Source organism: Cololabis saira, chromosome 10 (genome assembly GCF_033807715.1).
Source record: "Cololabis saira isolate AMF1-May2022 chromosome 10, fColSai1.1, whole genome shotgun sequence".
In the NCBI taxonomy this organism is placed as follows: domain Eukaryota; kingdom Metazoa; phylum Chordata; class Actinopteri; order Beloniformes; family Belonidae; genus Cololabis; species Cololabis saira.
The window spans coordinates 104,977-177,065 of record NC_084596.1 but is presented as its reverse complement, the minus strand read 5'-3'; the positions used below and the strand labels follow the sequence as shown (position 1 = coordinate 177,065).

Below are 72,089 nucleotides of genomic sequence, written 5' to 3'. Positions count from 1 at the left end.
TGATGAATCTTTTATCTGAAGGATCATACGTGAGGCTGCCTGGCGACGTAGCTGATGAGCCATGAGCCGACTTGCCTTGTCTCCATGTTCATAATATACGGAGCGTGATCGTAAGAGAAGTCGCTCTGCGTCATTAGTGGTAAGGAGATCAAATTCAGTCTGTAAATCGACACGTTGCTTAAGAAAACTGGGAGAGGGGCAAGTAGCAAGTTGTTGGTCCAATTTTGTGATCTTAATAGAGAGTTCTTGTAATTTGGCTTTCCGGGACTTATTCAAGTGAGCAGAGAAGGAGATAATTTGTCCCCGCAAATATGCTTTTAATGATTCCCACAGCAGTGAAGATGAAATTGGTTCCATATCATTTTGATTTATAGAGATGTAATCATCAATTTTAGTTGTAATAAAATTGGTGAACTTATCATCTGAGAGAAGTAATGTATTGAACCTCCAAGATGTTGAGTAGCGTGGCTGTGAAGAGAACTGAATATCCAAAGAAAGAGGAGCGTGGTCGGAGATCACAATAGGATGATAATCAACAGACAGTACTTTGGGAATTAGTTTAGCATCAATAAAATAATAATCAATCCGAGAGAAAGATTGATGCATCTGAGAAAAGAAGGAATATTTTTTGGTACAAGGGTTATAAAATCTCCAAGGATCGGTGCAACCGTTCTTGGACACAAAATCTGAAAGAGACCTCGACATTGAAGAAGGAGTCAGATTTCGTGGGCTGGAGCGGTCTAGTTTGGGGTCAATTACGCAGTTCATATCCCCGCCAATTATAAGAAGACTGTCGTTCAATGAGGGGAGACATTCAAAAAGCTTGTTCATAAAGTGTGGGTTGTCAAAATTGGGGGCATATATATTAACTAATAATATGGGAATATGAAATAGCGTACCCGCCACAATTAAGTATCTGCCGTTTTTGTCTGAAATCACCTTAGATGCTGAAAACTGCATTGACTTACCAATTAATATAGCAACCCCCCTGGCCTTAGAGTTGAAATCAGAGTGAAACACCTCAGAAACCCAGGGACATTTAAGTCTGACCTGGTCTTTGGTGCGCATGTGGGTTTCCTGAAGGAACACTAAGTCAGCTTTAAGACGTCTCAGGTGAGCAAATATTCTCGATCTCTTAATTGGACTCCCCATGCCTTTAATATTCCAGCTCAACAACCTCACAGAAGTACCACACTGTAAACGATTGTCATGTAAATTAACAGTAAAATACTGGCAGCAGGGTTGCCAGTATTTTACTGTTAATTTTACAGTTCTCCTACTGTTATCTAGTTTACAGTATATTACTGTAATAATACCATGTACTGATTTACAGTACATTACTGTTTTTTCTTGATTTCACAGTAGACTACTGGCAGCAGGGTTGCCAGTATATTACCGTTTTTTCTACAGTTTGCTTACTGTAAACTTAATTTACAGTTTATTACTGTTATAATACTATCTAGTAAAACACAGTATATTGCTGTATTTTATTGGATTTACAGTAAACAATATTACAAAAACAATATTATGGCTACCTTGCCACTAGGCAAGGTAGCCACAATATTGTTTTTTATATTAACAACAGAATTTTACCATAATCCCAAATAAAGTACCATGCAGTCATTTTTGTAAAGAGCATATTACTAGCAATTAGCAAATAAGCTAATTTAACGTGGTATTCTATACAACATACTGAATGATTCAGTTAACTTAAATGCAGCAATAAAAATCTATGGAAAAGAAGAGACTTAGAAAATATTAGATCAATTATATAAGCCAACATTTATTTGTAAAGAGGCAGAATGAACTTAAACAAACAGTTTTTTTTCCCCATTACAGTTGGAAATTTCAAATGTGCATAACAGAACAAGGCAGCCCATTCTTTCATCAACTGTGAACACAATGAACACTAATCAACTTTTAATAAACTTCGAGGAATTATGCATCGTGAAAGTAGTGCTTCCTTTTTAATACAAAATACATAAACAATTATTTTTCTGCAGTGCTCTACAGCATAAATACCCACATTTTTTAATATAGCAAATTCAGTAGAAAGGAGAAAGACAAAAGACAGAAAATGGGCAATGACCGTTGCTACACTGATGTGAAGTTCCTGGGTAGAGAGATCTCACTGACCTACATGAAATCCCACTCAAAGTCTATGAGGTTCTTCAGAAGAGAGGACACACGGGGGTTGACTGTGACGAACCTCTTCTGAATGACTCTCCCTGTCTTCTTGGAAACAATCTTGTCCCGGCTAGCCTTGGTCCCTTTTTCTGGGTTGATCCCAATGAAGCACCTGAAAAACACAGTAGTCTGAGATTAGAGGTTGGAAAAAATAGTCTGCTGCTATATAAAATAGGGCTGGGTGATATGGACAAAATCAAATATCAAAATATTTTTGACTGGATACCTCAATATCGATGTTGTGATGATACTGTAGGGATGACTACTGTTGCTTTCTACTGGTGCTTTTTAACCATTAGGGTGAGAAAAACAATCAAGAAGCCTATAGCAAATCAAAACTCTAAACAAACAGTGACAGGAACTACAGCCAATCAGATTACTTCAAGCAAAGTGACAAGAACCATAATGGCTCATATTGCATGGAGATTTAAATTGTAGTTAAGTATATCCAAAAATGATTAAAAAATACATGTACGTTAAATAGATTTCTAATAGATATACAGAAAAAGTTAAACATTAGCTCTAAATGAAGATTATAAACCACATAATCTAAATATTCAATAAATTGACGTACTTTAGAAGACACTTCAGGTCATACTCTATATTCAACTCAACTTCCTTTTATTGCCACACGGCTAGGCCGGTGGAATTAGTTTCACAGTGCAGGTGGTAGCTGCAACAAAACACCACAGCAGTACAAAAAGACAGAACATTTTCCAGAGGAAAAAGACAGAGTAATAACATGTGAATAACATGTCAATTCATGTGAAAATGCACAGAAACAGAGGACAAACTCCAAAATCCCCAAATTAGAGGCACAATAATGCTTCTAGCTGCAAACCAACCGAACAAAAAACTAAACAAAAACACAATATGACTAACTTACCTACAATAATTATATTGTATGCTAAACAACACTGCTATACTGTCCTGCAAGCCTAGATCTATAAAACACAGTTTAAAGATATTGAAATAATTGTACAAGAGTAATCACCAGACAGATAAAAGATATTTCAACTTACCGTGTGATTTGCTCATAAAGTGCAGGATTCAGGTGGATAATCCTCAAAAAGAAAGTCCAGAGATGGCTTCAACTGGTCTGCATGCCTCCTCTAGAAATGCAGTAGCGTTCTGTTGATTCAAACATCACTCCCAGAATGCAACGCTATTTACGGTATATTACAGTATTTTATGGGAAACGGCAAACTGCCCATCGATATTGCCCAGAATGCATTGTTTTCTACAGTATATTACCGTTTTAATGAGAAACAGTATGCTACTGTCAGAATTTGACTGTTTTTTTACAGCATTTTGTTACAGTGCAGTATTAGTGGCCATATGTTAAATTCCTAAAGATAGAGATGTACCGAATGCGGATCCCCAAGGAAGGAAAGGAAAGAAAGGGATGGAGGGAGGAAAGAAAGAAAGAAAGAAAGAGGAAAGAAGAAGAAAAAAAAAAAAAAAAAAAAAAAAAAAAAAGGGGGAGAAAAAAAAATAAAAAATAAAAAATAAAAAAAAAAAAAAAAAAAAAAAAAAAAGGGGGGAAATTGAAAACAACAACAAACTTAACCTACTGAACCCCCCACCCCCCACCCCCCAATTGCACTTACAACGACCCCATCCCCAAACGATGGAGAACCCAGTGCAAACTCCAGAAGGAGTCAGATCCCTGAAAAGAACACTTACGGCTTTAAGCATAACTAACAAGATAATAACTAACAAGCTTCGTGTTGAGCTCCTGCAAGCCCAGCAACATTAACAGAGAGGTACAACCAATCACGACCAAGTTAAACTGAAAACCACATACCGTGTATATATGGGAGAGAAAAAAAAAAAAAAAAAAAAAAAACCGACACTGATGAACTGAAAAAAGTTCAACTAGACTTTGAGCGACGTGATGAAAGCGCTGGCCTCCTCTGCCGACCTGAACTCCCTTTCTGCGCCGTTGTGGGTGATGCGGAGGCGGGCGGGGTACAGCAGACCGTAACGGATCCCCGGGATCTCGCGGAGCCGGCGGCGGACGTCATTAAAGGCGGCTCGGGCACGGGCCGTCTTCTGGGTGTGGTCGGGAAAGACAGAAAAAGTCAACTCTCCACACGTAATCCGTTGCTGAGCCCTGGCTCGGCGCAATATATCCACACAGTCTGTATGATAGTGCAGACGGGCGATGATGGGACGAGGGCGCTCTCCGGGCTTCGGCTTCGGCTGGAGGGTGCGGTGCGCCCGGTCCAGGAGAGGCTCCTTCTCCAGGCTGAAAGCCTCCTTGAGCAGAGAGGGAATATCCGTAACAGCAGAAGAGGTGGAAAAATCTTCAGGAATTCCCACGATCCGTATGTTATTGCGCCGGGATCTCGCCTCCAGATCCTCGCATTTACCATCCAGCCTCATCAGTTCAGCTGACAGATGCTCCACTTTAGCCTGTAAGGTTGTGATGTCATCGGTGCAGGATGAAAGAGATGTTTCCATTTCAACCACGGTGTTCTTCAGAGCGCGCACATCAGACTGGATGTTTGTAATGCTTTTTGATAATTCCGACTTCACCGCTTGCAGCTCAGTCTTGATGCTCGACAAGTTTTCATTTAAAGCAGCCTGAAGCTCCGATTTAAAAACAGCCGCCATCTCAACGCGGAGTGATGCGAGCAGCTCGGCCTTAAAGTCGTGTGAAGGAGCGGCCCCGGCGGCCTCGGCCAGGCTGGACGGGGGGTCACCACGAGGCGGGGATGCTGCGTGCGGAGAGGGCCGCGGGGGTGGTGCGGATGGTTTGAGTTTTGGAGGCATTTTGGTCGGCAAAAATACGGGGCCAAAGTAGAATAATGAAGGTCGGAAAAAATAAACCGAAGGAAGATGAAAAAGCTGTACCAAAAATAGATATTTTTAAAGGTTGTTGCAGGAGCTCAAAAAAACACGTCCTAGTCCATTAGTCGCTACACCGGAAGTCCCACATTTAAATGTTTATGTGGTGGCTCTCAGTGCCACGAAGACCTTACTAAGATGTTCATGTCGTCTACGAAAGCTTTTGTCCTTTACAACTGATATTTAGTTTTCTTTCGTTTTGGGTTTCCATCATTCCATGTCATGTTTACTGTAATTTCAGCTGTTATAAATGGATCAAACACTGAAACATTCATCTCCTGCTCAACCGCCAATTATCCGATAAGGTATCTCATCTGGACATTTAACCACAAAGAGATCATCCTGACACAGATGGGACATGTAGCGCTCTACAGAACTTCAGAGAGGTGGAGGCAGTACGTGTGGACTGTATCAGAGACAGGAGGTCTCACTCTGAAGCATTTAACTTCAGACCAGACAGGAACATACAAATGTGAACTCAGGGATGAAGAGGAAACATATGTGAAATACACCTTTCTTCACATACCAAAAGGTAAGACAGTTAAAAGTGTTAGAGCCAGAATGAAAATAGGATTTTAGTTTTGGCCATGTCTCATGATTCATTTGAATATTTAAAAGGAAAGAGTGCTGCCTGGTTGGTTATGTTCATGTCAAAAGTTGAACTGATGGTATGAACATCTGCATGACATCAGTCTGCTGCAGCAGTAATTTGTCAGTGACTTAGATCGTCAGAGCAACAGTCTTTGACCGTGAATCACAACTGCATCCATTTCCTGCTATAGATGGAGACTTTTAATGTTGCTAAATTATTCTGAATTATTTCTTTTAGTAAATAGTGGAAACATTCAAAGAACTGTGTCACTGACTTTAGCTCAAGAACTGGTCATAAATCAATAAAACAGATTTAAGAAACTACAGCTAAAAACAGTAACAGAGAGTTGTTAATGTTCATGTGTGCTGTGATCTGTTGAGACTCGGGTTCAAATCACTGACATCAACACAAAAACTGTCATTTGAATTCTTGTGTTTTTCTGTTGCAGAGCGGAACAGAGTTACTGTAGGAGTGGTGGTTGTGCTGCTGGTCTTGGTTTCTGGAGTCCTTGGTTACAAATACAAAAGGATGAAAGAAAGGACCAAGAGGAGAAAAATAGAAGAAGAAAAAATAGAAGAAGGTAAAGATATTGTTGTCGATACTTTGAATGAAGTTTTTCAGACTGATACTCGTACTGATAGATGCAGCTAAACTTCTGCTGCAATACTTGATACTGACATTAAATCTAACATAGTATAATTGAGATGCTCTCACCATGTCAGCCGTATTTATTTTTAATCTTGTCCAAGGAGTGTACGTTGGCCAAAACGATGATGGGAATCGCTGGCTTGTGTGGCTTAGAGGCTAGCCTGGTTGGTTCTGCCTATAAGCAGAAACTCACGGCTGTATGTGCACCTTTGGACTTTGTAGACGCGATAACGACGGACAGGAACACTTTGATAGACAAAGGAAAAAACATATTTAGTGCGAACTGTCCACATTTGTTCTCAAACATTTTTTATGGTCAAATGAAGGAAATTAGCTTCACAGCCTCGTTATAAAAACAACCAAACTGTAACAACGCCTTGTCAGATTCATCGTCAAAAGGCAACTTAAAGGGAAACATGTTCATTTTACACATGTAGCTCTAAATACATGTTGGTGATTCTACGTCGTTCTGAAATTATGGTTCTTTTCAACAGTTTGAGCATGACATCCTTCCCATTTTGCTCCTTTACTATTTACGGTCGGTTTCTCCAACTACTTGGGTTGAGAACCTGACAAATCTTTATTTGCTTTTATTTTCCTTTTCACATAACAAGTAGTGCGGCAACTTAGTAGAAACTATTTGGAGTGGAGAAGGTCTTTTTCTCTGGGAAGACAAGGGAATAGTCGCTTGTCTCCAGCCCACCAGCTCCGTCTCCAGCATCTATCTACTCATGTATTTACCATTCCTCCTCTTTACCATTTACCATTCCTCCTCTTTATGTGTCCAAACCATCTCCCACTTTCTTCCCTTACTTGATCTCCACTATGTTGGACTATAAACACATCCACCATATGTTATTGAAATGCTGACGGAGCTGCAGAGCTGTCAGGGATGTTAATATATTATTTGGGTAGTGACACCTGAAACGGTGATGTTGAGACAGATTTGACCAGTTTTTATATATATTTATATCAACACCCACCTAAACATTTCTGCAGACAAGTCTCTGGTCACACCTTGCTTAGGAAGGTGTCTAAGAACACAATTAAGGATCAGGGGCCTCATTTATAAAGCTTGCGTGCTACAAAACAGGGCTTGAAATATGCACACGCCATCTTCTACGCAAAGATTGGGATTTATGAAAAAAAATAACGGAAAAATGTGCGTATCTTTACGCAAACTTTGATCCTAGCGCACGAACATTTTGAAGATATGGGGAACTGGCGAGACAGGCGGTGAGGTGGTGAAATTAAGCCTGATTCATGTCATACTTTTAATGTCATCACATATCAGACTTATAGATCCATTACACCCAAACCGGCAGTGTTAGACACGCCGTGCCGGAAACCTCCTTGTCACCCACCACGTCCAACTGTAGAGTGACTGAGGACATAACAAAGATGTCCAATGTGCCTTTTCCCAAGTTGCTGTTGAAATGTATATGAATAAACAGATAAAACTGTACTTACCGCTCTCCTCTGTGGTCTCCACCAAATCAGTGTCTCTTTCCCTTTCTGACACTACACCACACACGCTGGCCGTCCCAAGGATGGAGGCTATGTTGGTGTCCAGTGGTGTGGGCTCGGGTGTCCAGCGGTGTGGGCTCGGGTGTGCAGCGGCCCCCACCTGTCACAGCTCTGATGGTGCCAGGCTACTCTCCTCTCGGCCTCCACGTTCAGATCACACCACTTTATTTTGGCCACAGATCTGTCCGTGGCACTCACAGTCTTTACAACAGCAACGACGTGCTGCCACTCACTCGCTTTCTTTTTGTTAGTGATGCCACTACTGTGACCACCAAATAATTTTTTTCCTGGCCTCCACCTCATCCACAACATCTCCATCTCAGTCTCTGTGAAATTTTGCTTTCTGGGTCTCCTTGCCATGATTTTTGAGTGTAAAACACCATTGATCAGCAGGCTCATTTATATGCAAAAATAGTCATGAAGTACTTTGCATTGCCCATTCATGGTATAAAGTGGGCGTGTAGAGGGCGGGATATGAGGCTAATTCATGTGCGCAACCTTCCAGGTGGACTGTGATTTATAAAGCGAACATTGCATGCAGATGTGCGTGCACACGGTTTTATGAATCAGGATTTATTTGTGCGCACGTTATTTTCGGCTTTTGAGCGCACGTACACTTTTAGTATGAATCCTACGCACTCTTTTATAAATGAGGCCCCGGGGCTCTACTGCTAACATCCTGGTACTAGAAACCCAGATGTTCTTGTCACTTCCACGTCCTGAATGTTCAGAGGTGTTTTAAAAGTGATATACTCAATATTGGACAGCTCTTCGTAAAGTTACAGCTGATCAGGAGACGTTCAGATCTTGATTATTTTTAGAATTAAGTTGTTGAGTGAACTTCATAAAACACTAAATCTCTGTATTTATGTTCTTTCATTAAGGTACGTTAGTTGAAGTTTGTAAAAAGTTGAAGTCTAAGCTTAAGGAGAAGCACCAGTATGTGTCTGAGGGGATTAATAAAGCAGGAAAGAAAACCCTTCTGGAGCAGATCTACACGGAGCTCTACATCACAGAGGGAGGGACCGGAGAGGTCAACGATGAACATGAAGTCAGACAGATTGAAGCAGCTTCCAGGAAACCACACAGAGCAGAAACAACCATCAGACAGGAAGACATCTTTAAACCCCCACCTGGAAGAGATGAACCAATCAGAACGGTGATGACGAAGGGAGTGGCCGGCATCGGGAAAACAGTCCAAACACAGAAGTTCAGTCTGGACTGGGCTGAAGGCAGAACCAACCAGGACATCCAGTTCCTGCTTCCATTCACCTTCATACAGCTGAATGGGCTGAGAGAGGAGAAGTTCAGTTTGGTGGAACTTGTTCATCTGTTCTTCACTGAAACCAAAGGAATCCGCAACTTTGAAGAGTTCCAGGTCGTGTTCATCTTTGACGGTCTGGATGAGAGTCGACTTCCTCTGGACTTCCACAACAATGAGGACCTGACTGATGTTACAGAGTCCACCTCAGTGGACGTGCTGCTGACAAACCTCATCAGGGGGAACCTGCTTCCTTCTGCTCGTCTCTGGATCACCACACGACCCGCAGCAGCCAATCAGATCCCTCCTGAGTGTGTTGACATTGTGACGGAGGTCAGAGGGTTCACTGACCCACAGAAGGAGGAATACTTCAGGAAGAGGTTCAGAGAAGAGGAACAGAGCAGCAGGATCATCTCCCACATCAAGACATCACGGAGCCTCCACATCATGTGCCACATCCCAGTCTTCTGCTGGATCACTGCTACGGTCCTGGAGAACGTCCTGGAGAACGTCCTGGAAACCAGAGAGGGAGGGGGGCTGCCCAAGACCCTGACTGAGATGTGCATCCACTTCCTGGTGGTCCAGGCCAAACTGAAGAAGGTCAAGTATGACGGAGGAACTGGGACGAATCCACACTGGAGTCCAGAGAGCAGGAAGATGGTGGAGTCTCTGGGAAAACTGGCTTTTCAGCAGCTGCAGAAAGGAAACCTGATCTTCTACGAACCAGACCTGAGAGAGTGTGGCATCGATGTCAGAGAGGCTTCAGTGTACTCAGGAGTGTTCACCCAGATCTTTAGAGAGGAGAGCAGCCTGTACGAGGACCAGGTCTTCTGCTTCATCCATCTGAGTGTTCAGGAGTTTCTGGCTGCTCTTCATGTCCATCAGACCTTCATCAAGTCTGGAGTAAACCTGCTGGAGGAACAGAGAACCAATCACACATCTGAAACACGAGAAGTTGTTCAGGACGAAGATGAAGATGAAGATGAATATGAGGATGTGGATGAAGATGATGAAGAAGAAGAGAGTTGCCTCCATCAGACAGCTGTGGACAAGGCCTTACAGAGTTCCAACGGACACCTGGACTTGTTCCTGCGCTTCCTCCTGGGTCTTTCACTGGAGACCAATCAGAACCTCCTACGAGGTCTGATGGAACCAAAACGAAGAAGATCACAGAACAATCAGAAAACAGTTAAATACATCAAGAAGAAGATCAGTGAGGATCTGTCTGCAGAGAGAAGCATCAACCTGTTCCACTGTCTGAATGAACTGAATGATCGGTCTCTGGTGGAGGAGGTCCAACAGTCCCTGAGGTCAGGACATCTCTCCAGAGGTAAACTGTCTCCTGCTCAGTGGTCGGCTCTGGTCTTCATCTTATTGTCATCAGAAGAAGATCTGGAGGAGTTTGACCTGAAGAAGTTCTCAGCTTCAGAGGAGGCTCTACGGAGGCTGCTGCCGGTGGTCAAAGCCTCCAAGAAAGCTAAGTAAGGACGAACACGGACACATCTGTTTTAGTTACAATCACATGTTGTGTTCTTGGAGGAAACCAGTTAAATTCACTGTTCAACTAAGTTCAGGTTCAGGTGGGACCAGTTCACCTCAATCATTCATCTCAGGAAACTTTACATGTACATACATACAAGAGAAATGCAGCAATTACTATAACTATTAGTTGAAATAATCAGCATTCATTGATAATGTATGATTTATTTATTTGTTAAATTACATAATAAACTTTCCTAAATAACCTCATGACCTCTCTTTAATCTCCTCTGCAGGTTGAGTGGCTGTAACCTCTCAGGGAACATCTGTCCACTTCTGTCCTCAGTTCTCAGCTCTCAGTCCTCCAGTCTGACAGAACTGGACCTGAGCAACAACGACCTGCAGGATTCTGGACTGGAGCAGCTGTGTCCTGGACTGGAGAGTCCACACTGTCACCTGGAGTCTCTCAGGTCAGAATCCACCAAGTGTTCAACTGGTGACCGTTACAACTGTTTGTTTGGTTGTTTTATTCGATCCCTGTTAGCTGCTGACCTTTCACAGCAGTTTTTTTTCTGGGGTCTCGTCAGAATCATAAGCTGAATTACAACATTATCATTAATTAAAATACATAAACATACATGCTCACAACTCAGAGACAACAGACACTAGGACACATCCTTAAAGTCAAAAACAACATTATAATCAGCACAATGGCATTATGACTTTACATTTCCTCTTTTGAAAATCAGGATTTACATTTTCTCATCTAACTCTCAAACACAATATTAATAAAAATCATCAATAGCTTAATTTAAAAAGAATAAAAACATATTCTACATTCTCCACTTCACCAGGATGGATGGGGATTCATTACTTCCACTGGTCTGATAAAGTTGCTGAATGACTCAGCCAGCTGCTTTGTTCTGATTTACCTGCAGCCTGGCCAGGTTACGTTTGGTTGTTCTGGACCAAATCACGGAGCAATAATCTACATTTGACAAGACTGATGTGTGTATCACCTGTTTAATCAAATCATTAGGCAGAAATGTCCTGCAGTGTTTAATCACAGCTGTACCTCTACCCATCTCTGAACTATGTGGTTGTTACGAAACCTCTGGTCAGGCCATGTACTGATGTTGAAACCCAGGGTCACATAGCATGAAATTTAAAAGGGAACCCAAGCATTAAAAGATGCCACTGATTCAAGATGGCTGGGCCACTGATTCAAGATGGCTGCCACTAATCTTCCTGTGTTAGAGTCTCCTTGCAAATCTGCCTAAAGTCACCAAAATATTATGCCATCCATATGCTATGAAAGCATTGTTGATAGTAAAGTGTTTTATTTGGTTAACTTTTTGAGGACATTTGCTCAGTTTGGTGCTTTTGACCGTGGATTTTTGAAAGGGGCATGAGAACACATGGTGAACAGCAACAGAGCTTCAAGCTTCCTGGAGCATACTATTCTGTAAAAAAGGTTGAAAACATGGCAACAACAACTAAAAAGTTGGCAGAGGAGTTGGAAGAGATTAAAAAAACACTCAATTGCATGACTGAGGAGATCAGCAAAGTAGTTAAGCAGCAAGCCAGCCTGTTGGGCCTAGTGGAAGAAGTCCGTGAGCTGAAGGCCACAATCCAACTTAAAGATCAGAAGATCCAACTGCTCGAAGAAAGGATTGATGATTTGGAGAAGTACTCCAGGGGATATGAACAAACTGGAACCTGTCAGATAGATATGATTTAAACCAACGTAGAGCTGTCCCTTTAATCCCAACAACATGCTCTCACCTGTGCAGTAAAATGCTGATCTATAGTGTCAAAAGCAGCACTGAGGTCCAGTAGGACCAATATGGATACTAATCCCTTATCTGAGGTCCAGTAGAACCAGTATGGACACTAATCCCTTATCTGAGGTTCAGTAGAACCAGTATGGACACTAATCCCTTATCTGAGGTCCAGTAGAACCAGTATGGACACTAATCCCTTATCTGAGGTCCAGTAGAACCAGTATGGACACTAGTCCCTTATCTGAGGTCCAGTAGAACCAGTATGGACACTAATCCCTTATCTGAGGTCCAGTAGAACCAGTATGAGGTCCAGTAGAACCAGTATGGACACTAATCCCTTATCTGAGGCCATAAGAAGGTCATTCGTGACTCGAACCAGTGCTGTCTCTGTGCTATGATGCATTCTGAACCCTGACTGAAAAACTTCAAACAGATCATTTCTATACAAATAGTCACATAACTTGCTTGAAACTGCCTTTTCCAGAATTTTAGACACAAATGGAAGGTTGGAAATTGGCCTATAATTAGCTAAGGTGTCTGGGTCAAGAGAAGGTTTTTTAAGTAAAGGTTTAATTAGTGCCACATTGAAAGCCTCTGGTACATATCCTAAGTTTAGGGATAGGTTGATTTGGTCCAGTATTGTTGAACCAATAAGAGAAAAAACATTTTTGAATAGTCGAATCGGGATGGGGTCTGACATACATGTGGTTGACTTAGCTCTATTGACGAGTGAGGTCAGCTCCGGGAGGTCTATAGGATCAAAACAGTCTAGAGTCAAGTCAGAGCCTAGGGAAGTCGCTAAAGCTGAAGAAATGCCCACAACCGGCTAGTTGATTTTTTCTCTAATTTTGATGACTTTACTGTTAAAGAAGCTCATAAAGTCCTCACTACTGAGAGCTGCAGGAATGCACGGCTCAACAGAGTTGTGACTCTTTGTCAGCCTGGCTACAGTGCTGAACAGAAAACGTGGGTTACTTTTGTTATCCTCTATCAACGTTGAATAATAAGCTGTTCTGGCTTTACAAATGGCTTTTTTATATAATATTAGAATATCTTTCCATTCACGATAGGAGTCTACAGACCTACAAGAGTACCACTTCCTTTCCATTTTACGCACGTTTTGTTTCAACATGCGGATATCTGAATTATACCAGGGAGTTAAGCTCCTATGGTTGGAAACCCTCCTTTTCAAAGGAGCAACTTCATCTAAAGCTGAATGCAACAGATCAGCAGTGTTACTAACAAGGAAATCAACATCAACATCAGAGGTAGAACCCAGGTCACTGGCCTCTATTGCTTCAGTAGAGGCTTCACTATTTTCGACTGTCGTAAGATGAGCAATGGCCTCCTTAAATTTAGCAATAGCTTCATCAGATAAAAACATCTGCTAAAATAAAACCTCCTATTTTGCACTTCAACAGTTTACAGGTGACACCAACAGATCATCAGTTTCAACACCGTAGCTGAGAACGAGATGGAGAGTATGATTAAAACAGTGCGTCGGTTTGTCCACTTTTTGTGAGATACCCATTGATTCTAGAAGAGAATTGAAAGCTAATTTAAGATTATCACTTTCAACATCCATATGAATAATAAAGTCACCCACTATTATGAATTTATCTGTACTGATCAATTATCCAGATAGGAAATCTGAAAATTCAGACGGAAACTCTAGATAAGCACCAGCAGGGGGCCGGTACACTACCACTAACACAACTGGCTTCTCTGATTTCCAGCTCGGAAATTTCAGACTAAGCGTGAGGCTTTCAAATGTATTATAATTGCACTTAGGTTCAGTCTTTGTTTGGAGACTGGAGTTATAAATTGCTGCGACTCCTCCACCTCGGCCCGTGTTTCTAGGAATGTGATGATTAAAGTAGCCGGGCAGAGTCGATTCATTCAAACTAACATACTCTTCCTCCTGTAGCTGTCATGGTTTGGTTTTTTAAGGACCCAAGTGCAGGAGACAGAGGGAGGCTGGAGGCAGGAGTTCTCAAACAAGGGTTTTAATCCAAAAAAGGCAAAAGCAAAGCGCTGCAGAGCAGGATTAACCAAAAAACAGGAACAGGGAAAAACGACGGGGAGACATGGAGGAGAGAACAGTACGGACCGACAGGGAACCAAGGAATGACAAGACAAGATATACTGAAGGGATAACGAGACATGACGAGACACGGGTGCAGACACAATCAGGGCAGATGGGACACAGGCGGGGCAAGACAGAAACTGAAAGTTACAAACTGGGGGGAAGTGTCAAACCCTGACAGTAGCCATGTTTCTGTTAAACAGAAAATATCACTCCTGCTCTCTGTAATTATATAATTTACTAACAGAAACTTGGAGTTTAATGATCTTATATTTAATAGTCCACATCTAATTTTTTGGTCTCTTATTGGTACCAAATGTGCATTGGTTTTAAATTTTACAAGGTTATTTTGGTTAACGCCTCTTTAACGCCGCACCTCGTGAACTTTTGGAGAAGAAGATAAGAAATCCTTTAATAGTCCCACAGAGGGGACATTTGCAGATTACAGCAGCAAAGGGGATAGTGCAAAAAACAAGAGGCATCAATAGAAATAGTAATCACACAGTAATATGGAGGGGGGGTAAAGTGGAGGGCGGGGAACTGCAACCAATTCTATTTTGCTAGGCACCTGGTTAGAGTTGCCAATTACATCATATAATCCTACAGTTTTAGAGTCGCTAATTAGGGCCCGAGCACTGAAAGTGCAAGGACCCTATTGTATCTTCTTCTTCTTCTTCTTCTTCTTCTCCCGCTTTATCCGTTCCCGGGTCGCGGGGGCAGCAGCCTCAACAGCGTAGCCCAGACTTCCCTCACCCCAGACACTTCCTCCAGCTCCTCCGGGGGGAGTCCGAGGCGTTCCCAGGCCAGCCGAGAGACATAGTCTCTCCAGCGGGTCCTGGGTCTTCCCCGGGGTCTCGTCCCGGTGGGACATGCCTGGAACACCTCCCTAGGGAGGCGTCCAGGAGGCATCCGGTACAGATGCCCAAGCCACCTCAGCTGACTCCTCTCAATGTGAAGGAGCAGCGGCTCGACTCCGAGCTCCTCCTGGGTGACCGAACTCCTCACCCTATCTCTAAGGGAGGAAACTCATCTCTAAGGGAGGAAACTAATCTCTAAGGGAGGAAACTCATCTCTAAGGGAGGAAACTCATCTCTAAGGAAACTCATCTCTAAGGGAGGAAACTCATCTCTAAGGAAACTCATCTCTAAGGGAGGAAACTCATCTCTAAGGGAGCGTCCAGCCGCCCTGCAGAGGAAACTCATCTCTAAGGGAGCGTCCAGCCACCCTGCGGAGGAAACTCATCTCGGCCACTCGTATCCGCGATCTTGTCCTTTCGGTCACTACCCAAAGTTCATGACCATAGGTGAGGGTAGGGGCGTAGATTGACCGGTAAAACGAGAGCTTCGCCTTTCGCCTCAGCTCCCTCCTCTCCATTGTTCCCTCACTCGTGAACAAGATCCCGAGATACTTGAACTCCTCCACCTGAGGCAGGACTTCTCCACCCACCCGGAGAAGGCATGCCACCCTTTTCCGGTCGAGAACCATGGCCTCGGTCTTGGAGGTGCTGATTCTCATCCCTGCCGCGTCGCACTCGGCCGCAAACCGCCCCAGCACATGCTGGAGGTCCCGGTCTGATGAAGCCAACAGGACAACATCATCTGCAAAAAGCAGAGATGAAATCCTGAGGTTCCCAAACCGGATCCCCTCCGGCCCCTGGCTGCGCCTAGAAATCCTGTCCATAAAAATTATGAACAGGACCGGTGACAAAGGGCAGCCCTGCCGGAGTCCAACATGCACTGGGAACAAGTCTGACTTACTGCCGGCAATGCAAACCAGACTCCTGCTTCGATCATACAGAGACCGGACAGCCCTTAGTAGAGGGCCCCGGACTCCATACTCACTCAGCACCCCCCACAGGATGGGACACGGTCAAATGCCTTCTCCAGATCCACAAAACACATGTAGACTGGTTGGGCAAATTCCCATGAAACCTCGAGCACCCTGCGGAGGGTATAGAGGCGGTCCAGTGTTCCACGACTTGGACGAAAACCGCATTGTTCCTCCTGAATCCGAGGTTCGACTATCGGCCGTAATCTCCTCTCCAGTACCCTGGCGTAGACCCGGGGAGGCTGAGAAGTGTGATCCCCCTGTAGTTGGAACACACTCTCCGGTCCCCCTTTTTAAACAGAGGGACCACCACCCCGGTTTGCCACTCCAGCGGTACTGTCCCCTTCCTCCATGCGATGTCGCAGAGGCGTGTCAACCAAGACAGCCCTACGACTTCCAGAGACTTGAGGTACTCAGGGCGAATCTCATCCACCCCCGGTGCCACTGAGGAGCTTACGAACCACCTCAGTGACCTCGGCTGGGGTGATGGATGAGCACGCCTCCGAGCCCCAACCCTCTGCTTCCTCAGTGGAAGGCATGTCAGTCGGGTTAGGGAGATCCTCAAAGTATTCCTTCCACCCTCCGACAATGTCCCCAGTCGAGGTCAACAGCTCCCCACCAGCACCATAAACGGTGCCGGCAGAGTACTGCTTCCCCCTTCTGAGGCGCCGAACGGTCCTCCAGAATTTCCTCGAGGCCGACCGAAAGTCTTCCTCCATGGCCTCCCCGAACTCCTCCCAGACCCGAGTTTTTGCCTCCAGGACTGCCCGAGCTGCGGCCCGCTTTGCCTGCCGGTACCTATCTACTGCGTCAGGAGTCCCACCGGCCAACATAGCCCGGTAGGACTCCTTCTTCAGTCTGACGGCATCCTGTACTTCCGGTGTCCACCACCGGGTTCTAGGATTGCCGCCACGACAGGCACCGGAGACCTTGCGTGCACAGCTTCGAGCCGCCGCGTTGACAATGGAGGCAGAGAACATGGTCCACTCGGACTCGATGTCCCCCGCCTCCCCCGGGATCCGAGAGAAGCTCTCCCGGAGGTGGGAGTTGAAGATGTCCCTGACAGAGGGCTCGGCCAGACGTTCCTAACAGACCCTCACAATCCGTTTGGGTCTGCCCGGTCTGTCCAACCTCCTCCTCCGCCAGCGCATCCAACTCACCACCAGGTGGTGATCAGTTGACAGCTCAGCCCCTCTCTTCACCCGAGTGTCCAAGACATGCGGCCGAAGGTCAGATGAAACGACAACAAAGTCGATCATTGACCTCCGGCCTAGGGTGTCCTGGTGCCACGTGCACTGATGGACACCCTTATGCTTGAACATGGTGTTCGTGATGGACAAACTGTGACTCGCACAGAAGTCCAACAACAGAACACCGCTCGGATTCAGATCGGGGAGGCCGTTCCTCCCAATCACGCCTCTCCAGGTATCACTGTCATTACCCACGTGAGCGTTGAAGTCCCCCAGTAGAACAATGGAGTCCCCAGTTGGAGCACTATCCAGTACTCCTCCCAGGGACCCCAAGAAGGCCGGGTACTCCGCACTGCTGTTCGGCCCGTAGGCACAAACAAAAGTGAGAGACCTTTTCCCGACCCGAAGGCGCAAGGAGGCGACCCTCTCGTTCACCGGGGTGAACTCCAACATATGGCAGCTGAGCTGGGGGGCTATAACCAAGCCCACACCAGCCCGCCGCCTCTCACCCTGGGCAACTCCAGAGTAGTGGAGGCTCCAGCCCCCTTCAAGGAGCTGGGTTCCAGAGCCCAAGCTATGTGTGGAGGTGAGCCCGACTATCTCTAGCCGGTATCTCTCAACCTCACGCACAAGCTCCGGCTCCTTCCCCCCCAGCCCCCATTTATCTGTCATTGATTATTAATCTGAAGCTTTTGACCAGAACTTTTGACCAGAACTCAGTAAGAACGTTTACATGCAAAAGAACAGAAAGTCGTATTGTTGTCTTAATCCAACCTATATCGAATTTTTAAATGTATACACCTTAGCGGAGCTGTAGACGAACCGAACCACAGCTCTTGAGATCGAGCTTTTGGTGCCAGATAAAGCGTCCTAATCCGAGTTATTTTGGCATGTATACACAACCCACGCTTAGCCGAGGTACTGACTGACCCGGGGACTGACGCAGACTGAACCAGACAGGTCCGAAAGACCTGTCTGGTTCTGTCCGACAGTCAGGTCCTCCATCCTCGTCTGAGGTCAGACGAGGACGGAGACGTTCAGTCGAGGACAAAGAAGAGGATGGGGTTCAAGGACAACATGCCTTCATGAACTTTCATGTCTTTTCAGATTCAGATTCAGACTTTTTATTGTCGTTATACAGGGCACCACGAAAGTAAAGGCAGGAAGTTTCTAGAACTTTATGAAGTTCACTGGATTTTCAGGAAGGATGGCACAATTTTCATAAACTGCTGACAAAGCATTAAAATTGATCAACATATAAGTTCATTGACGACAAAGCAGACGGAATATGATATGATGAATAAATGAGGTAACATCCCGTCAGCAGCTGGTAAATTAACCTGTTTCCACAGCTGTGGAAACACTCCACAGTCATCCCTATCCCCCCAAAAAATAAACCTAACCCTATTGACTCTGAATGATCTCCGTCCCGTGGCCCTAACCTCCCTGGTGATGAAGGCCATGGAGAAGATCATCAAACATCACATCATCAGAACAACTGACACCCTAATGGACCCACTCCAGTTTGCATATCGCACAGGCAGAAGCGTGGATGATGCAAAAATCTTCATCATGGAGTCCATTCACAAACACCTGGAGCTCCCCGACTCATCCGCCAGACTTCTTTTCGCTGACTTCTCTTCAGCATTCAACACCCTGCAGCCCCACATCCTGGCCACTAAACTCTCCTCCCACTTTCACCTGGATGACCAGTTAATCCTGTGGATCCTGGACTTTCTGACCAACAGGACTCAGAGGGTTCGGGTCAACAACTCTCTCTCCGACCTCTGCTCCACCTCCACTGGCTCCCCTCAGGGATGTGTGCTCTCCCCCCTGCTCTTCATCCTCTACACCGATGACTGCAGAGCCACACAGCCCAACCGCCATCTGGTCAAGTACGCTGACGACACAGTTCTCCTGTCGCTGCTGTCAGGCCCCTCACAACATCACGGACCCGCTCTGCAGGAGTTCGTGGAGTGGTGTGACAGCTCCAAACTGGAACTAAACCCCAGCAAGACCAAAGAGATGGTGGTGACCTTCTCCAGCAGACAGAGGGATCTGGCTGCTGCAGTCACCACCACCATCCACGGGAAGCCAGTGGAGACAGTCGTGGAATACAAATACCTGGGCACCATCTTCGACAACCTCCTGAAATCCTCTGCCAACACAGAGGAGATTCTCAGGAAGTGTCACCAACGGCTGTACCTCCTCAGGAAACTCAACTCCTTTGGAGTCAGCACTCACATCATGATGACTTTCTACTATGCATTCCTGGAAAGCATCATGACCTTCTCTATGACCTACTGGTTCCACTCCCTCAGCATCCAGAACAGGAACAGACTGCAGAGCACAGCATCATTATGCTCTAAAATCATTGGCCTGCCGGTCAGAACTCAGAATTCAAAAGGGTCAGAATTCAACCAGCAGGCCCTCAGTCAGGCAGCTAAAATCATGAAGGACCCCTCCCACATACTCCATCCCGCATTCCAGTGGCCCCTCCAGGAGGCGCCTGTGCTGCGTCGCCTGCAGGACTGAGAGAAGGAGAGCTACTTTTGTCCCCAAAGCTACCCTGCTTTTTAATTCCAGCTGCTAAACACATCCCCCACATCCACAGACCCCCCCCCCCGGACTACTCCATACTCTGTTAAATTGTTTACTCCACTGTCGACACTTTACATTGACACTTTACACTGTATATTTACACTTTACACTGTCACTTTACACTGTATATTTTATTTAAACCACAGTCACTCTATTGTACATTTTTTCTGACATTCTTATATTTATATACTTTTTTTTTACATTTTTTCTTTGCACATTTCTTGTACATATGAGACATGCCCCACTTATCTGTTTATTTTATTTTTATTTTTTTATTATCCTATTTGATACCTTCAACGTTTTGCTGCTCCGTTGCCTTGAAATTGCCCCTCGGGGATAAATAAAGTATTTCTGAATCTGAATCTGAATCTGAATAAATGTTGGGAAGGGGGAAGGTGGCTCAGTTGGTAGAGCGTTCAACGATTAACCTGAAGGTCAGTGGTTCAAACCCTAGTTCCGCCTGTGTCCACCAAAGTGTCCTTGGGCAAGACACTGAATCCCCCGGTAGCTCCCGGTTGTCAGGCCAGCGCCGTTGTGTATGGCAGCTCCGCCGACAACTGGTGTGTGAATGTGTGCGTGTGTGGGTGAATGTTTGCAGTGTAAAGCGCTTTGGGGCTGTAGGAGTACAGCTGGAAAGCGCTATATAAGTGTAACTCATTTACCATTTGTAACGTCTCCGTCAGAAACCACATGTCTTCATATCAGCTGGACTGATGTAAAAAACAACCATACCATAGATTTGTATTTTCTTGTTTCTTTATTCAGATTGAACAGCTGCCGGTTGTCAGAGATCAGCTGTTCTTCTCTGGGCTCAGCTCTGAAGTCCAACCCCTCCCATCTGAAACATCTGGACCTGAGCATGAACAACCTGCAGGATTCAGGAGTGAAACATCTGTGTGGATTTCTGGAGAGTCCAGACTGCAGACTGGAGACTCTGAGGTCAGTTCACTGATTCAAACAAATACCAGTGAAGATCAACTTAAGAACAAAGTCAGTTCCCTTGAAGAAAAATAATGTCTAATTACAATTGAATGCGTTTATTCTTCATTCAGACTGGAGGGCTGTTGTTTATCAGAGATCAGCTGTTCTTCTCTGGTCTCAGCTCTGAAGTTCAACCCCTCCCATCTGAAACATCTGGACCTGAGCTGGAACCTGAACCTGCATGATTCAGGAGTAAAACATCTGTGTGGATTTCTGGAGAGTCCAGACTGCAGACTGGAGACTCTGAGGTCAGACATGTTTTAGTTGTGTGTTCAGATGAATCTGATGTGAAAGTTGTGTTGACACTAACCTGCAGACATCAGGCTGATCTTTTACTGATCCACACTGACCATCTGACTGCTCTGAGTTCTTCTTCACTAGTTTCCTTGTTCAGTTTGCAGTGCTGCGGTCTGTCAGAGATCAGCTGTTCTTCTCTGGTCTCAGCTCTGAAGTCCAACCCCTCCCATCTGAAACATCTGGACCTGAGATTCAACTACAAGCTGCAGGATTCAGATGTGAAGCAGCTGTCTAATCTGGTGGAGAATCCAGACTACAACCTGCAGACTCTCAGGTCAGTTTACTGACTGGGGCTTTTGGAATTTTGTTGGAGAGTTTGTTCACCTCAAACAAAGACACCATCAATTCAGATGAAGGTATTTCAGGTGTTAATTGTCCAAAGCTCCTTGTTCTAACCTGTGTTGGAACCACACACACATCACCATCGTACAACATGTGTGTTCCTGCTGTCATGAAACAGCTCAATTTCCAGACAGAACCAAAGACATCACTTCTTGGAAATGTTACTTCTGAGGTAAATCTTTTTAAATGTGCCACATTGTGTTTTTTCTGACTCTTAATTTTTAAAAACTGAGTGATATATTCATCTTTTAAAATTATCTCGCTGCATTTTAAGTGGCACATGACTGAAAATAGTCAGTAGTTTTTCAGGGCACTCAAAACAAAACATTTTAGTCGTCACTGTTAAGCTTCACACACTGGGCCACGGCCTGTTTGGGTGTCTGCCTCACTCAGCCACATTCCAACGGCTTTCCAATCTATCTAAATGTGTTTTTATTTTTTATTTTTAGCGAGTGATAACTGGCCTCAGTCTAACCTGCAAAGCCTCCAGCTGTTTAACGCTCAGGCTTCCTGTTTTCGGGAATCTAAGCTGTCTGACCCACAGATCCAATTGTTCTCGCCATAGTTAACTATCATATATCTCATGTTTGGTGCTGACAAATCTGGTCCTTCGGGAACATTACTCCCAGAAGACTTGTTGAAAACTGGCGCCCACAGCTGATTATTTGATTCTCTCAGACGTGTTGCGAGTCTAAGTTTCCAGAAGGAAAAACAATGGCTAACCAAGGTCTTCCGCTTATCAGGGTTTGTGACGTCACAACAGCTGGAACACTTGCACAGCTCTCTGACGGAGATAGTTGGATGAAAAAAAATATATTAGAAAAAGTCACGGTTCAGATTTGACTGGAGTCCTGCATCTTTTAAATCCTACAGAAGCAGGTAGTACTTCGGATTTCCCGTTTAACTCAAACCGGATTCTAGACGCAGATCTACCACCACCGTAAAATAATTTGTTTTCCTCCAGGCAGTCAAGATTGTTGCCAGACATTAATAGGCAGCTCAGAGCACAAAACAGAAACCTCCTTCACCTTGTTCTAGAATTTATAAGGCATTCTAAGTCGCCCCCAGACCCAGCCTGGTAACTCGGATTCCCCGAATCCAGAGCCCTCAAGTCCCTGACTTGAAGTAGTCTGCCACTCTCAAACTCACAGCCTCCTCTCAGGGAAGTCACATGGTCTGCCATTTCTGACGACCTACAGCCGATGTCGTACCGAAAAGCGACCGCCCGACAATAGGTCTTTCCCCCTGAAACTGAGTGGGGTCCCAGACCTGGGGCGTTGGCCCCTATTCACTAACCCTTAGGTCGGTGCCAAAACAGCTCAGGTACTCAGACCCCGGCGGGAATCAGCTTCCCTCGGTACTGACTGAAAAGGCAGGGAGGAGACGTCAGCGCGCACCTTATTTTGGCCCTCCAAGAGGCCACGGCCGTTTTCTTTCCAAAAACTCACCCGAAAGAAAAGCGAGGCGTTTCTGAAGCCCCCGGGTTTGCTTGACCCCAGTCGGTGCGGGGACCTCCCCAACCCCCTCCGGACGAGAGGCCCTCTCCTCGACCTTCACTTGATGGGGGAGTACAAGGTTGTTGCATGCTTAAAACACCTTCGATTCCGGAGGAGAGAAGGAAAAATCAGCTCACAGATGGGGTCCCTTCGTGGTCGCCAAATTGTGGTGGCAAAAATTGTTGTTCAAAAAGAATGTCAGGACACCTCAGCTGTCTTTCTGATGCTTTAATGAAAAGAGTAAAAACATTCAATAGAATGGAGCCCCACAGCACAACCAGTCACATGAACACTCAGTCCTGAGTGAGCTGCCCAAGATTAGAGACAAGTTATTTTATAGCTGAGAGGCTGGAACTGGACAAAATATTGCCCATCACCCTGGCAACCGTACTGTGTCAACGGTGCATGACCTCGGCAAGGAATGTTCACTTGAAACCAGGCAAAAGACATTGTTTATACCAAAATTTCCCATTACAGGAGTACGGCAAATGAATGAAAATGGCGAGATGTTTGCAGAGACCTGTGTAAACAATAATCTAGTAATTGTAGGTAGTGTATTCCCCCACAGAACAATCCACAAAACAACCTGGTTGTCACTAGACCATGTCACAGAAAACCAAATTGATCACATCTGTATCAGCAAAATGTTCAGAAGAGCCATGCAGCCTCAGATCACCATCTCCTGGTAGGGAAATTCAAGTTAAGTTTGAAAAGATATCAAAGGTCTAAAAGTCAAAGAGCAAAATACAACACTGAACTTCTTAGCAATGCTCAAGGTTCGGGGATGGGCGCAGGCAGGTGGAAGCAGCAATGGGATTACTGGGGATGGGGGGGGGACCGCAGGCCAGAACAGAACGCAGCTCCCGAAGCTCCGGGCTGCGAACGTGCACAAAAGAGAGAAAAAAAGGGGGGCGAGCACAAGAAACTACAGGAGGGATGGACAAAAACGATAGCTATGAGATATTTATAATAAATAAAAATGGAAATGGAGAAGAGAGGAAGGGAAGGGGAGAGGAGAAGAAGGGTGAGAGGCACCGCCCAGCGGATCATGTCGGCCCCCCCTGCAGCATAAGCCTATAGCAGCATATCTACCACCAAGCTATATTTGAGACTAACTATTATAGTTTTGTTCTATAGCTGCAACTATGACTACTGACTCTAACACACTAGCGTTTACACTACCTAGAGATTTACCAACACGAGCTAGAGGTTTACTATTTTATTTATTTATTTATTGGCTTTGTCTCGAACACAACAAAACCCAATCAAATTAAAAGCATCAGAATAAAAAAAATAAAAGCAAAACAATTTAACAGTCTCATTCAAAAATAAAGCACACAGCAAAACAATGTGTTCGAGAGGGAACAGGAGGAAGCAGAACGCTTATTTAGTCCTGTCCCTTCCTCACAATATCATATATAAACTATAAAAATTAAATAAAATACTAAACACTAACTATAGGCTTTACTAAACAGAAAGGTTTTAAGTTTAGTTTTAAAGGTGGAGGTGGTGTCAGCCTCCTTAACCCAGATTGGAAGTTGGTTCCATAGTAGTGGTGCCTGATAGCAGAACGCCCGCCCTCCAAATCTACATTTAGATACTCTAGGAACTACGAGTAAACCTGCACTCTGAGAACGGAGAGCTCTGACAGGAACATAAGGCACTATCAGGTCTTGCAAATAATGCGGAGCTAAGCTGTTTTGGGCTTTATATGCAAGTAATAAAATTTTAAATTGGATTCTGAATTTTACAGGTAGCCAATGGAGCGACGCTAACACTGTAGAGACGTAGTCTCTTCCTGTCAGTAATCATGCTGCTGCATTTTTGATCAGCTGGAACCTATTCAGCAAATTACTTGGACATCCTGCTAATTACAACCTGCTAAGTGCAAAGTAGGAGGTATTATTTTAGCAGATGTTTGTCTGATGAACCTATTGCTAAATTTAAGGAGGCCATTTCTCATCTTACGACAGTGGAAAATAGTGAAGCCTCTACTGAAGCAATAGAGGCCAATTACCTGGGTTCTACCTCTCATGTTGATGTGGATTTTCTTGCTACTAACACTGCTAATTTTTTGCACTCAGCTTTAGATGAAGTTGCTCCTTTGAAAATGAGGGTTCCTAGCCACAGGAGCTTAACTACCTGGTATAATTCAGATATCCGCATGTTGAAACAAAACAGGCGTAAAATGGAAAGGAAGTGGCACTCTTGTAGGTCTGTAGACTCTTATCGTGAATGGAAAGATATTCTAATAGTATATAAAAAAGCCATTTGCAAAGCCAGAACAGCTTATTATTCAACGTTGATAGAGGATAACAAAAGTAACCCACATTTTCTGTTCAGCACTGTAGCCAGGCTGACAAAGAGTCACAACTCTGTTGAGCCGTGCATTCCTGCAGCTCTCAGTAGTGAAGACTTTATGAGCTTCTTCAACAGTAAAATCACGAGAATTAGAGAAGAAATCAACCAGCCGGTTGTAGGTGTTTCTTCAGCTTTAGCGACTTCCCTAGGCTCTGACTTGACTCTAGAGTGTTTTGATCCTATAGACCTCCCTGAGCTGACCTCACTCGTCAATAGAGCTAAGTCAACCACATGTATGTTAGACCCCATCCCGACTCGACTATTCAAAAATGTTTTTTCTTTTATTGGTACGACAATACTGGACCAAATCAACCTATCCCTAAGTTTAGGATATGTACCACAGGTTTTCAAAGTCGCAGTAATTAAACCTTTACTTAAAAAACCTTCTCTTGACCCAGACACCTTAGCTAATTATAGGCCAATTTCCAACCTTCCATTTGTATCTAAAATTCTGGAAAAGGCAGTTTCAAACCAGTTATGTGACTATTTGTATAGAAATGATCTGTTTGAAGTTTTTCAGTCAGGGTTCAAAATGCATCATAGCACAGGGACAGCACTGGTTCGAGTAACGAATGACCTTCTTATGGCTTCAGATAAGGGATTAGTGTCCATACTGGTTCTACTGGACCTCAGATAAGGGATTAGTGTCCATACTGGTTCTACTGGACCTCAGATAAGGGATTAGTGTCCATACTGGTTCTACTGGACCTCAGGTAAGGGATTAGTGTCCATACTGGTTCTATGGTTCTACTGGACCTCAGATAAGGGATTAGATCATTTCTATACAAATAGTCACATAACTGGCTAGAAACTGCCTTTTCCAGAATTTTAGATACAAATGGAAGGTTGGAAATTGGTCTATAATTAGCTAAGGTGTCTGGGTCAAGAGAAGGATTTTTAAGTAAAGGTTTACTTACTGCGACTTTGAAAACCTGTGGTACATATCCTAGGTTAATTTGGTCCAGTATTGTCGTACCAATAAGAAAAAAAAACATTTTTGAATAGTCGAGTCGGGATGGGGTCTGACATACATGTAGTTGACTTAGCTCTATTGACGAGTGAAGTCAGCTCTGGGAGGTCTATAGGATCTTCTTGCTTTACGAATGGCTTTTTTATATACTATTAGAATATCTTTCCATTCACGATGAGAGTCTACAGACATACAAGAGTACCACTTCCTTTCCATTTTACGCACGTTTTGTTTCAACATGCGGATACCTGAATTATACCAGGGAGTTAAGCTCCTGTGGCTAAAAACCTTTCTTTTTAACGGAGCAACTTTATCTAAAGCTGAATGCAACAAATCAGTAGTGTTACTAACAAGAAAATCAACATCAAAATCAAAATCAACATCAGAGGTAGAACCCAGGTCACTGGCCTCTACTGCTTCACTATTTTCCACTGTCGTAAGATAAGCAATGGCCTCCTTAAATTTAGCAATAGCTTCATCAGACAAACATCTGCTAAAATAATACCTCCTGTTTCGCACTTCAACATCGACAATATTAAATTCCATATTAATGGTCGGAGTTTACAGACGTGGGGAAAAGATCGCTGATGGTTTAACTTTTCACCGTTCTCCTGTTCAGAAGCAGAACCACGGAGGCCGAGTATCTGAGATAACAGAGTAAAAGAGTAAAAGAGTCGTCGGCTCGCTTGGATGCAAGATGACCAAACAAAACCTTCCACAGTAAACCACGAACAAACACTCACACAGACCGGGTCGGATCATTCACACGGGTTTTATTCCCACTTCTCCAGCTAAACGCAGTTGCTGGCCAGCTCTCTGCAGTGCGATTAACCCCAATCTTCAGATAAAACTAGTTTGTTGAGGAAAAAATATTAACTCTATTTGTAGCTGCAGAGGAAATAAATAATCTCACGAGGAAAACAAAAATATTGCTCACGCCTCTGAGCCTCTTCAACATAATATAGCAGTCAAAAAAGAAAAAAGTAAGAGTAATACAAAACATTTACTGTATGTTGTTCTATTATACTAATTTATTGAAACACATGGCGAGTCAAACATTTACCCAAGCAGCTGCCAAACACTCCAAAACAAGGTAGCCTTGTGCAGAACTGCGGCAGTAAATCCTTACTAAAGAGTAGAGCTCCGACGAGGACTTCCACTCTTTAGCAGGGATTTCATATGGATCCAAACCGTTAATAATGGTTATTTTCTCCATATTCCGGTCCCTGGCTTCCTTGTTTAAGGTATCCCGCTAAATTCCAGTTCCTTTCCAGCATTTTAACATCTTTTTTTGCATTCTGTCTGTTCACTTAGTGCTACTACACTGCTACTACACTTCTGTTTATTTACACTCACGAGGCTGCCAACATGGCTGCCGCATCCCAGAATGCACCTTGGTGACCAAGCCCTATTCAAGAACCAGAACAGAAAAAGCATCTGCACAAAATGAGTGCAATAGTTGCAAGCAGTGCAAAAGAACATCAGGAGGGACAAAAGATCTCAAATAGAGAGGCTAGCCAAGGAGGCAGAAATTGCAGCGGCTCAAATTAACATGAAGGAACTGTATATCATCACAAGGAAGCTGTCTGGAACAGACCGACATAGCAACAAATCAATAGCAGACAAGAATGGCCAACTGCTTTCAACCCCAGAAGAACAGCTCGAAAGATGGGTAGAGCACTTCAAAGAGATTCTGAACAGGCCACCACCAGCAGAACAGCCAGATATCCCCAAGGCCAGGATTCCACTTAGAATCAAGTGTTACAGACCAACAAAAGCTGAAATAAAAGCTGCAATTAAGCAACAGAAAACCGTCAATTTTGCGGATGACATAGCTCTCCTTTCACATACACATACACAGATGCAAGAGAAAATGGACAAACTCTCACAAACTGCAATAAAACTCGGTCACCCGCCCAAATATAGCAAAAACACAGGTAATCACGATCCATGCCAAACAGACCAACAAAAAGTTCAGAACTGTTGCACATTGATTGCATGTACACCATGAGTGACAAGCTTCTGGCAGCAGTTCTGTAGGTTCTGCAGACTGACCGCCATCACTTTCTGGATCTGATTCAGGTTCCATAAAAATCCAGCAAACTGATTCAGAGAATTGACCCAGTCAGTACATTTACATGCAAAAGAAGAGAAAGTCGAATTGTTGTCTTAATCCAACCTATATCGAATTTTTAATTGTATACACCTTAGCCGGGCTGTAGTCGAACTAAACTGCAGCTCTTGATAGCCTCAGTCTCATCTTCTTCCGCTTTATCCGTTCCCGGGTCGCGGGGGCAGCAGCCTCAGCAGGGATGCCCAGACTTCCCTCACCCCAGACACCTCCTCCATCTGACACAGCTCCCTGCAGGTCATTCACTAGGTCCTCCATGTTGTTCTGGGATTTTGACTCACCGTTCTTGTGATAATTTTTACCCCACGGGGGGAGATCTGGGAGCCTCAGATGGAGGGAGATTATCAGTGGTCTTGTATGTCTTCCATTTTCTAATAATTGCTCCCACAGTTCATTTCTTCACTCCAAGCTGCTACCTGTTGCAGATCTTCCCAGCCTGGTGCAGGTCTAAAAATATGTTTCTCACGTTCTTTGACAGCTCTTTGGTCTTGGCCATAGTGGAGTTTGGAGTGTGACTGTTTGAGGTTGTGGACATGTGTCATTTATAATGGTATAATGGTTAAAACAGGTGTCTTTTATACTGAGAACCAGTTAAATCGGGTGTCTTTTATACTGGTAACCATTTAAAACAGGTGTCTTTTATACTGGTGACCAGTTAAATAGGGTGTATTTTTATACTGTTAACCAGTTAAAACAGGTGTCTTTTATACTGGTAACCATTTAAAACAGGTGCCATTAATACAGGTAACGATTCATTCAATTCAATTTTATTTTTATAGCGTCTAATACAACAGATGTTGTCTCTAGACGCTTTCCAGAGATCCAAACGAGTGGAGGACAGAGGAGCCTCTTAAAGAAGAAGTTACAGGTCTGTGAAAGCTGGAAATCTTGCTTGTTTGGAGGTGACCAAATTCTTATTTTACTGAGGAATTTACCAATTAATTCAGTAAAAATCCTACAATGTCATTTCCTGGATTCTTTTCCCCGATTTTGTCTCTCATAGTTGAAGTGTACCTATGATGAAAATTACAGCCCTCTCTTGTCTTTTTAAGAGGCAGAACTTGAACAATTTGTGACTGACAAAATACTTTTTGCCCCACTGTAAATGTGTGGAGCAAGGTGAAAACAAGGCTTTACCTGAACTGCACCAAGAGTGGAGGATGGAGGGCACAACCACGCCACTCAAGTGACCAGAAGACGACAAGGAAGAAACCCAGGCCACCAGCAGCCCCACCGCCATCAGGCGGCCGAGGGAATCCCCGGGTGGAGCCTGTTTGACCACAGGAGACAGCCAGGAAACCCACGGTGATGGACCAGCACCCAACCGAGCACCAGCCACCCGGCATGGGCCGATCGCAGGGGCAAGAGGTCCACGCCCTCCAGGCCCACAACCCCCACTCGGCGAGAGGCTAGCCCGCTCAGAGAGAAAGGTCCATCCCGACAGCTGAGGAATATTGTTAACAATAATGATAAAACGGCCAAAACATTTGTCAATATACAATGTCAATATTGAATTTGATCACAGCATCATAACCAGTCAAATTCTAGTCCTGTGTTCCCAACATACAGGATCTACATGGTCTACATGGTCTACCAATAGTAATCAGAGTACTCACAACTATTTTATAGTACTTTGTTACCACATTCCTGATAGTAAACCTACTCTATTCTCTGTCATTGAAAATTATAATCTAATCAAATAGATGATTAGGTATCTCACTCAGTCCTGCGTTTAATGTGGAAGCATCAAGAAACCTGAGAGATGTGTTTCTGAACTGTGGAGTTTCTGATGGAACATGAGGGAAGAACGTGAAATCTCCAGGCAGAAAGAACCGAGCTGGGATTTGAACCACGAACCTTCTTACTGTGATGATCCAGTGTTCACTACCCACACAACTGAGAAAACGCTCATCTAGATTTTATCTGTGTTTTATTCTTTCTTCAGGTCAGAGTGCTACACTTTGTCAGAGATCAGCTGTTCTTCTCTGGTCTCAGCTCTGGAGTCCGACCCCTCCGATCTGAAACATCTGGACCTGAGTAACAACAACCTGCTGGATTCAGATGTGAAGCAGCTGTGTTGTTTTCTGGAGAGTCCAGACTGCAGACTGGAGACTCTGAGGTTTGTTCTCTGACTGAAGTTGGAAAAGTTGTGAGTCCTGCAGCCACAAACACCTGACCTGCCCTGGACCATATTGGTCTCATCATTAGAAACTAGTTCAATGTCTGCAAGCTGCTTTTCTATCATTTGATCACACGTGTATAGAGGTGTACAATATTCCCTAAACAAAGAAGAGAATGTTTGTTGAGTGCAGAGATCATGCAGCATCGTCTACAAATATCTTCATCTGTCATTTGTTCTGGAATCAAAAGATATTTTATCTGATTCCAAACACTAAGATTCTAAGGTTTGTCCTGACTGAGATATTCAAACACGTGTTACAATTACAAGTTGTTTATCTGCGTGTTTAACTCTTGAATCTAGTTTTACTGTATTTTCCGCACTATAAGGTGCACTTAAAATCCCACACACTTCTCAAAAGCCCTAGCCCTATAATAATCAGGTGCACCTTATGTATGAAGGTTGTTGTGCTTACTGACCTCGAACCAGTTTTCTGTGGTACAGTGCGCTCAAAAATCTGTCAAAATGTTTTGGTGCGACTTTGGTAAATGAGAAGCCGCTCCGCTGGATTGATTGTCGGACCATCGACTTGACACATTAAAGTTGATGCTTGGTTGGATACGGGTTGCAACGTCAGACAACGTTAGATAACTAATTATGTAGCGCTGGTAAATAACCATCATCCAACATCTACTTCAGGTTATGTTACTATTACAGGACGTAACGTTGGGTTTTTATTTTTTATTTTTTTATTTTTTATTTATTTTTATTTTTTTTACCTTGTCTGCACACATATTAATGATTGATACCATGACGGTAGAAACCAAACGCATATATATGTGCATTATTACTATATTTAATATATATATATACGTATATATATGCATACACATACATAAATATACACGTAAAAACCCAGTGATTTTATTTTATTTTTTTTCGGGGGGGGGGGGGGGGGGGGGGGGGGGACGACATCCACTGCCAATCCAGGAAGCAGGAACACACGGAGACACACGTCAACACTGGAAATCTGCAATCTGTGTGTGTGTGTGTGTGTGTGTGTGTGTGTGTGTATGTATATGTTTGTGTGGCTGTGTATGTGTGTGTATATGTATGTGACTGAGTGGCTATATATGTGTGTGTGTGTGTGTGTGTGTGTGTGTGTGTGTGTGTGTGTGTGTGTGTGTGTGTGTGTGTGTGTGTGTGTGTGTGTGTGTGTGTGTGTGTGTGTGTGTGTATGTATATGTTTGTGTGACTGTGTATGTGTGTGTATATGTATGTGACTGAGTGGCTATATGTGTGTGTGTGTGTGTGTGATGTGTGTGTGTGTGTGTGTGTGTGTGTGTGTGTGTGTGTGTGTGTGTGTGCGTGTGTGTGTGTGTGTGTATGTATATGTTTGTGTGACTGTGTATGTGTGTGTGTGTGATGTGTGTGTGTGTGTGTGTGTGTGTGTGTGTGTGTGTGTGTGTGTGTGTGTGTGTGTGTGAAAATAATTGTGCCCCAGTTCTTTATGTTTTTGTGTATCTGACATTCAAACAAATGCTTAATTTTCTCTTTATACAAATGAATGAGTCGACATCTGTCACATAATTCCTCCTGACATGTTTGTTTGTGTGGAAACTTGAATCATTTGGCCGCACAACATGAGTTTGTATGGATGGATCCACTGGTGGAGCTGAAGTCACTGCGTCTTTATTGGAGCAGCAGCATGAAGTCATGAATATTGATGAAGATCTTTTTCACTGGTTCTGTTTGACTGTTTTAACATGCATCCTGGAGGTTCAACTCACATCTTTTATTCTTTATTCAGATTGGTGAACTGCAGGTTGTCAGAGATCAGCTTTTCTTCTCTGGTCTCATCTCTGAAGTCCAACCCCTCCCGTCTGAAACTTCTGGACCTGAGCTGGAACCAGAACCTGCAGGATTCAGGAGTGAAACATCTGTGTGGATTTCTGGAGAGTGCAGACTGCAGACTGGAGTATCTGGGGTCAGACATGTTTTAGTTGTGTATTCAAATGAATATGATGTGAAAGTTATGTTGACACTAACCTGCAGACATCAGGCTGATCTTCTACTGATCCACACTGACCATCTGACTGCTCTGAGTTCTTCTTCTCTGCTTTAGTTTCATCTTAAACTTCCTCTTCTGATTCATTACATAAAACTAAACATGTGAATGTGTCAGACAGGAACAAATGAAGAACCAGAGATGTGTCTGAACCTGGAATAAAACATCTGAACAAACATGAATTAACCTAATATTTCAATGTTCATTTTTATGGAAGAAAACATTTTAACAAGATCAAAGTTTTACATCAAAACTTGCCTCCAATAAACTTTTACCTTCATTTGTATTTACACAAAGACTGACATTTGAATTCAAATTCTATCAAAACTTGTTCTGCCATTTAAAACTACATTAAACCCTGGTGCATCAATTAATTTCTATATTTTGACAAGTATTTGGTTCTAGTTTCCCTGTAAGGGTTCAGATTTGTAAGTTTTTGTACCATCATGCATCTGTTCTTGATGAATCAAATGTATTAATCAGACAAAAGTTTTCTGCACCAGTTCCAGATCCATCACTGGAGAAGAGATGTCTTTCATGAATGCTGAATAAACACAGACGTCGTCATGTCCTGAAACTCTTTTTCTGCTCACAAAGTCCTTCTAGGAATGAAAACTTTATCGTCAAAAACATCATTTACAAACAGATGTGTTATTGGGAAAGAAACACGTGACATGAATGGACTTTACATGGTCTAGACTGTCGTCCTCATCACTGACTTTATTGAAATCAGAACAAACTCAGACTTTTCTGATCATCAAGTCAATAATACTGAAGAGAAATATATGCAGACTATTGATCACATGTGTGACATCAATATGAACATCAGCCTTCATAAAGTCCATCACCTTTCTAATTCTCATATGGAACATTTAAAGTGACGAAGATGGTGCTGAACTGTAATTAATCTGTAAAACGATGAAGATGATGCTGAACTGTAATTTATCTGTAAAATGATGATGACAATGAGGAGACAAACACAGAAATTATGAATAAGTATTGATGAAATGAATGATTGTTCAGAGTGACAGCTGACTGATCAGACGGAGCAGCAGGATGAAGAAGTCCTGCTTATTTTTCTGGTCCAGACCAGGATAGCTGCACACCAGAAATCTCCATGGTAACGAGTCCAGCCCTGCTTATGTGCAAACACTAAGATTCTAACGTTTGTACTGACTGAGATATTCAAACACATGGGTTACAATAACAAGTTTATCTGCTTGTTGAACACTTGAAACTAGTTTTACCACATGAAATAATAGACATCAGTTCTTCATGTTTTTGTGTCTCTAACATTCAAACAAATGCTTCATTTTCTGTTCATACAAATGAATGAGTTGACATTTGTCCCAGAATTCCTCCTGACATGTTTGTTTGTGTGGAAACGTGAATCATTTGGCTGCACAACATGAGCTTGTATGGATGGATCCACTGGTGGAGCTGCAGAGTTGAAGAGCTGAAGTCACTACGTCTTTATTGGAGCAGCAGCATGATGTCATGAATATTGATGAAGATCGTTTTCACTGGTTCTGTTGGACTGTTTTAATGTGCATCATGGAGGTTCAGCTCACATCTTTTATTTGTATTCTTTATAGATTGGTGTACTGCAGGTTGTCAGAGATCAGCAGTTCTTCTCTGGTCTCAGCTCTGAAGTCCAACCCCTCCCATATGAAACTTCTGAACCTGAGTAACAACATCCTGCAGGATTCAGGAGTGGAACATCTGTGTGGATTTCTGGAGAGTCCAGGCTGCAGACTGGAGACTCTGAGGTCAGATATGTTTTAGTTGTGTGTTCAGATGAATCTGATGTGAAAGTTATGTTGACACTAACCTGCAGACATCAGGCTGATCTTCTACTGATCCACACTGACCATCTGACTGCTCTGAGTTCTTCTTCTCTGCTTTAGTTTCATCTTAAAGTTGCTCTTCTGATTCATTGCATAAAACTAAACATGTGAATGTGTCAGACAGGAACAAATGAAGAACCAGAGATGTGTCTGAACCTGGAATAAAACATCTGAACAAACATTAATTAACTTTACAGCTAATAGTCCAGTCAATCTAACTCAAAAAAGGGCCCAACCCAGGAGAAATTGCAATAGTAATGTTTCATAGTTTTTATTGGTCCAAATACCCTCCTGCATCATATATTAAAAGTATACCTTCACAGATTTAGTGGAACATACTTTTTTTCAATGTCAAAAGCAACATTTCAACATGTTAAAGTGACCTGGTCTGGGTAAAATTCTGTTAATATAGAAGGGTCTTTGTACACCTATTTGACATGTGTAGTGTATTTTACTAAGTTTTTGGGGTCTATCTCTCCAATAATACTAATACCAATATAATAATTTTCCGACCCTGTTCTAATATCATATACCTCATATACCCTTTTGGGTATTACTAGCCCAACATCTAATTTTTTTTAACAAAATTTACACTCAAAGTTTGTGCTAGACTGCTCCAATGGTTGTATCTGCATCTAAAATAGGTGTATCTGCATCTAAGATTGTTCCTGAGAGATATGTTTAGTGTCTGCCATGACATGACCCCGCACTGACCCCCATCAGTGGCACACGACGCGCGGGCAGCGTGCGTGTGTGTGAATCTGGCAGAGACTGTCGTTGGGGGCTGACCTCCTGTAAGTCAGAAGTAAGTCACTTCTACCACTCAGTACTATAAAACATATTTATAATCATCACCAGTTTTCATTTTTCCAGCTTAGGTTACTCTTTATGTTAGCTAGCGGTCAGCTAGCAGTTAGCTAACATTTGCTAGCTGAGAACAGTAACATCTACCAGCAGTTTGAATTTGAGCTGTTGGAAAGAATTTCAGGAGTGATATATACCGTATTTTCTGGACTATAAGCCGCTACTTTTTTCATAGGTTTTGAACCATGCGGCTTATACAAAGGTGCGGCTATTCTGTGGATTTTTCTTCCACCGCTAGGGGGAGTGCTAACCGGAATTATAAAAAAAACGAAGACAAAATAAATGCAAAGAAGAATACGCTACTTCTTCTTTCTTTTTAAAAATAAAATCCTTTTTAGAAGTACTTCTTCTTTACCAGATAAAAGTAGGTAGAAGCAGATTTCAAATAGATAAATACATAGCGGTTATTTTCTCTTGGTTCTGTCCAGTTTTAATCAGCAAAGTTGCTGCCGTGTTAAAAGACACTTTTAGGAAAGGATCTATTTAGGTACAAACATGTACATCATTTACAGTTCAAAATGGTTCTGTACATCTGTAAATATCTAATCTAACAACATAAATATCTGCGGCTTGCATATCTTTTTTTTTAAATAAAATGGATGCGGATTATATACAGGTGCGGCTTGTATATCTTTTTTTTATTTTTTTTTTTTAAATAGAGCGGATGCGGCTTATATACAGGTGCGGCTTATAGCCTAGAAAATACGGTAAATACAATTGTAAAATAATTAATAGTAATAAACTGCTGAAATTACTATTCAAATGTGTATCATTGAAATGTTTTTTATAAATGTGTTGCCTAATGTTAGCAAATCTCACCCTTCACCCTTGGCCTGTATACAAGCGAAAAAGGAATATTTTTGTCACATCTGATGAACAATAAAATGTTCTGAGTCTGAATCTATCATCATCATCATCATTATCTCATGTTTAATGTGGTAATGTTTACTTCTTATATTATAATATCATACATGGCAAAAAGCAATGCACCCACAGAGATTATCACTCTTTTTTAAGAAGCGTGGAAAGTCGTCAACAAATGAAACAATGTTTAAAAAAAGCTTGAGCCTGAGTGATCAGTGTCACAGCCAGCATAATACATTTGAACATTAAAAAATAATTAAAATTTTTGCCATTTAATTGTTGTTTATTAACTTAAAGCAATATATTATATCAGAAGTATAAAACTGTGTGCTGTTAATGCTTTTGTTCCAGATCGAGATGGCTGAGTGTGTATTCTGTGGGAATCAAACATCTGATGAAGCACCGACTGTTAAGTTAACCCAGAAGGGCTGCGATGGTATTCTCAGAGCCAATGAACAACGCAGTGCAGGCATAAGCGTAGTCCCCGGCCAAGTGGTTCATGTAGAATGCCGGAGGAAATTCATCAACCCACGTGAAATAGAACAACTGAAGAAACAGCAGCAACGTTTTAAAGGAGAGGTAGTTGGTTGTAAACGGAGATCATCTGGCCCCTCATTTTCATACAAAGATCACTGTTTGTTTTGTGGGGTGCATGACAGATATGCAGGCAAGAGGAAAGAGTTCAAACTGATTCATGTTAGGACCAAAGACTTCCAGACAAAACTAGTTGAATGTTGCACTAAGCGTTCAGACCATTGGTCTGATATAGTGAGAGGAAGACTGGCATATGTAAATGACCTTCACGCTGCTGATACAGTATACCACAAAACATGCAACGGCAACTTCAGAACCGGAAGACAAGTTCCCAAGTGTTTCCAAGATGAAGACAGTGATAGTTCAAAAAGGCGTAAAACTGGGAGGCCCCAGTCCTTTTCTCAGGCTGATGCTTTTTTGAAAGTGGCAGACAATCTCCGCCACAGTGATGAGGAGCAGACGACAATAAATGACCTTATCATCAGGATGAAGGACTACCTAGGAGATGGTGAGGAGCCATACAGCTTTCGCCACATGAAAGAACAACTTCAAAATCATTTTGGTAGTGACATTGTCATCAGTGAGGTAAAAGGAAAACAGAATGTGGTGACGTTCCGAAGGACAGCTTCAGCAATTCTGCATGATTTTTTTGATGGATCCAAGAGAGATGTTAATGACAAGGAGAGGCTTATTATGGCTGCAGCAGAACTCTTGAAATCAGACATTAAGTCTGTTGAGCAGACAAATAGTACTTATCCATCTAGTCTAGAAATGTCATCTGTGATGAAGACACTGCTATATGTTCCACAGTCTCTGCAGCTTTTCCTGCGCACACTATTTGTTGGGAGAGAAAAGGAACTAAAGGTTTGTTCTCTCGGTCAAGCCATGATGCAAGCTACCAGACCAAGAGCTCTACTCCCACCACTTCAGCTTGGGGTTGGTGTACAAATGCATCACCACTTTGCATCAAAATTTCTAGTTGACACTCTGTATCACCTTGGATTTGGCTGTTCATATTCAGAAGTACAGATGTACGAAAGAAGTGCTGCAGTAGCACAGAAACTTGAGGTCCATGGATTCACACCAGGACACTTCATGCAATATGTTGCAGACAATGTTGACCATAATATCCGAACAATTGATGGCCATGGAACATTCCATGGCATGGGAATTATTGCATGCATCACCCCCAAAATTGAACGAGCTTCAGTCATTCCACGTATCAAGGTGACAGCAAATGACCTAGCAGATGTTGGACGCATTAACATTGTTCCATATGTACAGAAGTCTGGGGGTCTTAAAGACCTTACCTACAGTGAAATTGAAGAGCACTCTGAAGACAATAGAGAGACAGCTGCTGATACACTCTGGAAGCTGTCCTTGCTGCTTGGCAAATGCTCGAGGCCTGGATGGTCTGGAATGATGAAAATGCTCAACACCGGAGATCATCCTGGTCAGTCATCAGTCATGTTCCTACCCATGATTGACATGAATCCAGGAGATCTGACTTGCATTCATTCCACTCTCCAGTTCATTCATGATCACGCAACTCGTTACCAGGTCACTCCAATTCTAACTTTTGATCAACCACTGTGGTGGAAAGCGATGACAATTATTGAAAGTGAAGCACCTGGCAGTCCACTGAAATCTATTGTTCTCCGACTTGGTGGATTCCATGTGCTCATGAGTTTCCTTGGCACAATTGGTCATTTGATGTCAGGCTCTGGATTGGAAGAAATCCTTGAATTAGTGTATGCACCAAATACAGTGCCCAAAATGCTTGAAGGAAAAACAATTGCCAGGGCCATAAGAGGTCATTTCCTGGTTGATGGGGCACTGAACACCCTTCTGGCAGTCAAAACCTTTCAAGTAAACCTGCCCGCCCTGGCAAGCTACGCTGTTGGCTTGAAGGATGTGTCAGAGTTGACTGAAGATGGTACTATTGCTGATGAAAGTGAAAAAACACAAAATGTGACAACTCCAGACGAACCAGTTTCTGATCAGTCTGATGTAGGATCCACAGGCCATTCTAAAGATTTAGAAGGGGAACTAGCAGAAGCCTCCGATCTCTATGACAGTGTTATGGCTGCCACCACAACTATGACAAATGGAAGTGAACTACTTAAAAACATAGCCCGGCGTTTGGAGGCAGAGAAGGCAACAATGGTAGATGACCGAACAGCAGCACTCTGGCTACAGTACATGGAAATGATCAATATTGTCCGTGCATTCATCAGATCAGAGAGAACTGGAAATTGGGATCAGCATCTTGATACCCTGACAGACATGATGCCATTCATGGCTGCCTCCGGACATAACTTGTATGTCAAATCCCTGAGCATATACCTCAAGAAAATGCGAGAACTAGAATACACTCATCCCCATGTTCAAAAAAGATTTCAAGAAGATGGCCTGCAAGTTGTTCGTAGGTCAGATGAATACTGGGCTGGACTTTCCCCGGACCTTGTAATAGAACAAGCCCTCATGCGAAGTATGAAAGTGAGTGGAGGACTGACACGTGGAAGGGGTATGTCCGAAACACAACGATTGGTGTGGGTTCTTACCAACCCTGCAACATCTGAAATCAACAATGCTATGCAAGAACTGACAGGGGTAAATTATAAAACTAGTGAACAGCACAAGGACCTCACTGCATCAAGTCAGGCAAGAGACACTGCAGACACAATCAAAATTCTAAAGTTGTTAGAGTCACAAAGTCCATTTGCTGGGTATGAACACCTTCAACATTTAATCACTGGTGTGACAGCCCATGATGCAGTGAATGTGGACCATTCAAAAGAAGTCGGAAAAGGGGTCTTAAAAGACATGGTAGGTAAAAAGGTGACAGAATATACATTCAAGAGGAAAGCACATGCAGTCACCATGGACTCCAAATCCACAGTCAAACTGAACAATGAAGAAGTTGTCCATATTGATCCACAGCTTTTGTTTCAGAGACTAGTGATTGCTGGGACACAGGCAGACAATTTAGCTGAAGCCTTCAAGTATGAGCTCTGCGGGTATCCACCTGCCCTCTTTGAGACAAAAACAGTGCTTCTCCCAGCGAACAAACCCCAAATCGCAAAACCAATATGGAACGCTGTGCCGCATGATGATGTACCAGAAAAAGACATCCTGTATGTCTTAGATGGAGGGGCCCTCCTCCACCGAATACCCTGGGAGATAGGAAAGACATACGGGGCAATAGTAGAAACTTACATCTTTTACATTCAAAAACATTATGGACAATCAGTGGTGATCGTGTTTGATGGGTACAGCAGCCAGCCATCTACGAAAGATGGTGCTCACAGAAGGAGGAATCCAAAGACTGGCCGGAAGGTTTCATTCACATCAACCATGTCACTGAGTTTGAAAAAGGAGGAATTTCTGTCAAACAATGACAACAAACAATGTTTCATAAACCTGTTGGGGGAAGGACTAAAACTTGCAGGGTTTGATGTTCACAATGCTCATGGAGATGCAGATGTGCTTATAGTTCAAACAGCAGTGACAGCAGCATTGAAACAAAGAACTGTCCTTGTGGGAGATGACACTGACCTCCTCATTCTTCTGCTACACTTCTATCAGCAAGGAGAGCTGTACTTCATGTCTGAACCCAGGAAGTTGCCTTCGCCAAGACGCAGGTTTTTGAACATTGGGCATGCAAGAGATGTGTTGGGTGAGGATGTTAGCAACAACATCTTATTTGCACATGCCATGCTTGGCTGTGATACAACATCCAGAGTGTTTGGAGTTGGGAAAGGGGTATCTTTGCGTCTGAGTCAAGAAAACGACTCATTCAGAGTACAGGCCACCATTTTTCAAAAACAGTTTGCTACCAAAGATGAAATTGCTGATGCAGGGGAAAGGGCAATGATGCTAATATACAAAGGTGGAGAGACAGATTCTCTTAATGACCTCAGGCTGAAACGTTTCTACGCTAAGGTGACTGACAGCAAAACAGCTGTCCACCCTCGCAACTTGCCACCAACATCTTCCTCTGCCAGGTTTCACAGCTTCAGAGTGTACCATCAAGTCCAGGAATGGATGGGAAACTCACTACCACCGGAGGAATGGGGCTGGAAGATCCAAGATTCATTCCTCATTCCTGTCCATTCAGACCAGAACCCTGCTCCTCAATCGTTGTTGGAGCTTGTGCGCTGTAATTGCAAGTCAGGTTGTGGCACTATGCATTGCAAATGCCGTCGTCAAGGACTTGATTGCTCCCTAGCCTGTTCAGAGTGCAGAGGTGTGTGCGCGAATATGTCAGCACAACATTTGGATGAGGACATGGAGTAAATGTTACATGTAGGCCTACAGTCAAGCTTGGTCTCATTTGGTTTCAGTCTGTGCTGATATGTATCATAGTTTTTATGGAAAAATATATTACTGAGACAAATTTGGATGGTGCAGAAGATTCAATAATAATAAATCGTTTATGACCTAATTTGATTGACTTTATTTGGATTCAAAAAAGGTAATTTTAGCTTAAGGGTACCCCCAAAGTGCACATATACATTCAGAACAGGTCATTTTTGATGGTTGTATGTGAAAAAACACCATAGAAAACCAATGTGTAGACATAAATTATTTGAAAATAGCATATTCAGAAGTAGAGATGCATCATTTTTTTGTATGACGCTATGGCATGAAGGGCCCAAATTTCAACCCCTGAATTTACCTTGATCCACTAAGTATATAATGGTATACTTTTAATATAATATTTGGATGTCCCTAAGGATCACATAAAACCTTGAATGATTACTATTGCAATTTTCCCTGGGTCGAACCACAGATTGACTGGACTATAATACGTTCAGAAATGTCATCCAGATGTTAATAAACTGAGAGAGTCTGACAGACGATAGTGGAAAGACTGAATGTGTAGTCGTCCAATATATGAGTTATAGAACTAATTTACTAAATAACTTCTTACTGTGGGTGAAATCAGTCAAACCAACATTGGCTTCCTTTGACTAACATTAAATTTCATTTTAACAAATACAAATTTACCCAATATGAAATTCTAAACATGGAAAAACATATTTGTCTGTGTTTTTAGGGCCCGAGCACTTACAGTGCGAAGGCCCTATTGTATCTCTAGGAATTTTTCTTTCTTTCTTTCTTTCTTTCTTTCTTTCTTTCTTTCTTTCTTTCTTTCTTTCTTTCTTTTTTTTTCTTCTGACAAAAGGAAGGCCTTTTTGCCCCCTTAAACATGCCCAAAAAGTCACCAAATTTTGCACGCAAGTCAGGCCTGGCGAAAAATTTGATATTTATTGGTTTGCATTAATGGGCGTGGCAAAATGGCTCAACAGCGCCCCCTTGAAAACTTTGCTCCTCAAGCCCCACGATAAGGTTTGACGTACATGCACGAAAATCGGTACACACCTGTATCATGGCGCAACTTAAACAAAAGACTCCTGGGGTCATGCCCGAAACCGAACAGGAAGTCGGACATTTTGAATTAGTCGTGTCATTTTGGCGCAATTTATGCCATTCCTTCGGCAATTAATACGGCCCGAACCGTAACGTGCACCCAGGTGTTTTATACCTCAAAATGTGCATCTCCATTTTGCGACTACGTGCATTACTTTTCTCTTTCAAAAGTGTTACCGTGGCGACGCTAGACGTCAAAAAGCGTGCCCCCCTTCATGTGATTGGTCCATATTTGATAGTTCTCCAAAAGTCACCACATTTTGCACGCAAGCCAGGCCTGGCGATAAATTTGATATTTCATGATGCATTAATGGGCGTGACCTAACGGCTCAACAGCGCCCCCTAGAAAACGTATTGCCTCAAGCCCCACAATACGGTTTGACGTACATGCACCAAAATCGGTACACACCTGTATCATGTTGCAACCATATTTGATAGTTCCTACTTTCTGCCATAACTGTTGAATGGTTTAATATAAACAGTTGTGAGTGGTGTCATGGGACTTGGTTTTGAGTCTTTGCACATAATTGGTGCAAATTAGCCCCGCCTATTTTTCTTATTGGTCAATATTTAATAGTCCCTATTCTCTGCCATAACTTTTGAACGGGTTGTGATAAAGACATGTGGGTGGTGTCATCGGATTCGGTATTGAGTACTTGACGTTCATTGGCCTGAAATAGCCCCGCCCCTTCTGCTGATCGGTGAATATTTGATAGTCCCTATTCTCTGCCATAACTTTTGAACGGGTTGTGATAAAGACATGTGGGTGGTGTCATCGAACTCGGTTTTGACTCCTTCACCTTCATTGGCCTGAATTAGCCCCGCCCCTTCTTCTGATTGGTCGATATTTGATAGAGGCTATTTTCTGCCATAATTTGAATACTTTGATAGAGAGTTGTAGCTGGTGTCATCCGCTAAATGTCCAGTTCTGAAGAATCTACATGAAGTCATACAAGCTTCCACTGCAGCCTGAACAGGCACAAGAGTGCGAGGGCCCGTTTATCGCTGCTTGCAGCTTTAATTAATATTATTCCTCAATATGTCTGTTAAGATCATTTCATCCAGGTGACATCAAGTCATAAGTTTCAACAAATAATGTCTTTTTATGATTTTCAGTGTGTAAAACTAAATATAAATACATGTGTGTTGAAGTAAGTAAACTGAAATAAAGCTGCTGTCTAGACGATGAGTTTCCTTCATCAGCAACAAAACATCCAACAAGAACATCAGAAACTTTGTGTTGAAACTATGTCGTCACTCAATCAACTTTTTCAGAGAAAATGTTGGAAAAAACTCCTAAACAGACAAATATATACTGATTGATGAAGAAATGTCTCCTTAAAACATGAAAATTATGAATATTGTTAATTTATTCATTAGTTAAGGGAAAAAAAAACATTTAAACAAGTTCACATTGTTACATCAAAACTCAGCTCCAATAAACTTTTACCTTCATTTAATATTTACATAGAAAGTCTGATTTTTGAATTCAAATTCTATCAAAACTGTTTCTGCCATTTAAAATTACATTAAACCCTGGTGCATCAATTAGTTTCCATATTTTGACGAGTATTTGGTTCTAGTTTCCCTGTAAGGGTTCAGATTTGTACGTTTTTGTACCATCACGCGTCTGTTCTTGATGAATCAAATGTATTAATCAGACAAAAGTTTTCTGCACCAGTTCCAGATCCATCACTGGAGAAGAGATGTCTTTCATGAATGCTGAATAAACACAGACGTCCTCCTGTCCTGAAACTCTTTCTCTGCTCACAAAGTCCTTCTAGGAATGAAAACTTTATCGTCAAAAACATCATTTACAAACAGACGTGTTATTGGGACAGAAACACGTGACATGAATGGACTTTACATGGTATAGACTGTCGTCCTCATCACTGACTTTATTGAAATCAGCACAAACTCAGACTTTTCTAATCATCAAGTCAATAATACTGAAGAGAAATATACGCAGACTATTGATCACATGTGTGACATCAATATGAACATCAGCCTTCATAAAATCCATCACCTTTCTAATTCTCATCTGTACGGAGCATTTAGAATGATGATGATGATGATGAATTGTAATTTATCTGTAAAATGATGAAGATGATGCTGAATTGTAATTTATCTGTAAAATGTTGATGAAGATGATGCTGAATAGTAATGTATCTTTTATCTTTATTCAGATTGGAGTGGTGCAGTTTGTCAGAGATCAGCTGTTCTTCTCTGGTCTCAGCTCTGAAGTCCAACCCCTCCCATCTGAAACATCTGGACCTGAGTGACAACAACCTGCAGGATTCAGGAGTGGAACATCTGTGTGGATTTCTGGAGAGTGCAGACTGCAGACTGGAGACTCTGAGGTCAGACATGTTTTAGTTGTGTGTTCAGATGAATCTGATGTGAAAGTTGTGTTGACACTAACCTGCAGACATCAGGCTGATCTTCTACTGATCCACACTGACCATCTGACTGCTCTGAGTTCTTCTTCTCTGCTTTAGTTTCATCTTAAACTTCCTCTTCTGATTCATTACATAAAACTAAACATGTGAATGTGTCAGACAGGAACAAATGAAGAACCAGAGATGTGTCTGAACCTGGAATAAAACATCTTCACAAACATGAATTAACTTTACAGCTAATACGTTCAGAAATGTCATCCAGATGTTAATAAACTGAGAGAGTCTGACAGACAATAGTGGACAGACTGAATGTGTAGTCGTCCAATATATGAGTTATAGAGCTCATTTACTAAATAACTTCTTACTGTGGATGAAATCAGTCAAACCAACGTTGGCTTCCTTTGACTAACATCACATTTTATTTTAACAAATACAAGTTTACCAAATATGAAACTCTAAACGTGGGAAAAACATATTTTTCTATGTGTTTAATATTATTCCTCAATATGTCTGTTAAGATCATTTCATCCAGGTGACATCAAGACATAAGGTGCAAAAAAATAATGTCTTTTTATGGTTTTCAGTGTGTAAAACTAAATATAAATACATGTGTGTTTAAGTAAGTAAACTGAAATAAAGCTGCTGTCTAGACGATGAGTTTCCTTCATCAGCAACAAAACATCCAACAAGAACATCAGAAACTTTGTGTTGAAACTATGTCGTCACTCAATCAACTTTTTCAGAGAAAATGTTTGAAAAAACTCCTAAACAGACAAATATGTACCGATTGATGAAGAAATGTCTCCTTAAAAACATGGAATTGATGAATATTGTTAATTTATTCATGATTAATGGGGAAAAACATTTTAACAAGTTCAAATTTTAACATCAAAACTCTTTAAATACCTGGGAGTACACATCCACGAACAACTAAAATGGGAGACACACACAACCGTGGTGGTCGCGAAAGCGCAACAGCGCCTGTATGGACTCAGGCGTCTCAAACAGTTCGGCCTGACCAATAAGACCATCCTGAACTTTTATCGGGGGACGGTGGAGAGCCTGCTGACCAGCAGCTTCACCAGCTGGTACGGGAGCTGCACCGACAGAGATCATAGAGCTCTCAGGAGGGTGGTGCGCTCAGCCGAGCATCACTGGCTGTCAGTTCCTACACTGGAGGAACTGTACACACAGCGCTGCCTCAGCAAATCCCTGAGGATTATAAAGGACCCCACACACCCCCAAAATACATTTTTTAAGTTGCTGCCCTCAGGGAAACGATATCAGTCAATTAAGGCCAATACCAGCAGACTGAAGAACAGTTTTATTCCACAGTCGGTCAGACTGCTGAACAAACACAAATGAACACTATGATTTGACGGCCTTGTACGCTGATTTTAGTTCTTTTAAACGTTTTTTCTCTTAGACTAGCATTTTATTATTACTGTTTTAACTATGTATTGTGGAGCACGACCCAGCATAAGCTTTTCACAATGCATGTACTTGTACATTCTGTGTGACAAATAAACACCTTGAACCTTGAACCTTGAGGTTCAATAAACTTTTACCTCCATTTTATATTTACATAGAAAGACTGATATTTGAATTCAAATTCCATCAAAACTTTTTCTGCCATTAAAAACTACATTAAACCCTGGATCATCAATTATTTTCCGTTATATTTTGAATTAACGTTGACTGTGATGAAAGCACTTGAACGCATCGTGGTTGGGAAGCTACAGGGTGAGGTTGAACACCTTTTAGATCCCTGACAATTTGCTTACAAGCATGGCTTAGGCACTTGTGATGCTTTAAACACCATATCACATTTAATTATTAAACATCTCGGAAATTCCAGAGCCTTTGCAAGACTTCTATTCATGGATTTTACATCTGCCTTTAATACAATAATCCCTCACATCCTTTCAAACAAGCTGGAACAGATGAATGTGAATCCTTACATAGTTAAATGGTATTCTTCTTTTCTTACAAGCAGGCAGCAGCAGGTTAAAATCAATTCAACCCTCTCCGAAGTTCAGGTGATTAACACGGGCGCTCCACAGGGTTGCGTCAGTTCGCCTATTCTATTCACATTATATACCAATGATTGCAGGAACCATCACCTGAATAATTATGTTTTTAAATTCTCTGACGACACGGCCATACTGAGTCTACTGACAGTGGACTCAGATATCGCTGTGTACAAGTCAGAGGTAGAAAGATGTGTGCAGTGGTGCGAGAAGCATAATTTGATTTTAAATGTTAAGAAAACAAAAGAAATGCTGTTTGATCCCAGGTCTGTTGGTGATCACAGCCTCGTCTTTCTGAATGAGGAGAGGGTTGAACAGGTTACAGTACATAAATACTTGGGCATTTATTTTGATTCTAAGTTACAGTGGACTCATCATGTAGATTATGTTTGTTCAAGGATCAGCCAGCGCCTGTGCTTTTTGCGCAGGCTCAGGGTTCATGGAGTGGATAAAGATGTCATGTTGTTGTTCTACAGAGCAGCCAAAGAAACCATCATCCACTATGGCATTACAACTTGGTTTGGCAACCTGACCATTAAATGTAAAGTACAACTCCAAAATCTGATCAAAAGGGCAGGGAAAATAAATGGTATGCTGCCTCCATCATCCCTGCAGGAGATATAACAAACCCTTATGAAGGAAGGTCAAAAAATGATCTCAGACCCAAATCACATCCTGCACAGGGAATATGAGTTGATGCCTTCAGGCAGAAGGTATAGGTTGCCAAGCTGTAAACTTAATAGATTTAAATTCTCTTTTATTCCATTATCAATCAAGTTACTCAATAACAGGAAATGAGATGTGTGTGTGTGTGTGTGTGTGTGTGTGTGTGTGTGTGTGTGTGTGTGTGTGTGTGTGTGTGTGTGTGTGTGTGTGTGTGTGTGTGTGTGTGTGTGTGTGTGTGTGAAGGGCGGAGTGTGCAATAACGTGTGCTGCTGTATGTGTAGAGGGATGTGCAATAATGATTATGCTGCTATATGTGCATGTGCATGTGCAATAATGCTGCTGTAACAAGGGTTTTTTTTGTGTAGAGGTGTTTTCAGGACATTGCAAGGGGGCATGCAAAGAGCGGGGGGATATGACGATGTGTTTTTGTTTATTGTGATTTTATATGTTTTGTTATATATGTGGTGCCTGGAGTCTCTAGTTTTGTCCAAAACAAATTTCTCTCAAGGGAGACAATAAAGATTATCTTATCTTATCTTATCTTATCTTATCTTATCTTATCTTATCTTATCTTATCTTATCTTATATTATCTTATCGTATCTTATCTTATCTTATCTTCCATATTTTGACAAGTATTTGGTTCTAGTTTCCCTGTAAGGGTTCAGATTTGTACGTTTTTGTACCATCATGCATCTGTTCTTGATGAATCAAATGTATTAATCAGACAAAAGGTTTCTGCACCAGTTCCAGATCCATCACTGGAGAAGAGATGTCTTTCATGAATGCTGAATAAACACAGACGTCCTCCTGTCCTGAAACTCTTTCTCTGCTCACAAAGTCCTTCTAGGAATGAAAACTTTATCATCCAAAACATAATTTACAAACAGACGTGTTATTGGGACAGAAACACGTGACATGAGTGGACTTTACATGGTCTAGACTAGGGGTTCCCAACCTTTTTTGTGCCAAGGACCAGCAGAAGTATAAACAAAAAAGCTCAGGGACCGGTTGAGAATTTATGTCAATTTTAATAAACATTTTAGAAAAAAACAATGCATTTTAAAATGCAGAATATCATGAGCGATGTTAGCTGATGTTGTGGCCTTTAAAACTTACTTCTGCAAATCTAACTCACGTTTTTTCCTTTCTAAAAAATCCACTGGTTTGTCTTTGAGAGAAGGATGTTTTGTATTTAAGTGTCTTTGGAGCTTGGATGGCTTCATTGCTTCGTTGGCGAGCGTTTCTCCACATAAAATACATAGTGTGTTTGGCGCCTCCAAATCGCCCGTTGCAACAAATCCGTATTTTATATACATAATGTTGTACTTGCGATTAAAGCTTTTGCTTTTCTTTTTGGTAGGATTTTCCACTTGTTCATCACTATTTCTTTTACTCGAACAACCAGTAAAGAAACGGCTCATGGAGGTTTGCTGAGGTCCGCTCATCTCTGCAGCTGACTGTACCTAACCTGCAGCACCTGTGCATGGCGCTGTTCAGTCCAGTCGGGTACCAGAACTTATTGTCCGCCAAGCCATGACAGGGCTGCCACTCAAAGGAACACATTTCGATTTATACAAGTTTTGGATGAAATTTTATGACAAAAAAATGCAAAAATTGTTTTCTTAAATTTAGTATGAGGTTGCTTTAATTATTGGGCAAATGACAATAAACCCGAGAAAGATGGGTACTTCAATAAAAAATAGATATTTTTTTCAACTTTGCTGCTGTTCATACAAAAAGTAAATAAAAAAACCAAGGACAGGCACAGTGATCAGTCAGTATTGACATAAATCCATAAATAAATAAACCTCTGTCCATTATTTTTTCAATTTTTAACGACAGGCAATTGTGTGATATAAAAAATAAATGATAATATAAAATAAAACGTCTCGTATTTTTTCTCCATCAAGTGGGTAAATGGGTTCTGAATGGCAGGACGTACTCTGGGTTGAACTGGTATCATTTGTTGAAACCCGTCACCATCAACCGCGGAAAGCCTCATATCACAGATCAGCATCTCAGTACTGACTCAGTGAGGGCAGTCGTCTGGTCCAGGAACACGTCTGCTTCTTTTGCAGAAAGGGGTCCATGGTGGCTCTCCATCGGTCTGCATGCATTTAATTTAAAATACTTTTGTCAGGCACAGTCAGGCATAACGTTAAAGCTCTCTTTTAAAGGCAAAATACGCTTAATATCTTACCAAGGCGAGTCCGTTTCGTTCAACTGTCCGAGGTGCTTTCTCTTCAAATGCTCGTGCATTACAAACGTGCTCCGGTGATAAGCAAGGTCTCCTTTGCAAACCTTTTGTTACCCGCAGCTGCGCTGAGACGCAAAAAAACGAGAAAAAAAAACGCGCTGAGACGCTGTCGTGCAGCGCGGCTGTCGGCAGAGATTGTATGAGGTGAAGTGAAGTAAGATGCCTCACTTCATTGGGAAAAAAACGTCTGGTGACAATTGCCGACAATTTTGATTATCGCTTTTTGTTGACAACGTCGACGAATCGTTGCAGCCCTAATTATGATCGGAACACAAGCCATTACACGGCCCAGTAGTAACGGCTCTACGGCCCGGTACCGGTCCGGGGACCGGGGGTTGGGAATCACGGATCTAGAGTGTCGTCCACATCACTGACTTTATTGAAATCAGCACAAACTCAGACTTTTATGATCATCAAGTCAATAATACTGAAGAGAAATATACGCAGACTATTGATCACATGTGTGACATCAATATGAACATCAGCCTTCATAAAGTCCATCACCTTTCTAATTCTCATATGGAGCATGTAAAATGATGAAGATGATGCTGAATTGTAATTTATCTGTAAAATGAGGAAGATGATGCTGAATTGTAATTAGCACGCCTCCTCCATAGCTATGCCATAGCAATGGAGGAGGAGTGCCTCTGGCAAAGCCAGAGGCACTAATGTTATCCTGTACACCAGGCCATTGTCTTAAATAAGAATGTATTCTTAGCAATTCCTGCCTGGTAAAATAAAGGTTTACTACTACTACTACTACATTTATTTTTCTTTATTATTATTATTCATTTTCCGGACAAAAAACTTTGGCGCGTAAGTAGTCCCGCAGCTTTGAGAAAACACAAAAAGTAAATACGTAGAAACGTGCGCCTTAAGTCCATCACCTTTCTAATTCTCATCTGTATGGAGCATGTAAAATGATGAAGACGATGCTGAATTGTAATTTATCTTTTATTCTTTATTCAGATTGAGGAGCTGCAGGTTGTCAAAGATCAGCTGTTCTTCTCTGGTCTCAGCTCTGAAGTCCAACACCTCCCATCTGAAACTTCTGGACCTGAGTGACAACGAGAACCTTCGTGATTCAGGAGTGAAACATCTGTGTGGATTTCTGGAGAGTCCAGACTGCAGACTGGAGACTCTGTGGTCAGACATGTTTTAGTTTTGTGTTCAGATGAATCTGATGTGAAAGTTGTGTTGACACTAACCTGCAGACATCAGGCTGATCTTCTACTGATCCACACTGACCATCTGACTGCTCTGAGTTCTTCTTCTCTGCTTTAGTTTCATCTTAAACTTCCTCTTCTGATTCATTACATAAAACTAAACATGTGAATGTGTCAGACAGGAACAAATGAAGAACCAGAGATGTGTCTGATCCTGGAATAAAACATCTTCACAAACAGGAATTAACTTTACAGCTAATACGTTCAGAAATGTCATCCAGATGTTAATAAACTGAGAGAGTCTGACAGACAATAGTGGACAGACTGAATGTGTAGTCGTCCAATATATGAGTTATAGAGCTCATTTACTAAATAACTTCTTACTGTGGATGAAATCAGTCAAACCAACGTTGGCTTCCTTTGACTAACATTAACTTTTATTTCAACAAATACAAGTTTACCAAATATGAAACTCTAAACATGGAAAAACATGTTTTTCTGTGTTTTTAATATTATTCCTCAATATGTCTGTTAAGATCATTTCATCCTGGTGACATCCAGACATAAGTTGCAACAAATAATGTATTTTTATGGTTTTCAGTGTGTAAAACTAAATATAAATACATGTGTGTTGAAGTTAGTAAAGTGAAATAAAGCTGCTGTCTAGACGATGAGTTTCCTTCATCAGCAACAAAACATCCAACAAGAACATCAGAAACTTTGTGTTGAAACTATGTCGTCACTCAATCAACTTTTTCAGAGAAAAGGTTTCAAACATCACTCTCTATGGAGCATGTAAAATGATGATGATGATGCTGAATTGTAATTTATCTTTTATTCTTTATTCAGGTTGAATAACTGCAGGTTGTCAGAGATCAGCTGTTCTTCTCTGGTCTCAGCTCTGAAGTCCAACCCCTCCCACCTGAAACATCTGGACCTGAGTGTCAACAACCTGCAGGATTCAGGAGTGAAACATCTGAGTGGATTTCTGGAGAGTCCAGACTGCAGACTGGAGACTCTGGAGTAAGACATGTTTTAGTTGTGTGTTCAGATGAATCTGATGTGAAAGTTGTGTTGACACTAACCTGCAGACATCAGGCTGATCTTCTACTGATCCACACTGACCATCTGACTGCTCTGAGTTCTTCTTCTCTGCTTTAGTTTCATCTTAAACTTCCTCTTCTGATTCATTACATAAAACTAAACATGTGAATGTGTCAGACAGGAACAAATGAAGAACCAGAGATGTGTCTGAACCTGGAATAAAACATCTTCACAAACATGAATTAACTTTACAGCTAATACGTTCAGAAATGTCATCCAGATGTTAATAAACTGAGAGAGTCTGACAGACAATAGTGGACAGACTGAATGTGTAGTCGTCCAATATATGAGTTATAGAGCTCATTTACTAAATAACTTCTTACTGTGGATGAAATCAGTCAAACCAACGTTGGCTTCCTTTGACTAACATCAAATTTTATTTTAACAAATACAAGTTTACCAAATATGAAACTCTAAACATGGAAAAACATATTTTTCTGTGTTTTTAATATTATTCCCCAATATTTCTGTTAATATAATTTCACCCTGGTGAAATCAAGACATAAGTTGCAACAAATAATGTCTTTTTATGGTTTTCAGTGTGTAAAACTAAATATAAATACATGTGTGTTGAAGTAAGTAAACTGAAATAAAGCTGCTGTCTAGACGATGAGTTTCCTTCATCAGCAACAAAACATCCAACAAGAACATCAGAAACTTTGTGTTGAAACTATGTCGTCACTCAATCAACTTTTTCAGAGAAAAGGTTTGAAAAAACTCCTAAACAGACAAATATGTACTGATTGATGAAGAAATGTCTCATTAAAAACATGGAAATGTTTTTACATTTTACCAAGTTCAAATTTTAACATCAAAACTCAGCTCCAATAAACTTTTACATGCATTTAATATTTACATAGAACGCCTGATATTTGAATTCAAAGTCTACCAAAGCAGTTTCTGCCATTAAAAACTACATTAAACCCTGGATCATGAATTAGTTTCCAATATTTTCATGAGTATTTGGTTCAGCACAAACTCAGACTTTTCTGAACATCAAGTCAATAATACTGAAGAGAAATATACGCAGACTATTGATCACATGTGTGACATCAATATGAACATCAGCCTTCATAAAGTCCATCACATCTCTAATTCTCATCTGTATGGGGCATTTATAATGATGAAGATGATGATGATGATGATGATGATGATGATGATGATGATGATGAATTGTAATGTATCTTGTATCTTTATTCAGGTTGGTGAACTGCAGTTTGTCAGAGATCAGCTGTTCTTCTCTGGTCTCAGCTCTGAAGTCCAACCCCTCCCATCTGAATCTTCTGGACCTGAGTGTGAACGACCTGCAGGATTCAGGAGTGGAACATCTGTGTGGATTTCTGGAGAGTCCAGACTGCAGACTGGAGACTCTGAGGTCAGACATGTTTTAGTTGTGTGTTCAGATGAATCTGATGTGAAAGTTGTGTTGACACTAACCTGCAGACATCAGGCTGATCTTCTACTGATCCACACTGACCATCTGACTGCTCTGAGTTCTTCTTCTCTGCTTTAGTTTCATCTTAAACTTCCTCTTCTGATTTATTACATAAAACTAAACATGTGAATGTGTCAGACAGGAACAAATGAAGAACCAGAGATGTGTCTGAACCTGGAATAAAACATCTTCACAAACATGAATTAACTTTACAGCTAATACGTTCAGAAATGTCATCCAGATGTTAATAAACTGAGAGAGTCTGACAGACAATAGTGGACAGACTGAATGTGTAGTCGTCCAATATATGAGTTATAGAGCTCATTTACTAAATAACTTCTTACTGTGGATGAAATCAGTCAAACCAACGTTGGCTTCCTTTGACTAACATCAAATTTTATTTTAACAAATACAAGTTTACCAAATATGAAACTCTAAACATGGAAAAACATATTTTTCTGTGTTTTTAATATTATTCCCCAATATTTCTGTTAATATAATTTCACCCTGGTGAAATCAAGACATAAGTTGCAACAAATAATGTCTTTTTATGGTTTTCAGTGTGTAAAACTAAATATAAATCCACGTGTGTTGAAGTTAGTAAAGTGAAATAAAGCTGCTGTCTAGACGATGAGTTTCCTTCATCAGCAACAAAACATCCAACAAGAACATCAGAAACTTTGTGTTGAAACTATGTCGTCACTCAATCAACTTTTTCAGAGAAAAGGTTTGAAAAAACTCCTAAACAGACAAATATGTACTGATTGATGAAGAAATGTCTCATTAAAAACATGGAAATGTTTTTACATTTTACCAAGTTCAAATTTTAACATCAAAACTCAGCTCCAATAAACTTTTACATGCATTTAATATTTACATAGAACGCCTGATATTTGAATTCAAAGTCTACCAAAGCAGTTTCTGCCATTAAAAACTACATTAAACCCTGGATCATGAATTAGTTTCCAATATTTTCATGAGTATTTGGTTCAGCACAAACTCAGACTTTTCTGAACATCAAGTCAATAATACTGAAGAGAAATATACGCAGACTATTGATCACATGTGTGACATCAATATGAACATCAGCCTTCATAAAGTCCATCACATCTCTAATTCTCATCTGTATGGGGCATTTATAATGATGAAGATGATGATGATGATGATGATGATGATGATGATGATGATGATGAATTGTAATGTATCTTGTATCTTTATTCAGGTTGGTGAACTGCAGTTTGTCAGAGATCAGCTGTTCTTCTCTGGTCTCAGCTCTGAAGTCCAACCCCTCCCATCTGAATCTTCTGGACCTGAGTGTGAACGACCTGCAGGATTCAGGAGTGGAACATCTGTGTGGATTTCTGGAGAGTCCAGACTGCAGACTGGAGACTCTGAGGTCAGACATGTTTTAGTTGTGTGTTCAGATGAATCTGATGTGAAAGTTGTGTTGACACTAACCTGCAGACATCAGGCTGATCTTCTACTGATCCACACTGACCATCTGACTGCTCTGAGTTCTTCTTCTCTGCTTTAGTTTCATCTTAAACTTCCTCTTCTGATTTATTACATAAAACTAAACATGTGAATGTGTCAGACAGGAACAAATGAAGAACCAGAGATGTGTCTGAACCTGGAATAAAACATCTTCACAAACATGAATTAACTTTACAGCTAATACGTTCAAAAGTGTGAGCCAGATGTTAATAAACTGAGAGAGTCTGACAGACAATAGTGGACAGACTGAATGTGTAGTCGTCCAATATATGAGTTATATCTTTATCTTTATCTTTATGAATCTTTATTGTCTCCCTTAGGAGAAATTTGTCTTGGACACGAGGCACGGCAACAATCATACTCCAACAAACATAGAAGCAACCCTGAATTCTTTGCCCAAGCATAGAATCAAACCACACTATAATTAACCCACATCAGTTCCCACTCCCAGAAAACCCATTACACAATAGAAGAAGAAACTTATTGCACAGAGCCCGACTGAACTTATTGCACGGATGTCCACATTATTGCACTGACCCACACAGAGAAACCTACACATTATTGCAAAGCCCGACTAATCATATTGCACAAATGTCCACATTATTGCACAAACCTACACAAAAAGAAACCTACACATTATTGCAAAGCCCGACTAAATATATTGCACAAATGTCCACATTATTGCACTGACCCACACAGAAAAACCTACACATTATTGCACATTTCTTTCCTCACTTCACTCCCAATCTCACCCAATCCCAATCTCCCTAACCCTCACACACACACACACACACACACACACACACACACACACACACACACACACACACACACACACACACACACACACACACACACACACACACACACACATTTCATCTCCTACTGTTCAGTAATTTAATTGATAGTGGGACAAATGAGAATTTATACCTGTTCAGTTTACACATGAGTTGCCTGAATCTTCTGCCTGAAGGCATTAACACACTCTCTTTATGCAGGATGTGGTTTGGGTCAGCAATGGCTTTTTGGCCTTGCTTCATCACTGTCTGCTCAAAAATCTCCTGGAGAGTGGATGGGGGCAGCAGACCGATTATTTCCCCTGCCCTTTTGATCAAATTCTGGAGTTGTGATCTAAATTTAATGGTCAAATTACCAAACCAAGTTGCGATGCCATAACGGATAATAGATTCAATGGTTGCTCTGTAGAACAACAACATTATGTGTTTATCAACTCCATGGATCCTGAGCCTACGCAGAAAATGCAGGTGTTGACTGATTCTTGAACAGCTATACTCAACATGATGCGCCCATTGCAAATTAGAATCAAAACAAATGCCTAAATACTTAAATACTGTTACCTGCTCAACTCTCTCTTCACCAATAAAAACAGGGCTATGATCGCCGATGCATCTGGGGTCAAACACAATTTCTTTTGTTTTCTTAGCATTTAAAACCAGACTATGTTCCTCACACCACTGTACAGTCTCTTTTATCTCTGATTTGTACACAGAAATATCTGAGCTGCCTGTCAGAAAACTCAGTATGGCCGTATCATCTGAGAACTTAAAAATGTAGTTGTTTGAGTGGTGATTCCTGCAGTTGTTTGTATATAATGTAAAAAGAATAGGAGAACTGACGCAACCCTGGGGAGTACCAGTATTGATAACCTGTATGTCGGAGAGAGTTGAGTTGACTTTCACCCGTTGCTGTCTACCTGTGAGAAATGAAAAGTACCATCTGATTATGTAAGGATTCACCTCCATGTGCTTTAATTTGCTTACCAAAATGTGAGGGAGTATAGTATTAAATGCAGATGTAAAATCCATAAACAGTACTCTTGCATAAGCAGTAGGATTTTCAAGGTGTTTTAGAACTAAGTGTGTTATTGTGTTCAAAGCGTCATCAGTGCCTAGGCCATCCTTATACGCAAATTGGCAGGGGTCTAAAAGATGTTGCACTTCACCTTTCAGCTTCCCCACAATAATGCGTTCAAGTGCCTTCATCACAGTAGATGTTAACGCTATTCGTCTGAAATCATTATTGTCCTGTGGACACGGAATAATTACAGCTTTTTCCACATCTTAGGAATAGTGTGTGTGTCAACAGACAGCTGGAACAAGGGACTCCAGGCTGGAGTTACAGTTTTTTCTGAAAGCTTAGGCGCTAATTATGTTCTTGTAGCACAATTTCTAAAACTATTAACACACATAGCAAAACCACTCACTGAGTTAGCGAAATTAAAAGCACAAATACTGCTTTGCACTCAGTTTGTAATTTTGTAACACACACTTTGCAAAACTGTAGGCACAATTCACTGCTTACACTCAATTGCCAAATTTCCAAAACACTCCTAGCAAAATTATACGCATGTATGGCTATTATTTACACTATTTTGCCAACTGTCTGGAACACTTTCACATGTGAAAACAATTTTAGAGAATTAGTTCACTTTGCAATCAGCCTAAGCACTATAAATAAGCCACAGGTAAGCTGTCTGTGTGGAGTACAATGGAAGGAGCAAGAAGATTATGAATCAGAGGAGGCCGAGGAAGAGGACGTGGAGGTGAAGAAGCAAGAGGGAGAGGACGTGGAGGTGAAGGAGTTGGAGGAAGAGGACGTGGAGGTGAAGAAGCGAGAGGTTTAGAGGAAGTTAGAGGAAGAGGACAAGGAGGAGCAAGAGGAGGACGAGGAAGGGGAAGAAGAAGGGCCAGAGCAGACCTGATATGTCATCATATGGGACAATGTTAGTTTCCATAGGGCTGCTTTGGTCCACAACTGGTTTACTGATCACCCACTCTTCATGGCACTCAACCTCCCCCCATACTCTCCATTCTTACTGTAAATCCAATTGAAGAGTTCTTTTCTGCCTGGCGCTGGAAAGTCCACGACCGCCTTCCCCATCAACACACAGCCCTTTTACAAGCAATGGAGGAGGCATGTGGAGATATTGAGCAGGCATCATGTCAGGCATGCAAGGAGGTATTTTCCCCGGTGCCTTGGACTGGAGGACATCGCATGCGATGTGGATGAGATTTTGTAGCCGGACCCAGAGAGACGGCATGATGTAGGCTGATTGTCTTTTTTTTGTGAATGTATTATTTTGTGTTCTGTGCTGTGTCTTTGTTTTGACGAGTGTGAATAAACACCAATACTTGAAGGTTGGATCCCTGTGTGTTTACAGAACTATGACAAAAGTATGACCTCAAACTGACCTAGCCTACCTTGTGCACAGAAAAAGAAAAAAGCCAGATGTGTTTTGTATTCATACCATCAGTGTGTAGTTGGCACATTATGTGCTTAGTAAATGATGGCATGTGTTTACTGTCTGATATGAAAACACCATTTTTACTAAGGTGTGTAGAGTTAATCAAACTGTGTTTGATTTTGCAAGAGAACTATAAAGTTTTGATAATTTGGTGAAAGGTTTTCTCATTTGTGTGTAGAGTTTAGCAAAAATAGCCAATGTTGCAAAAAATGTAATTAAGGATTCAGAAAAAAACTGTAATTCATCAGCAAAAGATTTCAGAAGAAGAGCTGAAATGCCATCTGGCCCACAGGCCTTCTTAGTGTGTAATTTTTTAAAAACTTTAGCCACAGCATCTGGATCAATCACAATTCTGACTGTTGGATCACATGATGTTAACATTTTCCTGCATTCCTCAACACCATCACTTGTTACACAATCAAACTGCTCATAAAAGCTATTGAGTTAATTTGCTTTTCCCAGTTCGTTTAGTACGTTCATTTCCCTTTTGTTGGAATTCAAGTTCGTCATTTCTCGCATAGAGTCCCACAGTTGCTTTGAGTTCTTGTTAGCAAAAGCTTCTCTGATGCATAGGCTATGTTGTTCTCGTGCCTCTCTTAATTTCTTCCTGAGTTCTTTTTGGACTGCTGTCAGTTCAGTTCTGTTGTTGTTCCGGAAAGCTTGCTTCTTCCGTTTGAGGCAGTGTTTAATCTCAGGCGTGATGTAGTCCTTATTATTTGGGTATAATTTGATGGTCTTTTTAGGCACTACAGTGTCAACGCAAAAATGTATATACCCGGTTATAGTCTCTGTAATGCTGTCAATGTCATTCATGTCCTGAAAAAAGATGTCCCAGTCTGTGGCCAGGAAGCAACCACTTAACTCCTCCTTACTCCCCTCCTGCCACACACTGACGGTCTTCACGATGGGTTTACTTCTTTTGAGAGCAGACTGAAAGGTGGGAATTAACTGAATTGAGTTATGGTCTGAATTTGCAAGGGGTGATCTGATTTTAGCATGCATCCTTAATACTGCCATAACACTTATCAAGTATCTTATTTTTCCGTTTGCTGTTATTGACATATTGTTGGAAACCTGGAAGTGCAAGGTCCATTTTGCAGTGATTAAAATCTCCCAATACAAAAACGGGTGCATCAGGTTTATTTTCCAGTTGCTGGTGAACACAGTCAGCTACACGTGAGGCAGCTTTGGGACCATTCCCACTAGGCGGGACGTAAACGGCACAAATAAAAATATTCCCATAGTCTCTAGGTAGATAAAAAGGTCTCAGACTTAAGCATATGAGTTCGAGATCAAGGGTACATACTGTGTCCTTCACTGTGTAGTTTGTGCACCAGGAATTCTTAATATAAACACAGATACCACCACCCCTCGATTTCCCTGAGTTATCATTTCTATCCATACGCACATTAGAAAATCCCTGTACCTTAACCAACGGGTCGGGAAAGTCCTCACGCAGCCAGGTCTCCGTGTAGATCATGAGGCAGGACTCACGGTATTCGTCGCAAACTTTTGTGTTCAGACGTAGCTCATCCATTTTGTTCCTCAGGGAGCGCGCGTTGCTGAAGATGATTGATGGTAACGGAGGTTTGTTGCACCTTCGGCGGAGGCGGTGTAGAATGCTGCCTCTCTTCCATCGTTTCCGCGGACGGCTGCCTCCGCGTCGTCGCAACAGCTCCTCCGGGACGTCGTCCAGCAGACCCGGCGTTGGTGCAGTAACCCTCCGTAGGGACAGTAGCCATTCCCTGCTGCCCACCTGCAGCACCTGCTCGTCTCCCCGGGTGAGCACGGTGTTGGCGTCATGTTGCATGCAGACGCTAGATCTTAGCAGCAGCAGCAGTAATAGCAGAGCAACAGTCTTTCTTCTCCTCATTGTGAGACACCAACAAACAACAAACTTAACAACTTAAACAAACTTAAACAGTCTCACTCCAGCAAACAAACAGGCGCCGGTCCCTCGTGTAGTGAGAATCTCTCTGGATTTCCAGAGAGATTTAGAGCTCATTTACTAAATAACTTCTTACTGTGAATGACATCAGTCAACGTTGGCTTCCTTTGAATTACATTAAATTTCATCTTAACAAATACAAGTTTACCAAATATGAAACTCTAAACAGGGAAAAACATATTTTTCTGTGTTTTTAATATTATTACTCAAAATGTATTTTAAGATCATTTCATCCAGGTGACATCAAGGCATAAGGTGTGTTGTGCAACTGGAGCTTTAGCTGATCAGTTATCGAAGGTTATTAATAATCTTATTAATAATTATTAATGATTAATAAAGTCGACTATTTATCAAATTGAATGACCAAAATGATAAATAAAATCCTCGGGGCACCACCCTGTTCCTTAAGCAGGGAAATGATAACTTTTACAGCAGAATATCAGTCTCAGAGTAATTACTATGCCCAGTTATTAATTGAAGGAGTGAGATCTGAACACAGAGCTCTGTCAAACAAATTGATTGTGACCAAAATTTGTATGAAACAACACACAAACAACTCATTAAAAATCAATCAGAATGTATTTACATACGGGTATCAAAGCAGATGTAAATAAATACCCAAATAAATCCTGATGGCACACTACATTATTATAAAACCATTAATTAACTAGAAAAACATCAATAGAAATGAAACTTAAACGTTAAAGGAGCATGAGGCTCCTTTTAAGAAATGAGACTCTCTAGCGCCACCATTCACCACGACGGCCGTTGGGGGTACCGCAGCCAACAGTGAAGCCGGCACGGGAGAACGGGGAGAACGCGCATGCAGCGTCATGTGACGTCACATCCGCAGGACAGCGCGGGAAATTCTGGTCACAATTGCAGCACATTTTGCAGCAACAGTCTGTTCAAGGCAACGGAGAGATACACTAGAGGAATCATTCTTTTGGGTTTGGAACGCTTCATCTGACATTATTACTAGAAAACTTAAAACATATACAAATTTTTTTCATAAATTCTGCCTCAATCCGGCCTCAAGCTCCTTTAAATGCATGGAAGGTAAAAGGAATCAAAGCAATAATAAACACAATAACGAACACAATAATGATAATGTACAATAATACGCATGCGGTAATCTCATTAAACATAAATTCAGCTTTACACCGTTCTAACTGACTGATCGCCCAAACACAACCTCACGTCTCCTCTGGATTCTGGATCTGGGCTGCGGGTTCTGTCGGGGGTTCCAGTCCGATGCGGCCTTGTTTCTCTCGGCTTTCAGTCCCAGCAGTCTCTCGTCTCTCTCTTCTCCTTCGACTCTGAAATAAAAAGAGAGGGGTGCAGCGTGCAGCAGCCGGGCGATCCCGCCCTGGTCAACGGAGCCTATCATGGCATCTCGGTGCGCGTGGGGTCCGGTCCACTCGTCGGACGTGCGGGCTCCCGTCCGGGCTGATGAGCGCGTGGGCCTCACGGACACAGGTGGCTGGGTGCTTCTCGGGCTGAGCTGGCAGGCTGACCAGAGGATGAGGCCCTCCTCGGGAGAGAAACTTAGAGTGGAGAGAGAAATTATAGGGAGAGAAAGTCGGGAGCGCAGTGCGCTCCGTGGTAACGGGTCTTACGCTCCGCCGGACACTCCAGGCTCGAAACGCCCCCCCCCCCCCCATCTTGTCGCAGCGCTCAAGAATAAATGGGTAGATGCGGCCGCGGCTGCCTTGGTCGGCAGGCACGTCTTGTCCGGTCCGCTGGCTGAGGGAGAGAGAGTGAGCGCTGGGCAGGAGCGGGAGTTTGAGTTCCGCGGGCTGCGTGACGTCACCAGCCCCTGGCCAGTGATTGGGTGCTCCCCGCTTTTGGGCTTGGGGGCGGTTTTACTGTAAGAGACAGTCCCCCCCCTTCAGGACTCGCAGGACCCTCCACTGGTTTCCTGGGGGCTCCACTGCGTCTGACCCCCCCCTGGTGTCGTAACCCCAGGGAGTCTGTTCTCTGGTCCCTTTGCGTTGTCTTTTACTTTGTTCCCCCCTTAGGTCTGGCAGGAACCCTGCTGATTCTGTGGGGGCTATACTGTGTCTGACCCCCTTCCCAGGTGCCGGAAACCCCAGGGAGTCTGTTCTCTGGTCTGGAGCCATGCAGAGGGGGTCATAAACTTTGGCTTGGCTTCGGCCCTTTACTTGGTCCAAGAGCTGGAAATGTTCACCCAATCACATATGTTATGAATTCATAATCATATGGACGGTGGTCCAACAGGTGCAACAAATAATGTCTTTTTTATGGTTTTCAGTGTGTAAAACTAAATATAATTAAAGCTGCAATCAGCGATAAACGGGCCCTCGCACCCTTGTGCACGTTCAGGCTGCAGTGGAAGCTTGTATGACTTCATGTAGATTCTTCAGAACTGGACATTTAGCGGATGACACCAGCTACAACTCTCTATCAAAGTAAATTATGGCAGAAAATAGGATCTATCAAATATCGACCAATCAGAAGAAGGGGCGGGGCTAATTCAGGCCAATGAAGGTGAAGGAGTCAAAACCGAGTTTGATGACCCCACCCACGACTCTGTATGTCATACCATTCAAAAGTTATGGCAGAAAATAGGGACTATCAAATATTCACCGATCAGCAGAAGGGGAGGTGCTATTTCAGGCCAATGAACGTCAAGTACTCAATACCAAATCCGATGACACCACTCACATGTCTTTATCACAACCCGTTCAAAAGTTATGGCGGAGAATAGGGACTATTAAATATTGACCAATAAGAAAAAGAGGCGGGGCTAATTTGAACCAATTATGTGCAAGGACTCAACCAAGTCCCATGATACCACCCACGACTATTTATATTAAACCATTCAACAGTTATGGCAGAAAGTAGGAACTATCAAATATGGTTGCGACATGATACAGGTGTGTACCGATTTTGGTGCATGTACGTCAAACCGTATTGTGGGGCTTGAGGCAATAAGTTTTCTAGGGGGCGCTGTTGAGCCGTTAGGTCACGCCCATTAATGCATCATGAAATATAAAATTTATCGCCAGGCCTGGCTTGCGTGCAAAATGTGGTGACTTTTGGGGAACTATCAAATATGGACCAATCAGATGAAGGGGGGCACGCTTTTTGACGTCTAGCGTCGCCACTGTAACACTTTTGAAAGAGAAAAGTAATGCGTGGTGTCGCAGGATGGAGACGCACATTTTGATGTATAACACACCTGGGTGCACGTTACGGTTCGGGCTGAATTAACTGCCGAAGGAATGGCATAAATTTTGCCAAAATGTCACGATTAATTCAAAATGGCCGACTTCCTGTTCGTTTCGGCCATGGCTCCAAGAGACTTTTCTTTAAGTTGTCCCATGATACAGGTGTGTACCGATATTCGTGCATGTACGTCAAACCGTATCGTGGGGCTTGAGGCACAAAGTTTTCAAGGGGTGCTGTTGAGCCATTTTGCCACGCCCATTAACTTAAACCATTAAATATACAATTTTTCGCCAGGCCTGGCTTGCATGCAAAATTTGGTGACTTTTTGGGCACGTTTAGGGGGGCAAAAAGGCCTTCCTTTTGTCAGAAGAATACTACTAATAAAAATAAAAATTCCTGCAAATACAATAGGGCCTTCGCATTGAAGGTGCTCGGGCCCTAATAATAAAAATTAAAGCTGCAAGCAGCGATGAACGGGCCCTCGCACTCACGGCCACCGCCCCCCATAAGCATATCATAAATTACACCACCCACGACTCTATGTTAAACCATTCAAAAGTTATAGCAGAAAAAAGGGACAACCAATCAGAAGAAGGGGCGGGGCTAATTAAGGCTAAAGAAGCTCAAGGACTCATTACAGAGTCCCATGACACCACCCACGACTCTCTATGTCAAACCATTCAAAAGTTATAGTAGAAAATCGGGACAACCAATCAGAAGAAGGGGCGGGGCTAATTCAGGCCAATGAAGCTCAAGGACTAAATAGTGATTCAGGGGACACCACCCACAACTCTCTATGTCAAAACATTCAAAATTTATAGCAGGAAATATCGACAACCAATCAGAAGAAGGGGTGGAGCTAATTTTCACCAATTATGGTAAAGGACTCAATATCGAGTCCCATGACACCACCCACAACTCTCTATGTCAAACCATTCAAAGGTTATGGCAGAGAATAGTATTCTAGGGGGAGCTGTTGAGCCGTTAAGCCACGCCCATTAATGCAAACCATGAAATATCAAATGTATCGCCAGGCCTGGCTTGCATGCAAAATTTGGTGACTATCAAATATGGACCAATCAGGTGAAGGGGGGGCACGCCTTTTGGCATCTAGCGTCGCCACGGTAACACTTTTGAAATAGAAAAGTAATGTGCGCAGTTGCAGGATGGAGACGCACATTTTGATGTATAACACACCTGGGTGCACATTACGGTTCGGGCTGAATTAACTGCCGAAGGAATGGCATAAATTTTGCCAAAATATCACGATTAATTCAAAATGGCCGACTTCCTGTTCGGTTTCGGCCATGGCTCCAAGAGACTTTTCTTTAAGTTGTCCCATGATACAGGTGTGTACCGATTTTCGTGCATGTACGTCAAACCGTATCGTGGGGCTTGAGGCACAAAGTTTTCCGGGGGGCGCTGTTGAGCCATTTTGCCACACCCATTAACTTAAACCATTAAATATACAATTTTTCGCCAGGCCTGGCTTGCATGCAAAATTTGGTGACTTTTTGGGCACGTTTAGGGGGGCAAAAAGGCCTTCCTTTTGTCAGAAGAATACTACTAATAAAAATAAAAATTCCTGCAAATACAATAGGGCCTTCGCACTGAAGGTGCTCGGGCCCTAATAATAATAAAAATTCCTGCAAATACAATAGGGCCTTCGCATTGAAGGTGCTCGGGCCCTAATAATAAAAATTAAAGCTGCAAGCAGCGATGAACGGGCCCTCGCACTCACGGCCACCGCCCCCCATAAGCATATCATAAATTACACCACCCACGACTCTATGTTAAACCATTCAAAAGTTATAGCAGAAAAAAGGGACAACCAATCAGAAGAAGGGGCGGGGCTAATTAAGGCTAAAGAAGCTCAAGGACTCATTACAGAGTCCCATGACACCACCCACGACTCTCTATGTCAAACCATTCAAAAGTTATAGTAGAAAATCGGGACAACCAATCAGAAGAAGGGGCGGGGCTAATTCAGGCCAATGAAGCTCAAGGACTAAATAGTGATTCAGGGGACACCACCCACAACTCTCTATGTCAAAACATTCAAAATTTATAGCAGGAAATATCGACAACCAATCAGAAGAAGGGGTGGAGCTAATTTTCACCAATTATGGTAAAGGACTCAATATCGAGTCCCATGACACCACCCACAACTCTCTATGTCAAACCATTCAAAGGTTATGGCAGAGAATAGTATTCTAGGGGGAGCTGTTGAGCCGTTAAGCCACGCCCATTAATGCAAACCATGAAATATCAAATGTATCGCCAGGCCTGGCTTGCATGCAAAATTTGGTGACTATCAAATATGGACCAATCAGGTGAAGGGGGGGCACGCCTTTTGGCATCTAGCGTCGCCACGGTAACACTTTTGAAATAGAAAAGTAATGTGCGCAGTCGCAGGAGGGAGACGCACATTTTGATGTATAACACACCTGGGTGCACATTACGGTTCGGGCTGAATTAACTGCCGAAGGAATGGCATAAATTTTGCCAAAATATCACGATTAATTCAAAATGGCCGACTTCCTGTTCGGTTTCGGCCATGGCTCCAAGAGACTTTTCTTGAAGTTGTCCCATGATACAGGTGTGTACCGATTTTCGTGCATGTACGTCAAACCGTATCGTGGGGCTTGAGGCACAAAGTTTTCCGGGGGGCGCTGTTGAGCCATTTTGCCACGCCCATTAACTTAAACCATTAAATATACAATTTTTCGCCAGGCCTGGCTTGCATGCAAAATTTGGTGACTTTTTGGGCACGTTTAGGGGGGCAAAAAGGCCTTCCTTTTGTCAGAAGAATACTACTAATAAAAATAAAAATTCCTGCAAATACAATAGGGCCTTCGCACTGAAGGTGCTCGGGCCCTAATAATAATAAAAATTCCTGCAAATACAATAGGGCCTTCGCATTGAAGGTGCTCGGGCCCTAATAATAAAAATTAAAGCTGCAAGCAGCGATGAACGGGCCCTCGCACTCACGGCCACCGCCCCCCATAAGCATATCATAAATTACACCACCCACGACTCTATGTTAAACCATTCAAAAGTTATAGCAGAAAAAAGGGACAACCAATCAGAAGAAGGGGCGGGGCTAATTAAGGCTAAAGAAGCTCAGGGACTCATTTCAGAGTCCCATGACACCACCCACGACTCTTTATGTCAAACCATTCAAAGTTTATAGCAGGAAATATCGACAACCAATCAGAAGAAGGGGTGGAGCTAATTTTCACCAATTATGGTAAAGGACTCAATATCGAGTCCCATGACACCACCCACAACTATATGTCAAACCATTCAAAGGTTATGGCAGAGAATAGTATTCTAGGGGGAGCTGTTGAGCCGTTAAGCCACGCCCATTAATGCAAACCATGAAATATCAAATGTATCGCCAGGCCTGGCTTGCATGCAAAATTTGGTGACTATCAAATATGGACCAATCAGGTGAAGGGGGGGCACGCCTTTTGGCATCTAGCGTCGCCACGGTAACACTTTTGAAAGAGAAAAGTAATGTGCGTAGTCGCAGGATGGAGACGCACATTTTGATGTATTACACACCTGGGTGCAAGTTACGGTTCGGGCCGAATTAACTGCCAAAGGAATGGCATAAATTTCGCCAAAATGACATGATTAATTCAAAATGGCCGACATCCTGTTCGGTTTCGGCCATGGCTCCAAGAGACTTTTCTTTAAGTTGTGCCATGATACAGGTGTGTAGCGATTTTCGTGCATGTACGTCAAACCGTATTGTGGGGCTTGAGGCACAAAGTTTTCCGGGGGATGCTGTTGAGCCATTTTGCCACGCCCATTAATGCAAACCATGAAATATCAAATTTATCACCAGGCCTGGCTTGCATGCAAAATTTGGTGCCTTTTGGGGAACTATCAAATATGGACCAATCAGATGAAGGGGGGGTGCGCTTGTTGGCGTCTAGCGTCGCCATGGTAACACTTTTGAAAGAGAAAAGTAATGCGCGTAGTCGCAGGATGGAGACGCACATTTTGATGTATAACACACTTGGGGACCCGTTACGGTTCGAGCTGAATTAACTGCCGAAGGAATGGCATAAATTTCGCCAAAATGACACGATTATTTCAAAATGGCCGACATCCTGTTCGGTTTCGGGCATGACCCCAAGAGACTTTTGTTTAAGTTGCGCCATAATACAGGTGTGTACCGATTTTCGTGCATGTACGTCTAACCGTATTGTGGGGCTTGAGGCACAAAGTTTTCAAGGGGGCGCTGTTGAGCCATTTTGCCACGCCCATTAATGCATACCATTAAATATTACATTTTTCGCCAGGCCTGGCATGGGTGCAAAATTTGGTGACTTTTTGAGCACGTTTAGGGGGGCAAAAAGGCCTTCCTTTTGTCAGAAGAATACTACTAATAATAAAAATGAAAGCTGCAAGCAGCGATGAACGGGCCCTCGCACTCACAGCCACCGCCCCCCATAAGCATATCCGAAACGACACCACCCACGACTTTCTATGTCAAACCATTCAAAAGTTATAGCAGAAAAAAGGGACAACCAATCAGAAGAAGGGGCGGGGCTAATTTTCACCAATTATGGTCAACAACTCAATACCGAGTGCCATGACACCACCCACGACTCTTTATGTCAAACCATTCAAAAGTTTTGGCAGAGAAAAGTATTATAGGGGGCGCTGTTGAGCCGTTAGGCCACGCCCATTAATGCAAACCATGAAATATCAAATTTATCGCCAAGCCTGGCTTGCATGCAAAATTTGGTGACTATCAAATATGGACCAATCAGATGAAGGGTGGGCACGCTTTTTGGCATCTAACGTCGCCACGGTAACGCTTTTAAAAGAGAAAAGTAATGCGTGGTGTCGGAGGATGGAGACGCACATTTTGATGTATAACACACTTGGGGGCACGTTACGGTTCGGGCTGAATTAACTGCCGAAGGAATGGCATAAATTTTGCCAAAATGACACGATTAATTCAAAATGGCCGACATCCTGTTCGGTTTCGGGCATGACGCCAAGAGACTTTTCTTTAAGTTGCCCCATGATACAGGTGTGTACCGATTTTCGTGCATGTACGTCAAACCGTATTGTGGGGCTTGAGGCACAAAGTTTTCAAGGGGGCGCTGTTGAGCATTTTACCACGCCCATGAATGCAAACCATTAAATATAAAATTTTTCGCCAGGCCTGACTTGGGTGCAAAATTTGGTGACTTTTTGGGCACGTTTAGGGGGGCAAAAAGGCCCTCCTTTTGTCAGAAGAAAAATTAAAATAGAAATTCCTGCAAATACAATAGGGCCTTCGCACTGCAAGTGCTCGCGCCCTAATACTATCGCCCAATCTCTATTCTCCCTGCATTGTCAAAGTTTTTGGAAAAGGTCGTGACAGAACAACTGGTTGACTACTTAGAATCAAATCAACTTTTACATCCAGAGCAGTTTGGCTTTAGACTTAAACACTCAACAGAAACAGCAACTTGCTTTTTTGTTGAAAATCTGAAGTGTTCTATAGACAGGGGCTATGTCGTGGGGGCAGTGTTTCTTGACCTGAAGAAGGCGTTTGACACTGTCAGCCACGACATCCTTCTATATAAGTTGTCTAAATTTAATTTCTCCAAACAAGCTTCTAACTGGTTTGCTTCATATTTACAATCAAGAGAGCAATGTGTGAAAATCAACTTGGAAAAATCTGCCCTTCAACCAAATAACATGGGCATTCCACAGGGTTCAATCCTCGGGCCGTTGCTCTTCAGTCTTTACATTAATGACTAGCCTGAAAGCTGTGTGGGGGCTGGTTGTCAGCTTTACGCGGACGACACAGTCATATATGCATCCGCTAAGACACCAACTGAGGCATTTGAGATACTATCCTCATATATGAACAGGGTCTGTCACTCGCTTCACCAAAACAGGCTTACTCTGAATATGAAAAAGACAGTTTCTATGTGTTTTTCTATTAAAAAAACATCACAATCAGAAAATCTCAGAGTAACAATGCAGGGAAAAGAAATTGAGAAGGTAAATGAATTTAAATTATTGGGTGTGGTACTGGATTCAAAACTTACATTTAGTAAACATGTAAAAAAATATCAAAAACAATAATAAGTAATCTAAACTGTTTTAAATTGATCAGACATCAGATCTCATATAAAGCAGCACAGCTTTATATGCATGGAATGATTTTCTCCCATATGTCATATTGTGTTACAGTGTGGAGCCAAACTTGTGTAACTGTGATTAAGCCTATCTCATCTCTATATAATCAAGCCTTAAAAATAATGGATAAAAAACCGATGAGATGGCATCACTGTCACATATTGAAACAGTACAACATGCTTAGTTTTGATAATTTCTTAAAGTTTTCTACACTCAAACTGGTTTTTAAGTGTCTACAGAACCTAGCACCAGATGTTTTATGTAAGTTAGTTAGCAGGCAGAATAGTGGTAGGATCACCAGGCGAACAACAACTGGTAACTGTAAGGTTGAACGCCGTAAGACCTCCTTTGGGCAGTCAGCGTTCTCTATAAAGGGCTCTCAAATGTGGAACACACTGCCAACTGAGATAAAAGCAACTCAAGATTTTAAGGTTTTTATTAAAAATGTCAAAGACTGGTTGAAGCAAAATCAGAAATGTACGGATTTTTAATCACCTGTAACCGCTAATAGGGTGCTGTCTTGCAAGCTTAGAATTGTAAATAGGATATAGCTTTGCATGTTGAAAATTGAATGTATTTTTGTATTCTTTTTCTCCTTTCTTTCATTTTCTTTTACTAAACGCCTAACTAGGGACAGGAGATGGAAACTAGCAATAGCTATAATCTCTGTATGCAGAACATCAGTCACATTGGCTTGTTTGTAATGAGTGAATGTGATCACATGTAAACCTGCATTGTCCCTATTAAATTAAATTAAATAAATTAAATTAAATTAAATAATAAACATCGCAGATACAGTAGGGTCCTCGCACTTTCAGTGCTCGGGCCCTAAATACATGTGTGTTGAAGTTAGTCAACTGAAATAAAGCTGCTGTCTAGACGATGATTTTCCTTCATCAGCAACAAAACATCCAACAAGAACATCAGAAACTTTGTGTTGAAACTATGTCGTCACTCAATCAACTTTTTCAGAGAAAATGTTTGAAAAAACTCCTAAACAGACAAATATGTACTGGTTGATGAATAAATGTCTCCTTAAAAACATGGTAATGATGATATTGTTCATGTATTCATCGATTATGGAAGAAAACATTTTTACAAAGTGAAATTTTCACGTAAACATTCAGCTCCAATAAACTTTTACGTTCATTTATATTTACAGAGAAAGACTGAAATTTGAATTCAAATTCTATCAAAACTGTTTCTGTCATTAAAAACTACACTAAACCCCGGAGCATCAATTAATTTCCATATTTTCACGAGTATTTGGTTCAGCACAAGCTCAGACTTTTCTGATCATCAAGTCAATAATGCTGAAGACAAATATACGCAGACTATTGATCACATGTGTGACATCAATATGAACATCAGCCTTCATAAATTCCATCAGCTTTCTGATTCTCATCTGTATGGAGCATTTATAATGATGAAGATGATTCTGAATTGTAATTTATCTTTTATTCTTTATTCAGATTGAAGACCTGCAGGTTGTCATGGATCAGCTGTTCTTCTCTGGCCTCAGCTCTGAAGTCCAACCCCTCCCATCTGAAACATCTGGACCTGAGTCTGAACAAGATCCTGCAGGATTCAGGAGTGGAACATCTGTGTGGATTTCTGGAGAGTCCAGACTGCAGACTGGAGACTCTGAGGTCAGACATGTTTTAGTTGTGTGTTCAGATGAATCTGATGTGAAAGTTGTGTTGACACTAACCTGCAGACATCAGGCTGATCTTCTACTGATCCACACTGACCATCTGACTGCTCTGAGTTCTTCTTCTCTGCTTTAGTTTCATCTTAAACTTCCTCTTCTGATTCATTACATAAAACTAAACATGTGAATGTGTCAGACAGGAACAAATGAAGAACCAGAGATGTGTCTGAACCTGGAATAAAACATCTTCACAAACATGAATTAACTTTATAGCTAATACGTTGAAAAATGTCATCCAGATTTTAATAAACTTAGAGAGTCTGACAGACAATAGTGGACAGACTGAATGTGTAGTCGTCCAATATATGAGTTATAGAGCTCATTTAATAAATAACTTATTTCTGTGAATGAAATCAGTCAAACCAACGTTGGCTTCCTTTGACTAACATTAAATTTCATTTGAACAAATACAAGTTTACCAAATATGAAACTCTAAACATTGAAAAACATATTTTTCTGTGTTTTTAATATTATTCCCCAATATTTCTGTTAAGATCATTTCATCCTGGTGAAATCAAGACATAAGTTGCAACAAATAATGTCTTTTTATGGTTTTCAGTGTGTAAAACTGTAGCAGGGCGAGTGCTACGGGGGCCCGACCGACAGGATAGAGGAGGACACAGAGTTTAGTGCAGAACCCTTTTATTTACCACACACACCGCCACACGTGCACAAGCACAGCACCAGACAGCTCAGCAGCTCCAGCTTCAGTCTCCCGCGAACCCTTGCTGCTGTCCAGCCCCGCCTTATCCACGCTGGCAGGGTGGAGAGGTTGACGGGCCACACCTGTGGTAATTAGCATGCCTCCTCCATAGCTATGCCATAGCAATGGAGGAGGACTGCCTCTGGCTTCGCCAGAGGCACTAATGTTATCCTGTACATTTATTTTTTTTTTCCTATCAGTGCCACGTGGCACT

The 72,089-nt window shown here is 42.1% G+C and overlaps 2 protein-coding genes across 2 annotated transcripts; both read left to right on the top strand.

Moving 5' to 3' along the window:
* The first annotated feature begins 7,830 nt into the window (after positions 1 to 7,830).
* LOC133451727 (NLR family CARD domain-containing protein 3-like) lies at positions 7,831 to 21,790 on the top strand. The gene is made up of 5 exons (XM_061730869.1): positions 7,831 to 7,924; positions 8,692 to 10,540; positions 10,850 to 11,017; positions 20,801 to 20,974; positions 21,411 to 21,790. Exons 1-5 carry the CDS (start codon positions 7,831 to 7,833, stop codon positions 21,598 to 21,600), a joined length of 2,475 nt encoding a protein of 824 aa, XP_061586853.1. The 3' UTR covers positions 21,601 to 21,790.
* A 6,320-nt stretch (positions 21,791 to 28,110) lies between these two features.
* LOC133451726 (ribonuclease inhibitor-like) lies at positions 28,111 to 71,102 on the top strand (the record flags this gene model as incomplete). Its single annotated transcript, XM_061730868.1, has 7 exons — positions 28,111 to 28,154; positions 30,559 to 30,687; positions 45,740 to 45,928; positions 51,714 to 51,887; positions 53,170 to 53,343; positions 54,626 to 54,799; positions 70,934 to 71,102. Coding segments are annotated over exons 1-7 (1,053 nt in total), but the record flags the coding sequence as incomplete, so codon positions are not given.
* Positions 71,103 to 72,089: the final 987 nt, after the last annotated feature.

What these genes read in the sequence shown, in the direction of transcription:
- LOC133451727 (XM_061730869.1), top strand. Translation starts at nt 7,831, where the DNA reads ATGGAGGCTATGTTGGTGTCCAGTGGTGTGGGCTCGGGTGTCCAGCGG. An exon ending in CACCTGTCACAGCTCTGATG is followed by an intron (nt 7,925 to 8,691) that starts GTGCCAGGCTAC and finishes TCTTTCATTAAG; the next exon opens with GTACGTTAGTTGAAGTTTGT. An exon ending in CCGGTGGTCAAAGCCTCCAA is followed by an intron (nt 10,541 to 10,849) that starts GAAAGCTAAGTA and finishes CTGCAGGTTGAG; the next exon opens with TGGCTGTAACCTCTCAGGGA.